We start from the raw sequence: 72,089 nt of genomic DNA on the forward strand, positions 1-72,089 counted from the left end.
TTCATGTAATAAAGAAACTAGCTTCAACTTTAATAGGAGACAATTTTGTAAACATGTTGATAACATTGTTTAATTGGAGAGTTTATATCCTTGATTTTACTTGAGCAGATACTGATGTTATACATTGGAGTATTGGGATTTAAGAGCAGAGTTGAGATCCGACCCAAGAATGAGCCATACCACAATATGTGAAAAATAACAGAGACCATGAGCAGAAATAACAATATATATGGGGAGGGATCGCATCAGGATCCCAGCACTTGGGATACTGGCCGTCAGAATTCTGACAGCTGCATTCTAACATGCAGAAACCTGACACCTGCTAGATAAGTATTCTAACTCTCCCCCTCTACACCCAACCCTCCTAGCCTAACCCTACCATAGCCCTGCCTTCCAACAGCCTAGCCCTAACCCCTTAGTGCCTAATAATGACCCTCCTTTTAGTGCTTAACCCACAGCCTAACACTAACCTCCCCACACAGCCTAACTGTAACCCTCCCTCTAGTACATAAACATAGATGGGTTAGCCCTCTTGTAATGTTTCTAGGTACGGCGATTCCCCAGATATGCCAATCTGCAAATCCCTGCCACGTGACACCGTTACTGGATACCTGAGCACGTGCATTAATTTCAACACGGTCACTACCACCAGACAAAGTACAAATGTTTAGGGTATGACTAAAGGCAAATTTATGGCTTTTGCCTGCACCTAGAATTATTAATGTTTTGGTAACGCCTCTTTCAGAGAGTTGGGTTGGAAAAAACAGAAAATAGAGCTAAAATTGATTATTTAATTTAAGTGAACGCTTCAAAGCTTATGTTGCAGTAAAAAGAAAGTTACAAGAATATAATGATAAAAAGTCAGTCACATCAGAAAAGACAATTTCAAGAAATTAAAAATAGGGAGATAAACCCACTGATCCTAGCACATAAAGAGTGAAATGATGGGATGAAGTGAAGCCTCTTCAGATATTGGGGACATTACAGAGCCAGGTTGCTTCTCCTGACTCACCTCTTTGATAATGCACGCTTTGCAGCCTGTGTTTCTCCTATTTAAAACTCAGGCTGCCCATTCAGCCCCCCTACCCCTGGAGAGTTTGTTTTAACCCTGCCAAAGCCAGAGAAGGTATTGAGTGTGAGCTCATACTGGGCTTCCCAGACTCTTGTTTAAGGGCAAATGGCCTTATTTTCTAAAAGCCTTTGAAGCTGGGCAATCAGATTTACCAATCATACTAAGACACTGTTATTGCTCACTGAAGGAAGTTATTATCACCTTCCCTAGCCAACATGTCTTTCTGGTCTCTCTGGTGACACCCTGGGGTCAGTAAATAACCTGTTGAGAGATACAGAAGTCAGTTGAGAAAACACATTTCAGGTCTGACCTGCATTTACTTTAAGATCTTAGTTTTGATATGGGTCTATAAAAACCCTCCTTTGAAGCTCTTTGTCTGTAATGAGATACATAGTTGCCAGGCCAGTACTAGTCTTCTGTTTGTCCTGAGAGGATATTTACAACACATACAATACAATAGATCACATACAGTACTTAATATAGTTTTTATGGATACAGAAAGGAAAGGGATACAATATGCTTCCCTGAAGCATTCTCTGCCTGACTTATCAAAGAGCTTGGTTACCTTGACACATAGTAGAGTTTCTGCTGGGAAGGGCAGTTAGAGTGACCTTTTCACACAGGATTTATGCATAATCACACACAGGGCATTTGCAGAGATTGATCAATACAATATTATTTGCAGTTATGCACATTCTGGTGTCAGAATGGCATCCAATCATGACACCTCTCCTTTCTAAAATCAGCATGAGAGCAGTTGGCACCTGAAGCCACAGTCTCTATGCTGTGCCCTGACAATTGTCAGTAACTTGCCTGTATGGACTGCTGTCATCTCCCTGTTGAGACGGATCCTCGCAGTTCCCATGTTGGGTCAAGCACTACGGGCATAGCCCATGAACTCCAGGACTTCTGTGTTACCCCTAGGCTTAGCATCTCATCCACCTCATGCCATTTTGCATGCAACACCCCCAATGTGCCTCTGTACTCTGACTTTCTCAGCAGTGTGTGGTGACCTGGGTCCACCTGGTGGGTGCCTAGGTGCATTTTTCCTAGCCTCCCTGTGAAGCAGGTATGGTAGGGGCACAAGGCATCAGACAGCTGACTCTGCTGCACCTCTGTCAGCTCCTCTCCATACTGGGCATCTGTCAGGGTACCCCCTGATGCAGCCGCAGCTGTCAAGTCTAATAGTGGGTCTGGATCCTGATCCTCTGCTGGGAAGCTGCAAACTGCCAGCACGCAAGTGTCCCTGCCTTGGTAGGTCTTTAGCATATTGACGTGAAGTACCCTATGTCTCTTCCTGCCCTCATCTCTGGCAATGACATCGTTCACATCATGTACGCACTGGAGTACGGTGTACAGACCTCCCCATGTGGCTTACAGTTTGTTCTGCCTCATTGGAATTAGTACCAGAACCTTCTGCCCCACTTCAAATTTGCGCTCCCGGGCATTTCCGGTCATACCAGCATTTCTGCCTTGTTTGGGCAACTTTAGGATGGCTTTGGGCCATACCTATCAGATGTGGCAAAGTTTCCTTAAACAGCATAATGCTGACCACAATGAGTATGATAGAAATCATATCAAGTATTGTTCTACAGACTTTGTTTCCTCAGGACTACATACAGTGGGACATATAGCTATGTCACCTTCCCAAAACACCTTGTCTTGGTCTCCTTCATGAGCTGACTGACCACCCCTCCTTTTCACTGGGAAAAAGGTGAGCTCACTCTGTACATGGGGCAGTTCTCAGTTCTGCCTGGAAAGACAAGTTTTCCACAGCAGCCCAAGACACCTTCCCCAGCCTGACATTACCTCCCAGACTCACATCCTGTCTGCTAGCTCTCCTAGCTGTGATTGTAGTACTGAGAGTCACAGGATGGGTGTCTGTTATCAATTCAGCTTTGAAATACACATTCTCTGTTGAGCTCTCAGTGAGGGGAATAGATCCCTGCTGGGTGCCTGTGTTTGTGTTTGTGTGCCTGCTTGAAGAGAGTGGGGTTAGGGGGGGAATATCTGCAGCATGTGCCTGGATCTCCCTTGAATTCTGAGAGCGAGTAGACACAGCAGCCACCCACACTACACCCTCCTCATGCCCTATCCTGGCAGTACCCCCAACAGATATATCAGTAATGCCTACTAGACCCACCGGATCATTTCTTATGCAAAGTACATTTCCCACAGTGGTACAAGACAATACATTATTAATATCGCCACCGTTATCTCGACCTGGTGGATATTCACGTGGTACCTGGAAAATAACATGAGCATTTTCAACACTACATGGGATCATTTCTGCTTTCCCACAATTAGGCAACTGCTTAATATCTGGATCCCATGGTTCCTGAGAAGGAATATGTTATCTGAGCAAGTTGACAACATAGCATTTATCAAATCAGGCACATTACCTTCACATGTTTACCCCTTTCTGGGCAGGCATCCTGAGGTACCTGAGGGGAAGTGAGGTTAGCAGGAATCCTAGCAACAGAACATTCTTTATTGTCAGTCCCATATTCTGACCACATCCCACCCAGATCTGTCCACTTTGTGCAATCAGTGTCCCTTGGCCCCATGTCATGACCAGACGTCAATGGAAGAACAGGGATAACATCTAGCATAGTAATATGAATGACATCACCAGCAGTACACCTACCAGTATTAGGTGATGGTAACTTGTTCCCGACTAAATTGGGGCTTCCGTTTAACTCCACATTTGGACAAGAATTAACAAAGATACTTGTGTCCTTCTCACCCTCCCCTATCTCTATCACCTTAACAGATGCAACATTATCCCAGATCATCTCAGGAGCTTCACAAATAATCACAACATTGCAATGTTCAGCATTGTTATATACTACCTGAGATGCATCATATGGTTTAACAGGGTTAGAGACAGTGGGGACAACATTTGCAGATACATGTGGAGTTTGTAAATGTCCCAAGTCAGTAGTCCCACACACATTTGTGTAAATAATGTCAGACAGTCTGTCCTCTCTCTCAGACATAGTCTCTTCAATGAGTATGTCTACTTCACAGACAGCCTCCTCTGGCAACAAATCTTGGGCATCTGATGGGAGCAAGCTGTTTACCTCCTTTGCTTCTCCTAGCAGTTTAAACTGGGCCTTATAATGCGATGTCTCAGGAGGCAGTTCCATAACGACTGTAGCAGGAAGGGGTACCTTTTCCTCTTGGGGCACTCCTGCAGACTGGTCTACTGCTTCATCCGCTGATAAAAGAAGCTTACGTAGTCGTTGTCTTTCATCATCCACTCTGCGGCACTGATCGTGCCAGAATGGCGTATTGAGCATCCTCCGATTGTGTGACTTGCTCCAAGCGTCTACAAAGCATTCCTCCAGCTCACGCAGCCGGTACCCAGGACTCTTCTCAGGACCTGGCCACAGAACTGTGATTAAAATACTGGCTGAAGGCATGGCACTCACTCTCCTCTGCCCACCAGAGTGGCCTGAGCATCTTGCTGCAGATATTGTCACTGCAGGTGAGACCCTGCAGCTGACATTCTTTTATTAGCTCCTCCATACTGATCCTGGAAAACAGGTCATCTGGTTCTGCAGCAGCATACCCCAGTGTTCTTCTGATGCTGTCTTGGATGGGTGCCCTGCAGCCTCCCTGGCTGCCGCATTTTCTGAGACTCCCTGGAACTGGCAGAGGTGTCAGACCTCTGTTGGGCATCCATTGTAAAGTCCAGGGTCAGCTGGTTCTGTGAAACACAGCTGGAATTTACTTGACCTTCTCCATCTGCTTCCAGCATGGGGAATTGGTCACAACGCGATCAATGTAGATTTGCGTTGCTGGCCACAGACTGCCAGTTGAGATCAGCTAACTCCAACTTGAATTGCGATCATCCTCCTTGTCTGCAGCAGCTTTCTCTCTCTCCAAAGTAGCCCGGCGTTCTGCAGCCTCTCGTGCGTTAAATTGCTGTACCAGCTGCAGCACAAATGCAGTGTCTGGCACCTTCACATACTTAAGAACCGTTTGTAGATACAGATCCAAGGCAGAGCTGTCACTTGAAGCATTGGAGGCGTCTGATCCGCAACATGCCATCCTCAGAACCTTCGGTGTCTGCTGCTCCTTTTTCTCTGCTCTGTAACCCGATTGATTCCCCACCTCAGACCTGGAATCCAATCGATTCCCCCCAGCAATTTTCTGCTGGTCCACATCTCTGAGCGTTTGGATCATCTGTTCCTTGGTAAGCTCCGCAAGATTGATACCAGAGTCCACATCACGATCCAACTTCACACTACTAATTTCCACAGAAAGTAAAAGTTCAGTACGAAATCCACCTCCTGCTATGGCCGATGTCCGCCATCATGATGCTCTGTATCATCCTGCACTGGGTCGCAGATCAATCTCCTCACAATCTGTGCCCCTTTGTGCTGGTCTTTATAAGTAGCTGCCATTCCTCTGCAGTTACTTTGCCACAGAGGGTTTAAACACAGTCACTGCCACTAGCCAAAGTACAAATGTTTAGGGCAGGCATTCCCAACCACGGTCCTCAAGGCACACTAACAGTGCAGGTTTTTGTGATATCCAGGCTTCAGCACAGGTGACTTAATTAGTAGCTCAGTTATTTTGATTTAACCATCTGTGCTGAAGCCTGGATATCACTAAAACCTGCACTGTTGGTGTGCCTTGAGGACCGTGGTTGGGAATACCTGGTTTAGGGTATGACCCAAGGCAAACTTATGGCTTTTGCCTGCACCTAGAATTATTAATATTTTGGTAATGCCTCTTTCAGAGAGTTGGGTTGGAAACACAACAGAAAACAGAGCTAAAATTGATTATTTAATTTAAGTGAACACTTCAAAGCTTATGTTACAGAAAAAAAGAAAGTTACAAGAATATAATGATAAAAAATTAAAGTCACATCAGAAAAGACAAATTCAAGAAAATAAAAATAGGGAGATAAAGCCACCGATCCTAGCACATGCAGAGTGGAACGATGGGATGAAGTGAAGCCTCTTCAGATATTCAGGACATTACAGAGCCAGGATGCTTCTCCTGACTCACCTCTTTGATAATGCATGCTTTGCAGCCTGTTTCTCCTATTTAAAACTCAGGTTGCCCATTCAGCCCCCCTCACCCTGGAGAGTTTGTTTTTAAACCTCCCAAAGCCAGAGAAGGTATTGAGTGTCAGCTCGTACTGGGCTTCCCAGCCACTTGTTTAGTGGTGAATGGCTTTATTTTCTAATAGCCTTTGAAGCTGGGCAATCAGATTTATCAATCATACTAAAGGGGGGTACACACGGAGAGATCCGTGCTTAAAATCTAAGCAATCTGACTAGATTGCTTAGAAATTAAGCATACATATCTCAGTGTGTATGCCATACAGCGATAGCGATGCGCAGCCCCGCGCATCACTATCGCTGATTGTAGATTGGCCTGCATGCAGGCAAAATCTAGTACAGTCACTTAGCACATCGCTCATGTGTACAGAATGAGCGACGTGCTCAGCGATGTATGTCACTCTCCTCTGCCTCTCCGTCCTCTGCCTGGTCCCGCCTCCGCCTCCTGCCTCTCCTGGTCCCGCCTCCGCCTCCTGCCACTCCTGGTCCCGCCTCCGTCTTCTTCCTCTCCTGGTCCCGCCTCCGCCTCCTGCCTCTCCTGGTCCCGTCTCCGCCTCCTGCCACTCCTGGACCCACCTCCGTCTTCTTCCTCTCCTGGTCCCGCCTCCGTCTCCTGCCTCTCCACAGAGTCCGCACACCAGCTACAGACAGCCAGCGCAACGCACGCCAGCAGCAGCAGCGAAACGGCAAGTGCCAACGGGGGACGGGTGGTCTGCGGGCAGCATAAACGGCCGTGAGGGGCGGCGGGGGGGGGGTGCGGTGCGCTGAGCTGAGCTGAGACCCTTATTATCGATATCAACCGGGCACTTGTGTGGGCTGTATTAACAGCCGTGTGGGGGGGGAAGGGACACCATATTCATGTATGTATTTACAGCCCGGGGGGGTGACATCGTTATTATTAATGTACTAACAGCCGGGGGGGGGGAGGGGGGGAGACCGTTATTATTGATGTTAACTGGGCACTTGTGCGGGCTGTATTAACAGCCATGTGGGGCGGAGGGAGTGGGGGTGGGGTGGGATGACACCATATTCATGTATGTATTTACAGCCGGGGGGGGTGACCCCATTATTATTAATGTAATAACAGCCGGGGGGGGGGGGTGAGACCGTTATTATTTATGTTAACTGGGCACTTGTGTGGGCTGTATTAACAGCCATGTGGGGGGTTCACTACGATCGGCCGGCCTCCCGGCGACCAGCATACCGGCGCCGGCAGGCCGGCCGCCGGCTTACCGACAGTGTGGCGAGCGCAAATGAGCCCCTTGCGGGCTCGCTGCGCTCGCCACACTACGGGCATGGTGGCGCCCCACACTATTTTATTCTCCCTCCAGGGGGGTCGTGGACCCCCACGAGGGAGAATAAGTGTCGGTATGCCGGCTGTCGGGCTCCCGGCGACCAGCATACCGGCCGACCGCCGGCATACTGAAGACCACCTGTGTGGGGCGGAGGGGGGGTGACACCATTTTCATATATGTATTTACAGCCGGGGGGGGGGGTAGGGGAAGGAAGAGGATGGGGGGTGACACCATTATCATTTATGTATTAACAGCCGGGGGGGGGAGGGGGAGGAAGAGGATGGGGGGGTTACTCCATTATCATTTATGTATTAACAGCCAGGGGGGGGGAGGGGGAGGAAGAGGATGGGGGGGTGACACCATTATCATTTATGTATTAACAGCCGGGGGGAGGGGGGTGACACCATTATTATTAATGTATTAACAGCCGGGGTGGGGGGGTGACACCGTTATTATTTATGTATTAACGGGTGGAGGGGGGGGTGACACCATTTTCATATATGTATTAACAGCCGGGGAAGGGGGGGGGGAGGAAGAGGATGGGGGGGTGACACCATTATCATTTATGTATTAACAGCCAGGGGGGGGAGGGGGAGGAAGAGGATGGGGGGGTGACACCGTTATCATTTATGTATTAACAGCCGGGGGGGAGGGGGGGTGACACCATTATTATTTATGTATTAACAGTCGGGGGGGGGACACACCGTTATTATTTATGTATTAACGGGGGGGGGGGTGCTGCAAGAATTATGTTCCACAATCATATGGGGAAGTGTGGCAGGGACGTGCATGCAGGCAGGGGAGGCAGTACTGGCAGTGCCTCCCCTGTCATGATGATTGGAATAATAAAAAGAAGATATTTATAACACAGAGAATGTGATAAATATCTTCATTTTTTATTTTAATCATGTTCCTAGTATCTGAGCGGCGCTACTATGGGAGAGACGTCATGACGTCTCTCCCATAGTAGAGAGGAGCCGGTGCCCGGAGACGGAGGGCAGCGTGTGTGTATTTTTATTTTGTGTGTGTGTTTGGGGCACTGGCACAGCTAGGAGGCACAACTACAGGGGGTCACAGGGACAGGGGGCACAGCTACAGGGGGCACAGCTACAAAGGGCACAATTACAGGGGGCACAATTACAGGGGTCACAGCTACAAGGGGCAAAGCTACAGGGGGCACAGCGACTGGGGTCACAACTACTCGGGGCACTGCTACCCCCTCATTCCTCCTCCGGGGCGGCACATGTGTGCGGTGGCTGGGTAGGAATCCCCCCTTCCCCCTCGTTCCTCCCCCGGCTCCGTCCTCCCAGCCAGCAGCAGCACTCCCCCCTGTCTGTGCTAATGTCCTCCCACATCAGTGAGTGCATAATATTCATTAATTTCTCTCTATTTCTCTCTCTCTCTCTCTCTCTCTATCTCTCTCCTCATGTGGATTACTTCATTTGTCAGTGTAATTTTCATTTTTACAGGTGCCCCTATTGGATTCTACTGGACAAGTGGACGTGACCGGCGTGGGATGTAGGTAAGTAATCTGTCTCTCATTTTTACAGGTACCCCTATTGGATTCTACTGGACAAGTGGACGTGACCGGCGTGGGATATAGGTAAGTATGTGTGAGTGTGTAAGTGTGTTTTTAATACATTTTTACTTTCACGGTGTGTGTGTTGTGTTTTTATTTGGGTATTTTTTGTTGTTGTAGAACTACAGGTACCAGCGGGCCCGTTATTTCCCCGCATGCTGGTACTTGAGGTTCTCCAAGTACCAGCAAGCGGGGGAGGCTTGCTGGGCCTTGTAGTTCCACAACAAAAAACAATATTCTTTTTTTTACACACTCATGGCTATCTGCCCAGCACCCACCGCCCAGGGGTGCTGGGGACAGCCTCGGGCTTCACCCCTGGCCCTTGGGTGCCTGGAGGGGGGGACCCCTTGATTTAAGGGGTCCCCACTCTTCCAGGGAACCCCGGCCAGGTGTGACTAGTTGGGGGGGGGTAATGCCACGGCCACAGGGACCTACATAAATGTGTCCCCCGGCTGTGGCATTATGTCCCTGGCTAGTGGAGCCCGGTGCTGGTTTTAAAAATATGGGGGACCCCTACATCTTTTGTCCCCCGTATTTTTGGAACCAGGACCAGACTTAGCCCGGTGCTGGTTGTCTAAATACGGGGAACCCCTGTCCAATTTTTTTCCCAGTATTTAAACAACCAGGACCGGCTCAAAGAGCCCGAGGCTGGTTATACTTAGGAGGGGGGACCTCACGCATTTTTTTTTATTTTTTAATCCATTCAGACCCTTCTCCATTAAGTTAATGGAAGCCCTGGACAACAATATTGCATTCATGTCCTCTTCCCACTCCCTTCCCAGTCCCAAACACTAATTATTTTTTTTCTATAAAAATGTACAATATATCACAAGTATGATGAGCACAGTGGTGGTGGATGGCTGGGTCAGTTGATGGTGGGCGAGTTTGTAAGCCTTTGGCGGTGGCAGCGGGCATCGGCTCAGAGGCAGTAGCGGGCATTGGCTCTGCGGCAGTAGGGGGTCATCGGCAGGATTCGGCAAACATTATGGCTGTAGTGCCTCACCAGCCACTGACCTCGCCACACGCCACTGGAGTGTGGGCTGTATTTTCAGCTGGGGTGTGTGTGTGCTGCATGAATTATGAGCTATGATCATATGGGGGCGTTGTGGGCTGTATTAACAGCCGGTGGGGGGGTTGTTATTAATTATGTTTTTATGAGGCTGTCCTGTGTATCGAGCGATACATATATGGGGGAGTGTGATGCGGCTGCTGATAGCGGTCTAGGAGAAGATGGATGTATCCGTATGATTAGATAGGCTGTATTAACAGCAGGGGGGATGGGGGGTGGTGTTATTATGTTTGCTATGAGGCTGTATTAACAGCGGGGAGGGATGGAGGGGTCTTATGTTTTTATGGTGCTTAATGTGCTTTGAAGCTGTATTAGCAGGCGGGGGGGATAGGGGGTGTTACTATATTTTTGTGGTGCTTAAGTGGCTTTACCTGGTGCAATGCGTGTATAAGCGGCTTTACCTGGCACAGCGTGTGTATAAGCACCATTTCCTTGCGCAACACGTGTATAAGCGGCATGGTTTTTTTAATGTGAGGGTCAACATGTTTTATTAAAGTTTTTGCTTGCTTGTTATTTAAATAGTGTTGTTTTATTTTTCTCACAGCAATGGCTTCTTACATGGACCGGGAGTTCACAACTGGATTCATTGATGTGTATCGGGCCAGCGAATGTCTGTGGAAGGTCCGTAGCAAGGATTTTTCAAACAGACAGAAGAAGGATCAGGCCTACAGACAATTGGTGGAGTACAGCAAAGCCCATAACAGTGATGCTGATCTAATTTGGGCGAAGAAGAAGATAGCAAACTTGCGGACGGTGTTCAAGAAGAAAACACACACGCGTGATCGAGTCTCAACGTTCAGGAGCCGGAACTGATGATGTTTACCAGCCGACGCTATGGTATTATTAACAGATGAAGTTCCTTTTGGAGAGAGAGGCGAAATTACATGGACAGGGTAGCCTGGATAAAGAGTCTCCTAAGACGCCAGAGGAAGAGGGGATCCTTAATCCGGTAAGTTAAAACACTTTAAAAATGTTCAACTTTATCATTGTTTAATCAACGCCCTAATGTTTTATTTGCTTTTTTTTTTTACAGGAATCTACCCCGGAGGTAATGAAACCCTTCCGCAACAGAGGCAACAGAACTGGAGCTCAGTGGTGAGGAGTCAGCACCATCTCGGTCAACAGCACCACCAAGGCGGAGACAAAAGACTTCATCATTGAGTTCCGATTCTGCATCCACCAGCACAGTTCAATTTATCCAGCGGGCGGAGGAAATGCTTAATAGGCCACCGGACTTCTTTCGTCAATTTTCAAACACGATAGAATCTCAGATACGTGTAATGCCCGAAACTGTTTTTAGAACTTTCAGGCGCATAGTATTTGATGTATTGAGAAGGGCCGAGGATAATGACCTATCCGATGACCTGGATCTAATGTCAAATCCTGTGCGGCGTGCACGAAATGCCCCACAGTCCCAGTATCCTTATCCCCAACCATACTATTATCCGCTCTGCCCACTCCTCCCACCAGCACTTTGTCCACTGGATTGTACTCAGCAATGCTGAGTACACAGCTCCCCCCAGAGGACGAGGCTACTTTTTTAAATTATTAAATTATAATTTTTTTAATTAGTTTTTTTTAGTTTCCGTTGGACAAATTGTTCCATGTTTCCTCGACTCTTTTATGTTGTTTATAGTTACCATAGTGTCGTTTTTTTGTCGTGGACTTTTGAACGTTGGGATATTGGTCATTCTTATCGATGAATCCAGTTGCATAAGTGTTAAAAATTAATATATTTTTATAAGTAAATTATTTTAAAAACAAAAAAGAAGTGTTGTGTATTTTTTATGGTTTATCATTATATTTTTAATTTTTGGGGGAGTTATGATAGGAATGCTGTTGGACCAAATTTGTCCTCACTTATCCCCCCTTAAAAAAAAAAAAATTACCTACCTTCAAAGTACTGTTAAAGGGGACATTTATTACAGAGGGATGCGGTTAAGATCTCTGCGTCGGGTTCCCGACAGCCACAATCCTGACATATTCTCCCCCTGTGGGTGTCCATGACACCCATAGAGGGTGACTAAAAATTTGGGATTATAACTGTCGGGATGCTTGCTGCTGGGATATCATACTGATTCCCAGGGCCAGTGCTATGGTGTCCGGCGCCCTCCTGCAAACTGTAAATTTGCGCCCCTCCCTCAGACACAGAGGTGATACAGTGACTGGGATGGAACACAGGGGTGATGGCACACACAGGTATGCCTGACTTGGTTCAGACTGTTGGATCCCATTAGTCCTCACTTATCCCCCACAAAAAACAACGCAGTCGTGAAGTGTCCTGGGTATACCTGACCCCAGAGCTCCTCATGGCTACGTTGTTTTTTAATATACATGCAAAACACACACAGGTACATACTCTGACAACAGAAGTTTAAAACAAGATACATTTTTATTTTGGAAATAAATAAAAAAATACAATAAAATATAAAACCAATCAAGCATATGTAATGTCTATCAAACATAAAAGCAGTTAAATGTAGGAGTCTTGCCAATCCACTGCACCTACTCCATTAAAAAAGGTCAGGTAGTCGTCCCTGACCTTTCTAGCCTTTAAAGTGGGATTAGGTGTGGACTGTGGCCTTTCAAGTCCAGGCAACCTGGCAGAGTCCACATCAGAGTTGTCGGCCTGAGCAGGCAACCTGGCAGAGTCCACATCAGAGTTGTCGGCCTGAGCAGGCAGCCTGGCAGAATCCACATCAGGGTTGTTAGCCGGAGTAGTAGATGGGGGGCATTTTGGGCCAGTCTTACGCCTTAGATAATTGTGTAGAACACAGCAGGCCAACACAACCCAGTCTATTTTATCCACCCTTAGGCCAATAGCAGAGTGGAAAATTCGGAACCTACTTATCAAGATCCCAAATGCGTTTTCAGCTATGCGGCGGGCCCTTGAGAGCCGATAATTAAAAATGCATTTCTCCTTGGATAAGTTCCTTTGTGGGTAGGGTTTCATGATGTGCTCGTGCAGAGCAAAGGCTTCATCTGCCACAAACACATAATTCAAGCCATGCATGCAGTCCTCAGCTTTCGGTAGGTCCAATTGGTTGCAAAGCAGCCTCTCATAAAACACAGTATCTTTGATTGATCCGCCATCGGATGCTCTTCCATTTTTCCCCACATCCACAAATATGAACTAATAGTTAGCATTAACTATACCCATCAAGACTATGCTAAAATAACCTTTATAGTTATAATATAGAGTTCCACTTTTTGTAGGAGGAGAGATGCGGACATGCTTGCCGTCTATGGCACCACCGCAATTTGGGAAATTCCAGCAATCCTCAAAGTCCCGGGCAATATCTTTCCACTCCTCTGCTTTAGTGGGAAACTAGAAAGCAAAAGTAGAAATCATTATTAAACATTGCAATTAAAAACACGTGACAGACGGCATTATTATGTGTAAACGGCATGCCCCTTCCTTATAGTAACATAGTTAATGAGGTTGAAAAGAGGCAAAAAGCCCATCGGGTTCAACCCGTATTCTGTATTAAGCAGTGCACCAGCCAAAATAATGGTTTCGTACCTATTGTCAACTATATTTCGTATCACCCCCATATACATAATGTCAATATATTAAATGCTATAGCATTGGATACTTTTTTTTAGCTAGAAAACTGTCCAATCTGTTTTTAAATGCATTTACAGAGTCCACCGCTCTTTTCAAGGGAATACATATTTAACCTAGTAAGCCTTTCCTCATACTCTAGTGTCTCTAACCCTTTAATCAATTTAGTAGCGCGTTCCCCGATATCTTTTTTATAATATGGTGCCCAAAATTTAACACAATATTCTAGATACGGATGTACCAGTGATTTATACAGAGGCAGGATTACATCCTTGTCCCTTGTCTCATTACCCCGTTTCATGCACGCAAGGACCCCTTTTTTTGGAACGAGACGTGTACACTGTCCCTTGGAAAAGTAAAGTAGGGTGAAAATGTATACTTTGCAGGTGGGCAGTATCCTAGCACTGGCCCTACAGCAGATCTAAACATAAAGGCCCATATAGACGGGCCGTTGTGGGAGAGATGTGTGCTGAGTGAACCGCTCAGCACACATCTCTCCCGCCGCTCAGCACAGCGTGATGTGTGCTGAGCGTACAGAGGGTGACGGGGGGGGCTGCTCATTTCACCCGCTAGATTGGCCTGCATGCAGGCCAATCTAGCACCAGCGATAGCGATGCGCGGGGCTGCGCATCGCTATCGCTGTAGGGGGTACACACGGAGCGATAATGCTTAAATTCTAATCAATCTAGTCAGATTGCTTAGAATATCGCTCCGTGAGTACCCCCTTACTGACGTGGGAGATGTGTGCTGAGCGAACTGCTCAGCTCAGATCTCTCCCGCCACTCAGCACAGCGCGATGTGTGCTGAGCGAGGGACGACGACGGGGGACCGCTAATTTCACCCAGCGAGTGCTAGATTGAGCCTGCATGCAGCGATAGCGATTGCTTAGATTTTAAGCATGGATCTCCGTGAGTACCCCCCTGTCTCTCCAGTTGATGTGAAACTACAAGTTCCAGCATGCCTTTATAAACTTTGGAAACAATTTAACTGTGACTAGGTATGATGGGACATGTAGTTTTTACAACAACTACAGAGAGAAATGGTTTAACATTAAAATATGCTGCATTTAAATTCAGCACACATAGTGACCCCCACAGTGTCCCCAAACTGTTGCTACTATACATGTTCTTACCTTCAGATACTCCTTTCGGAGGACGCTGTATAAGGCCTTGCAGGTCTCTGGAATGATCACTCCCAAAGCCTGAGGGGAGATCAGGGTGGAGAACTTTAGGTCCTGTAGTGGTCTCCCAGTAGCAAGATAGCGCAGGGTAGTGACCAGCCATTCCTCAGCAGAAATGGCCCTGCGCATAACTGTGTCCTGCTTCAGAATGAGAGGCGTCACCAGTCGCAGCAGCTCCTGAAACATATCATCATTCATGCGCAGGTAATTCCTGTAGTCCTCAGGATTATTGTCCCGAAGCTCACGTAGAAGCGGTGTATGAGACATGGCGTCCCTCCAAAAGCCATTGCTTGGTCCAGCAAGACCAAGTAGGTCTCCTCTCCCTCCTCTCCCTCATCCTTCTCTCTCTGTCCAAACCATTCACTGCAACAGCCTGGCAGTACAATATCTTCAGCTGGTACTCATCCATGATAAAAGGCAAGAAGCACTTTTAAATAAACAGCAAACTTTCAAAGCACAGTGTAGAATGCAAACCAACTATACACAGAGCAATGAAGGCACTGATTTTAAAATGGCCACTGCAACTCCACAACAGAAAAAGACACACCCTCCCCTCCCCTATAATACCAACCCACTATTTAAATAGGTCTTTTTTTTGTTTAGAAAAAGACACCCCCTCCCCCCCTCCCTATAATACCAACCCTCTATTTAAATAGGTCTTTTTTTTTGTTTAGCACAGATTGCTCAGCACAGATTGCTCAGCACAGATCTCACGTGTGTATGGGAGATCTAGACACCGGGATGTTCAAGGGACATCTCCCGTGCTAAATTGCTCAGCACACATCTCTTGCAAAAATCTCTCTGTGAGTATGGGCCTTAAGACGCTGTTATTGCTCGCTGAAGGAAGTTCTTATCACCTTCCCTAGCCAACGTGTCTTTCTGGTCTCTTTTGTCACACCCTGGGGTCAGTAAACAACCTGTTGAGAGATACACAAGCCAGTTGAGAAAACACTTTTCAGGTCTGACCTGCATTTACTTTAATATCTTAGTTCTGATAAGGGTCTCATCAAACCCTCCTTTGAAGCTCTTTGTCTGTGACGAGATATATACTCGCCAGGCCAGTACTAGTCTTCTATTTGTCCTGAGAGGATATTTACAACACATACAATACAATAGATCACATACAGTACTTAATATAGTTTTATGGATACAGAGAGGAAGGGGATACAATATGCTTCCCTGAAGCATTCTCTGCCTGACTTATCAAAGAGCTTGGTTACCTTGACACATAGCAGAGTTCCTGCTGGGAAGGGCAGTTAGAATGACCTTTTCACACAGGATTTATGCATAATCACACACAGGGCATTTACAGAGATTGATCAATACAATATTATTTGCAGTTATGCACGTTCTGGTGTCAGAATGGTGTCCAATCATGACACCTCCCTCTAGTGCATAAACCTAGATGGGTTAGACCTCTCTCTAGAGCATAAACCTAGAAAGGTTTGCTCCAGAAGGCTAACCCTTACCCTCCCCAGCATACTTATGAAAGGGATGCCGACAGTCGAGGATATGGCTTTGTGATCGATGTCAGGGATCTTGACATTGGTCTGACCAGTGTCAGGATTATGAAAACAGTATTCTGACTGCTGGTATACTACCCAGATCCCCATGGGGATATGGATAGAGGGGAGACAGGAAAGAAAGAGTAGAAAATACTGTAGTACCAAAAATAAATAGAAAGTGGGGGAGATTGGCTCCCTGGGAACATACATTATGAAAAGGGCATTCATTAATTTTACAGTAACTTTAACAAAAAGGAAACAATTAGATATAAGAAATGAAGGGGGCAATGGAGCCACCCACCTACACTTTGTTTACTGTAACACTTAAATGCAGAATTAGTGCTGTCAAGCCTGCATGTTTTAGGAAAACTTTAACTGTGTTTAATTTTCTTTTCAGATTTTAGAATTGTCGATGCAGGACTCAAATGTTGAATTTTCCAATTATACATTTGTCTTGTATTTATATGCCACAATAATTAGATTAAGATCTGTGTTATCACTGCATAATATTTTTTTACCCAAAATACTACATTGTTGAAAGATAGAAATTGAGAAAACTGTTATAGAGATGCATAGTAATCTCTGCAAAATGTGTTTCAAACAAACAGCAGACAAATATGTATGGTGCAAATATTAGCTTTATTACAGATGTTATTTAAGAGTGAATTATCATTTAATGAGAAGAAAAATCATAACGTCTTAAATGGTAAGATATTTATTTAATGTGTTTGAGAGAATGAATGTTGTGTTTTCATTTAATGCTAAATATTTGACAAAAAATAAAGGTTATAGTGGTGCAGTACAAGCTGACACATCAAAGTGAATTAAAAAATAGATACTAGATAATCTCTTGGGAGATTACAAACAAAATAGATGCTGTCATTCTGTGAGCTACATGACCTTGTTCATTGTTTGTTGAAATATTCTACAGTCTGAAAGAACATAAACAAATTACTGTTTTCTAGAAAAATAAACAAATAAAGCGATAATAAATAAAGCGATAATAAAGCGATAATAAATAAATAAAGCGATAAGGCAAAAAAATTGCACTTCTGTGCATGCATATGCAGCGCAATGCGCACGTGCGACATACTTTTACAACGGCCGATGTAGTTTCACACAGGGTCTGCTGACCGCAGAGTGATTGACATGAAGTGGGCCTTTCTGGGTGTCAACTGACCATTTTCAGGGAGTCTTAGAAAAAATGCAGGCGTGCCAGGAAAAACGCAGGCATGGCTGGGCGAATGCAGGGCGTGTTCGTGACGTCAAAACAGGAACTGAATAGTCTGAAGTGATCGCAAGCTCCAGAGTTTTTCTTCAATTTCATTTAAACTTTTCCTTATTTCGGTATGCTGTTTGGGCAACAGCATACTACCTGTGTCGTGTGAGTTAGGGGGGGAGACGGTTACCGGACTCATGAGGTGCAGAGCCGCTTCTCCGTTGCAGGACCACCATCCTGAGGGGCTGTTTGTTCAGTGGGGCACTGCGCCTCAGCTGTCGCAGCCACACCCCTAACAGAGCCTGAAGGGGATCGTCGTGGTGAGTACAAACCGGGGGCCCCGGTTCATTGTGCAGTAGAAGCGTGGGTGAGGCATACGCGTCCATCCTGGGGGGGACCCGCAGGTGCCCATGCGTGAGACTGGCTGGAGGTGTGTTGTACCAAGCATTTATGTGAGGCTACACAGTCTGTGGAGACATTGCCAGTATAAAACATATTAGTAGCTCCGGTGCCATAGCGGTGGGCAGAGCTACATCAGAGCAGGCTCAGCGGCACTTTGGCACCTTCCTCTACATAAGCAAGCAGCAGCAGCTTCATGCAGCTCCTCAAAACAGTCACAGGCTTACTGGTACCGGGTGTAGAGGGGGAGAGCCGCTATTAGTGCACAGTTTCCATTCCTCTGGGGAATTCTCTGTACAGCATTATCACTGTTATATGTTACTACATAACACACTGACAGTCTCACTGGGGCTGTACAGTGTTGGGTGCGCAGGTGTCCTCTCTTCTATGTCTCCTCTCACATGCAGTAGGGCAGGATTGTATTGTATTCAGTCAGTGTTGTATGTGTATTGTTTCTCTCTATCGTTATGGTGAAACAGAAGTCATGCGATGTATGTAATGCCAGATTCTCTCCTAGTTCATTGGGCTCCATATCCTGTGAGCAGTGTAGTCAGTCATCACAAAATGCTGATAACAACATGGGGGAGATTCCAGAGCCTTCCTGGCTGGGGGCTATAAAAACCATGATGTTGAATATGTCATCTCAGCTCACTGTCAATGCCAATAAAACACAAGAACTGCAACAAGCAGTGGCTAGCCTAACTGCCAAGGCTGATGCTTTCATCACCCACTGTCTACTACAGGTGCCCAAAAACGTACTTTGCCTGCAATCCTATCAGATTCGGATGATGATGTACAGGTGGATGGGGATGATGTGGATCCCATTAGTGGGGATTCCACCCCTACATAGGGTATCAAACCCCTCATATTGGCTTTACGGGATGTGTTAAAGCTCCCTCTGGAGTACGCTACTAATCAGCAGTCATTTTTCCTCCCACAAGACAAACTGACAGTCACCTTTCCTGATTCCAAAGAATTGGATGATTTATTTAAATTGACCTGGAAAAATCCAGATAAAAAATATCAGGTGTCCAAAAGGTTTTTAAATACCTTCCCACTTGCCCCTGAAGGCAGGCAATTCTGGGAAGAATCTCCAGCAATAGACATCTCAGTCTCTCGCCTTTCTAAAAAGGCGATGCTCCCTGCTCCGGTCTCTTTTATGGTAAAGTACCCGGGGGATAGGAAAATAGAGACCACTTTAAAATCTATCTACACTGCTGCAGGTGTAGCTCAAAGACCGGTCATGTCTGGTTGATGGATGACACATTACACACTCAGATTCAAGAGGGTCTCTCAGGTGATATGACCTTGGTTACTACTGTAACTTTCCTAAAACACATTCTGGACACGGCAATAGTCCTCTGTGACTCCCTTAAAGAGATTGGCAATATAAAGCTAGAACCACTGCTATGGCTGTGTCTGCATGCAGAGCCATATGGTTGCGTCAGTGGATTGCAGATGCTGACACCAAACATAATGTGGAATCTCTTCCCTTCACAGGTGAATGGCTCTTCAGAGGTGAATTGGACACATGGATCTCCAAAGCTACTGCTGGGAAATCCACATTTCTCACTTCAGGGGATCCGCCTGCTAGGCGTACCTACCTGGGACCATCTACTCAGTCCTTTCAGTCCTCCAGCTTTTGATATATGGCCCGGGGTGCCTCCAATGCAGCTAGAGGCTAGAGGCAATAGTAAGAAACCAGCTGTTGCTGGCTCTCAGGAACAGAGCACCAGTTCAGCTTCCACAAAGACTTTGGCATGATGGTGCCCACCCACCCCGAGGGGATCTTGTAATGGGAGCTCAGTTACGTCACCACGGCCACATCTGGGATGGTTCCTGCAAAGATACCTGGATAAGGGACCTTATATCTCAGGGTTCCAAGCTGGAGTTCGACGGTGCTCCTCCCCCCCCCCCAACGATTTTTCAAATCAGGCTTGCCAGTTTTGGAAAATATGCATGTTACGCTAATACTGGCCATCGACAAGTTGGTCATTGTTCCAGTACCCCTGCTACAGCAAGGACAAGGTTACTACTCCAGTCTGTTTGTATTACCCATTTTGGATCTGAAGTCCTTGAATCCTTACCTGAAGGTTTTCAAATTCAAGATGGAATCTTTGAGAGTGGTGATCACGGGCCTGGAACAACAGGAATTCCTTGAGTCCCTGGATATCAAGGACACCTACTTATATATCCCAATTTGGCCTCCTCATCAGGCCTATCTGCGGTTCGCCCTACTGAATGCTCACTACCAGTTCAGGCATTGCCCTTTGGCCTGTCTACAGCTCTGAGGGTGTTCACGAAGGTGATGGTGGAAATGATGTTCCAGCTCAGAGTCCAGGGGGTCAACATTGTCCCTTACCTGGATGATCTCCTGATAAAAGCAAGTTCCAGGGTGCTTCTACTGCTCCATATAGATCGCACTATCCAACTTCTGTCTCTCCACGGGTGGATCCTCAATCTACAGAAGTCTCAACTGGAACCATCTCAAAGGCTCCTTTTTCTGAGTATGATACAGGACACTGTACAGTAGCTCAGAGAGTGTTCCTCCCAGAGGACAAGGTGAGAACACTTCAAGAGATGGTTCGCATGGTTCTCCGACCTGCTCGAATTTCCATTCATCTATGCATAAAATTGTTGGGAAAAATGTTGCCTTGTACGAGGCGATACAATTCGGATGGTTCCATGCCAGACCCTTCCAATTGGACATCCTTAACATGTACAGGTGGATGGGGATGATGTGGATCCCATTAGTGGGGATTCCACCCCTACATAGGGTATCAAACCCCTCATATTGGCTTTACGGGATGTGTTAAAGCTCCCTCTGGAGGACGCTACTAATCAGCAGTCATTTTTCCTCCCACAAGACAAACTGACAGTCACCTTTCCTGATTCCAAAGAATTGGATGATTTATTTAAATTGACCTGGAAAAATCCAGATAAAATATATCAGGTGTCCAAAAGGTTTTTAAATACCTTCCCACTTGCCCCTGAAGGCAGGCAATTCTGGGAAGAATCTCCAGCAATAGACATCTCAGACTCTCGCCTTTCTAAAAAGGCGATGCTCCCTGCTCCGGTATCTTTTATGGTAAAGTACCCGGGGGATAGGAAAATAGAGACCACTTTTAAATCTATATACACTGCTGCAGGTGTAGCTCAAAGACCGGTCATGTCTGGTTGATGGATGACACATGACACACTCAGATTCAAGAGGGTCTCTCAGGTGATATGACCTTGGTTACTACTGTAACTTTCCTAAAACACATTCTGGACACGGCAATAGTCCTCTGTGACTCCCTTAAAGAGATTGGCAATATAAAGCTAGAACCACTGCTATGGCTGTGTCTGCATGCAGAGCCATATGGTTGCGTCAGTGGATTGCAGATGCTGACACCAAACATAATGTGGAATCTCTTCCCTTCACAGGTGAATGGCTCTTCAGAGGTGAATTGGACACATGGATCTCCAAAGCTACTGCTGGGAAATCCACATTTCTCACTTCAGGGGATCCGCTTGCTAGGCGTACCTACCTGGGACCATCTACTCAGTCCTTTCAGTCCTCCAGATTTTGATATATGGCCCGGGGTGCCTCCAATGCAGCTAGAGGCTCCAGAGGCAATAGTAAGAAACCAGCTGTTGCTGGCTCTCAGGAACAGAGCACCAGTTCAGCTTCCACAAAGACTTTGGCATGATGGTGCCCACCCACCCCGAGGGGATCTTGTAATGGGAGCTCAGTTACGTCACCACGGCCACATCTGGGATGGTTCCTGCAAAGATACCTGGATAAGGGACCTTATATCTCAGGGTTCCAAGCTGGAGTTCGACGGTGCTCCTCCCCCCCCCCCCCAACGATTTTTCAAATCAGGCTTGCCAGTTTTGGAAAATATGCATGTTACGCTAATACTGGCCATCGACAAGTTGGTCATTGTTCCAGTACCCCTGCTACAGCAAGGACAAGGTTACTACTCCAGTCTGTTTGTATTACCCATTTTGGATCTGAAGTCCTTGAATCCTTACCTGAAGGTTTTCAAATTCAAGATGGAATCTTTGAGAGTGGTGATCACGGGCCTGGAACAACAGGAATTCCTTGAGTCCCTGGATATCAAGGACACCTACTTATATATCCCAATTTGGCCTCCTCATCAGGCCTATCTGCGGTTCGCCCTACTGAATGCTCACTACCAGTTCAGGCATTGCCCTTTGGCCTGTCTACAGCTCTGAGGGTGTTCACGAAGGTGATGGTGGAAATGATGTTCCAGCTCAGAGTCCAGGGGGTCAACATTGTCCCTTACCTGGATGATCTCCTGATAAAAGCAAGTTCCAGGGAGCTTCTACTGCTTCATATAGATCGCACTATCCAACTTCTGTCTCTCCACGGGTGGATCCTCAATCTACAGAAGTCTCAACTGGAACCATCTCAAAGGCTCCTTTTTCTGAGTATGATACAGGACACTGTACAGTAGCTCAGAGAGTGTTCCTCCCAGAGGACAAGGTGAGAACACTTCAAGAGATGGTTCGCATGGTTCTCCGACCTGCTCGAATTTCCATTCATCTATGCATAAAATTGTTGGGAAAAATGTTGCCTTGTACGAGGCGATACAATTCGGATGGTTCCATGCCAGACCCTTCCAATTGGACATCCTTAACATGTACAGGTGGATGGGGATGATGTGGATCCCATTAGTGGGGATTCCACCCCTACATAGGGTATCAAACCCCTCATATTGGCTTTACGGGATGTGTTAAAGCTCCCTCTGGAGGACGCTACTAATCAGCAGTCATTTTTCCTCCCACAAGACAAACTGACAGTCACCTTTCCTGATTCCAAAGAATTGGATGATTTATTTAAATTGACCTGGAAAAATCCAGAAAAAAAATATCAGGTGTCCAAAAGGTTTTTAAATACCTTCCCACTTGCCCCTGAAGGCAGGCAATTCTGGGAAGAATCTCCAGCAATAGACATCTCAGTCTCTCGCCTTTCTAAAAAGGCGATGCTCCCTGCTCCGGTCTCTTTTATGGTAAAGTACCCGGGGGATAGGAAAATAGAGACCACTTTTAAATCTATCTACACTGCTGCAGGTGTAGCTCAAAGACCGGTCATGTCTGGTTGATGGATGACACATGACACACTCAGATTCAAGAGGGTCTCTCAGGTGATATGACCTTGGTTACTACTGTAACTTTCCTAAAACACATTCTGGACACGGCAATAGTCCTCTGTGACTCCCTTAAAGAGATTGGCAATATAAAGCTAGAACCACTGCTATGGCTGTGTCTGCATGCAGAGCCATATGGTTGCGTCAGTGGATTGCAGATGCTGACACCAAACATAATGTGGAATCTCTTCCCTTCACAGGTGAATGGCTCTTCAGAGGTGAATTGGACACATGGATCTCCAAAGCTACTGCTGGGAAATCCACATTTCTCACTTCAGGGGATCCGCTTGCTAGGCGTACCTACCTGGGACCATCTACTCAGTCCTTTCAGTCCTCCAGATTTTGATATATGGCCCGGGGTGCCTCCAATGCAGCTAGAGGCTCCAGAGGCAATAGTAAGAAACCAGCTGTTGCTGGCTCTCAGGAACAGAGCACCAGTTCAGCTTCCACAAAGACTTTGGCATGATGGTGCCCACCCACCCCGAGGGGATCTTGTAATGGGAGCTCAGTTACGTCACCACGGCCACATCTGGGATGGTTCCTGCAAAGATACCTGGATAAGGGACCTTATATCTCAGGGTTCCAAGCTGGAGTTCGACGGTGCTCCTCCCCCCCCCCCCCCCCCCAACGATTTTTCAAATCAGGCTTGCCAGTTTTGGAAAATATGCATGTTACGCTAATACTGGCCATCGACAAGTTGGTCATTGTTCCAGTACCCCTGCTACAGCAAGGACAAGGTTACTACTCCAGTCTGTTTGTATTACCCATTTTGGATCTGAAGTCCTTGAATCCTTACCTGAAGGTTTTCAAATTCAAGATGGAATCTTTGAGAGTGGTGATCACGGGCCTGGAACAACAGGAATTCCTTGAGTCCCTGGATATCAAGGACACCTACTTATATATCCCAATTTGGCCTCCTCATCAGGCCTATCTGCGGTTCGCCCTACTGAATGCTCACTACCAGTTCAGGCATTGCCCTTTGGCCTGTCTACAGCTCTGAGGGTGTTCACGAAGGTGATGGTGGAAATGATGTTCCAGCTCAGAGTCCAGGGGGTCAACATTGTCCCTTACCTGGATGATCTCCTGATAAAAGCAAGTTCCAGGGAGCTTCTACTGCTCCATATAGATCGCACTATCCAACTTCTGTCTCTCCACGGGTGGATCCTCAATCTACAGAAGTCTCAACTGGAACCATCTCAAAGGCTCCTTTTTCTGAGTATGATACAGGACACTGTACAGTAGCTCAGAGAGTGTTCCTCCCAGAGGACAAGGTGAGAACACTTCAAGAGATGGTTCGCATGGTTCTCCGACCTGCTCGAATTTCCATTCATCTATGCATAAAATTGTTGGGAAAAATGTTGCCTTGTACGAGGCGATACAATTCGGATGGTTCCATGCCAGACCCTTCCAATTGGACATCCTTAACATGTACAGGTGGATGGGGATGATGTGGATCCCATTAGTGGGGATTCCACCCCTACATAGGGTATCAAACCCCTCATATTGGCTTTACGGGATGTGTTAAAGCTCCCTCTGGAGGACGCTACTAATCAGCAGTCATTTTTCCTCCCACAAGACAAACTGACAGTCACCTTTCCTGATTCCAAAGAATTGGATGATTTATTTAAATTGACCTGGAAAAATCCAGATAAAAAATATCAGGTGTCCAAAAGGTTTTTAAATACCTTCCCACTTGCCCCTGAAGGCAGGCAATTCTGGGAAGAATCTCCAGCAATAGACATCTCAGTCTCTCGCCTTTCTAAAAAGGCGATGCTCCCTGCTCCGGTCTCTTTTATGGTAAAGTACCCGGGGGATAGGAAAATAGAGACCACTTTAAAATCTATCTACACTGCTGCAGGTGTAGCTCAAAGACCGGTCATGTCTAGTTGATGGATGACACATGACACACTCAGATTTAAGAGGGTCTCTCAGGTGATATGACCTTGGTTACTACTGTAACTTTCCTAAAACACATTCTGGACACGGCAATAGTCCTCTGTGACTCCCTTAAAGAGATTGGCAATATAAAGCTAGAACCACTGCTATGGCTGTGTCTGCATGCAGAGCCATATGGTTGCGTCAGTGGATTGCAGATGCTGACACCAAACATAATGTGGAATCTCTTCCCTTCACAGGTGAATGGCTCTTCAGAGGTGAATTGGACACATGGATCTCCAAAGCTACTGCTGGGAAATCCACATTTCTCACTTCAGGGGATCCGCTTGCTAGGCGTACCTACCTGGGACCATCTACTCAGTCCTTTCAGTCCTCCAGATTTTGATATATGGCCCTGGGTGCCTCCAACGCAGCTAGAGGCTCCAGAGGCAATAGTAAGAAACCAGCTGTTGCTGGCTCTCAGGAACAGAGCACCAGTTCAGCTTCCACAAAGACTTTGGCATGATGGTGCCCACCCACCCCGAGGGGATCTTGTAATGGGAGCTATGTTACGTCACCACGGCCACATCTGGGATGGTTCCTGCAAAGATACCTGGATAAGGGACCTTATATCTCAGGGTTCCAAGCTGGAGTTCGACGGTGCTCCCCCCCCCCCCAACGATTTTTCAAATCAGGCTTGCCAGTTTTGGAAAATATGCATGTTATGCTAATACTGGCCATCGACAAGTTGGTCATTGTTCCAGTACCCCTGCTACAGCAAGGACAAAGGTTACTACTCCAGTCTGTTTGTATTACCCATTTTGAATCTGAAGTCCTTGAATCCTTACCTGAAGGTTTTCAAATTCAAGATGGAATCTTTGAGAGTGGTGATCACGGGCCTGGAACAACAGGAATTCCTTGAGTCCCTGGATATCAAGGACACATACTTATATATCCCAATTTGGCCTCCTCATCAGGCCTATCTGCGGTTCGCCCTATTGAATGCTCACTACCAGTTTCAGGCATTGCCCTTTGGCCTGTCTACAGCTCTGAGGGTGTTCACGAAGGTGATGGTGGAAATGATGTTCCAGCTCAGAGTCCAGGGGGTCAACATTGTCCCTTACCTGGATAATCTCCTGATAAAAGCAAGTTCCAGGGAGCTTCTACTGCTCCATATAGATCGCACTATCCAACTTCTGTCTCTCCACGGGTGGGTCCTCAATCTACAGAAGTCTCAACTGGAACCATCTCAAAGGCTCCTTTTTCTGAGTATGATACAGGACACTGTACAGTAGCTCAGAGAGTGTTCCTCCCAGAGGACAAGGTGAGAACACTTCAAGAGATGGTTCGCATGGTTCTCCGACCTGCTCGAATTTCCATGCATAAAATTGTTGGGAAAAATGTTGCCTTGTACGAGGCGATACAATTCGGATGGTTCCATACCAGACCCTTCCAATTGGACATCCTTAACATGTACAGGTGGATGGGGATGATGTGGATCCCATTAGTGGGGATTCCACCCCTACATAGGGTATCAAACCCCTCATATTGGCTTTACGGGATGTGTTAAAGCTCCCTCTGGAGGACGCTACTAATCAGCAGTCATTTTTCCTCCCACAAGACAAACTGACAGTCACCTTTCCTGATTCCAAAGAATTGGATGATTTATTTAAATTGACCTGGAAAAATCCAGATAAAAAATATCAGGTGTCCAAAAGGTTTTTAAATACCTTCCCACTTGCCCCTGAAGGCAGGCAATTCTGGGAAGAATCTCCAGCAATAGACATCTCAGTCTCTCGCCATTCTAAAAAGGCGATGCTCCCTGCTCCGGTCTCTTTTATGGTAAAGTACCCGGGGGATAGGAAAATAGAGACCATTTTTAAATCTATCTACACTGCTGCAGGTGTAGCTCAAAGACCGGTCATGTCTGGTTGATGGATGACACATGACACACTCAGATTCAAGAGGGTCTCTCAGGTGATATGACCTTGGTTACTACTGTAACTTTCCTAAAACACATTCTGGACACGGCAATAGTCCTCTGTGACTCCCTTAAAGAGATTGGCAATATAAAGCTAGAACCACTGCTATGGCTGTGTCTGCATGCAGAGCCATATGGTTGCGTCAGTGGATTGCAGATGCTGACACCAAACATAATGTGGAATCTCTTCCCTTCACAGGTGAATGGCTCTTCAGAGGTGAATTGGACACATGGATCTCCAAAGCTACTGCTGGGAAATCCACATTTCTCACTTCAGGGGATCCGCTTGCTAGGCGTACCTACCTGGGACCATCTACTCAGTCCTTTCAGTCCTCCAGATTTTGATATATGGCCCGGGGTGCCTCCAATGCAGCTAGAGGCTCCAGAGGCAATAGTAAGAAACCAGCTGTTGCTGGCTCTCAGGAACAGAGCACCAGTTCAGCTTCCACAAAGACTTTGGCATGATGGTGCCCACCCACCCCGAGGGGATCTTGTAATGGGAGCTCAGTTACGTCACCACGGCCACATCTGGGATGGTTCCTGCAAAGATACCTGGATAAGGGACCTTATATCTCAGGGTTCCAAGCTGGAGTTCGACGGTGCTCCCCCCCCCCCCCCCCCCCAACGATTTTTCAAATCAGGCTTGCCAGTTTTGGAAAATATGCATGTTACGCTAATACTGGCCATCGACAAGTTGGTCATTGTTCCAGTACCCCTGCTACAGCAAGGACAAGGTTACTACTCCAGTCTGTTTGTATTACCCATTTTGGATCTGAAGTCCTTGAATCCTTACCTGAAGGTTTTCAAATTCAAGATGGAATCTTTGAGAGTGGTGATCACGGGCCTGGAACAACAGGAATTCCTTGAGTCCCTGGATATCAAGGACACCTACTTATATATCCCAATTTGGCCTCCTCATCAGGCCTATCTGCGGTTCGCCCTACTGAATGCTCACTACCAGTTTCAGGCATTGCCCTTTGGCCTGTCTACAGCTCTGAGGGTGTTCACGAAGGTGATGGTGGAAATGATGTTCCAGCTCAGAGTCCAGGGGGTCAACATTGTCCCTTACCTGGATGATCTCCAGATAAAAGCAAGTTCCAGGGAGCTTCTACTGCTCCATATAGATCGCACTATCCAACTTATGTCTCTCCACGGGTGGATCCTCAATCTACAGAAGTCTCAACTGGAACCATCTCAAAGGCTCCTTTTTCTGAGTATGATACAGGACACTGTACAGTAGCTCAGAGAGTGTTCCTCCCAGAGGACAAGGTGAGAACACTTCAAGAGATGGTTCGCATGGTTCTCCGACCTGCTCGAATTTCCATTCATCTATACATAAAATTGTTGGGAAAAATGTTGCCTTGTACGAGGCGATACAATTCGGATGGTTCCATGCCAGACCCTTCCAATTGGACATCCTTAACATGTACAGGTGGATGGGGATGATGTGGATCCCATTAGTGGGGTATTGATGCTAGGGACGAGAGTATTATACTCCCGTTATATAAATCACTAGTGAGGCCACACCTTGAATACTGTGTACAATTCTGGGCACCGTACTACAAAAAGGATATCCTGGAGCTTGAAAAGGTACAGAGGAGGGCGACCAAACTAATTAAGGGCATGGAGACGATGGAATACAAGGAAAGGCTTGAAAGACTAGGCATCTTTACATTGGAAAAGCGGAGACTAAGAGGGGATATGATCAACATCTACAAATATATAAGGGGACAATACACAGAGCTTGCGCGGGACCTGTTTTTGGTTAGATCAACACAGAGGACTCGTGGACACTCGCTCAGGTTAGAGGAGAGGAGATTCCGCACAATACGGCGTAAAGGCTTTTTCACGGTAAGGACATTACATGTTTGGAATTCCCTGCCCGAGGGAGTTGTAATGGCGGAATCTGTCAACACCTTTAAGAATGGATTAGATAAATTCCTAATGGATAAGGATATCCAGGGGTATGGGGCATAGTCATGCATTATAGTTACTATAAATAGGGATAAAATGTAACGGCTGACAGCAGCATCAGTCAGAAACTTTAGTCAAATCATCATGCATAGGAGACCACAAATAGGTTGAACTCGATGGACAATTGTCTTTTTTCAACCTCAGATACTATGTTACTATGTGGTCCGGTTCACATCCTCAGATGCACCGGATGATTCAGCTGTCACCCCAGGTCAGGATTTCACTCCTGTGGTGGTTACAGTTTTCCAACCTGCTGTATGGTCGACGTTTCAAGATTCAGGATTGGATCCTCCTCACAACGGATGCGAGCCTGAGAGGATGGGGAGCTGTCACCCAAGGGGCGCAGTTCCAGGGCAGGTGGTCTGCCCAAGAGACCCTAATTTCGGACAACATTCTGGCACTTTGGGCTATCTACAATTCTCTGATTCAGGCCTCCCCTATACTCAAGGATCAGGCGATCCAGTTTTAGTCGGACAACGCCACGGCAGTGGCATACATCAATCAACAGGGAGGGAAAAAAGCAAGGCCTGCAAGCGAGAAGAGTCAAAAATACTTCTCTGGGTGGAAAGACATACAAGAGCGCTGTCTGCAATTTTCATTCCAGGAGTGGACAACTTGGAAGCGGACTTACTGAGTCACCACAACCTTCATCCTTGGGAGTGGGGATTACATCCTCAGGTGTTTCAACAGATTGTCGACAGGTGGGGATACCTACAGATTGACATGATGGCATCTCGCCTCAACAAGAAGCTTCGCTGCTACTGCTTGCAAACCAGAGACCCTAAGGCGAGTGCAGTGGATGCGCTGACGTCACCTTGGCCTTACCGGCTGGTCTACCTATTTCCTCCGATTTCGTTGATCCCAAGGGTGCTCCATCGGATTAGATATCACAGAGTACAAGCAATCCTGATTGTGCTGGATTGGCCCCGAAGGGCGTGGTACGCTGTTCTTCTGGACATGTCCATAGAAAACCCTTGGCCTCTGCCGCTAAGAAAGGACCTTCTTCAGCAAGGACCGTTCATCTACCCGAACTTACAGCGGTTTCATTTGACGGAATGGAAGTTGAGCGGAACATCCTTGCTCACAAATGGCTTTCCAAAAAAGTCATTGTCACTATGGTGCAAGCCAGAAAACTTGTGATGTCAAAACACTATCGTCATATCTGGAGGAGATATGTCTCTTGGTGTGAGGAATGCACGTATCCATCTGCAGAATTTCACTTGGTATGTTTCCTACATTTCCTACAGGCTGGTTTGGATAAGGGCTTATGTCTGGGCTCCATTAAGGTCCAGATCTCATCTCCCTCAATTTTCTTTCAGAAGATATTGGCTGTGTTGCCAGAAGTTCAGACCTTCTTACAAGGGATACTCCACATAGAACCTCCCTTTGTGCAGCCTATGGTCCCCTGGCTTTGGATGTAGTGTTGAAATTTCTACAGTCCTCCTGGTTTGAGCCTCTGATGACGGTAGCTTCTGCTAGATGCTTCTCAGATTTGGGGGACTTTTTCATGTAAAAATCCCTATTAGGTCTTTTATGAGGACAGAGCGGTGCTCCGGACTAGACAGTAGTTCCTGCCGAAGGTTGTCTCCGCATTTCACCTGAATCAACCTATTGTGGTTCCGTCCTGTTCTGATGCTTCGGCTCCTCCAGAGTCTTTGGATGTTGTGCGTGTTTTGAAGATCTTTATCAGGCGCACAGCTTGGGTCAGAAAGACAGATTCCTTATTCATGGTTTATGATGCGCAGAAAAAGGGTTGTCCTGCTTCAAAGCAGACCATTTCTTATTGGATTAGGCTTACTATCCAACAGGCCTATGTGAAGGCCCACTCTATAAGGTCAGTGGGCTCTTCCTGGGTGGCTTCCCGTGGAGTCTCGGCCTTGCAACTATGCCGAGCGGCTACCTAGTTGGGGAAGAACACTTTTGTGAAATTCTACAAATTTAATACCCTGGCCAAACAGGGCAACCAGTTTGGGCAGGCAGTGCTACAGCAGTCTCCTCACATTCCCTCGCCCCCTTTCTGGAAGCTTTGGGACATCCCCATCGCACTAAATATGTCCCCAATATCCTTTATGGATTCTAGAGAAAATAGGATTTTAAATACCTACCGGTAAATCCTTTTCTCGTTGTCCATAAGGGATATTGGGTGCCTACCTCTGTGCGGGGACTTTCTGCAGGTTATCTGTTATATGTTACAGTTCAGCTGTTGCTGTTTTCTGTTGCCAGCCATTGCTGGCCCGGTTATGTTATGGTGTGCTGGTGTGTAAATCTCACCACACTTATTGTTGTTACAGTATGTTCCTTCTCTCAAGTATGTCCTTACTCCTTCAGATACTGTTTTACCTATAACTGCCTGTGGGAGGGGACATAGAGGGGAGAAGCCAGCACACCCAGTTGAAGAAATTTAAAGTGCACTGGCACCTTTAGACCCATCTATACCCCATCGTGTTAAATCTGTCCCCAATATCTCTTAAGGATTTACTGGTAGGTATTTAAAATCCTATTTACATGACCTGTTTACATGACCATTTAGTCTACTCAGGTCAACAACTACACATATACAATTCAGATTAAGTAGTATGTTAGCACATTTTCTTCAAACTGACAGGTTTGTTGAATACTTTTTCTCAATGTACTCTAACTAAAGCTTTGTGTAGCTATATATTACTGCAATCCAGAAACTGAGATTTTGCTACTTTATATGAAAAATTGTCCTACACTACATGGCTGCTATTTATACATCTTGTTGAAAACCACCATTGTTGCTGTTGTCATCCCCCTTTGTCATCATTTTGGATTTAAAGCTAAACCATGTATAATCACAATTCCAAATGATAGCCTATGATACTCTGAATTAGATTTACAAGGATTCTCACTATTTATAGTGACGCTAATGAGGATATTCATGATGAGGCTGTTGATGATGACGTTGTTTGCTCCAAAGTATGTCAGCCACATGTGGCATCAGTTCTTACCTATGATAAAAAGAAGGCCATTGTTATTCCTTAAAAAAACACCAAAAAAGCCACCTCTTATGTGTGGAATTATTTTTACCGAAATACTGATATATATCAAGCCATCTGTACCATTAGACATCTAGGCACCTCCTCCCTGCTACTTCATTTGCAGTGAGTTCTTGCAAGTTATTTATCAATATCTAAAAAAATACTGTCAAATAATAACAAGAAATCTGGTGTCTGCTACCAGTTAGGACCAACAAATGCAATCTCCACTGCCAACATCCTCATCATCAACCTCCTCATTAGTGATCGGAGGCAGTGCTGGCCCTAGGCATATGCAATCTAGGCAAATTCCTGGGGCATTTGGTATGCCTAGGGGCACCAGCAGCTTCTGCTGATTAAAATGATATGCAGCATGCCTATATTCTGTTTGTGATTGCGGCTGTATCTGCATATGAAGTACTACGTTAGTGTGTTCCTGGAAATCACTGTAATGTAGCATTCTGTATGTACTGTAGATACAGCCACAGTCGCACACAGAATATAGGCATGCCGCATATCATTTTAATCAGCAGAAGCTGCCTGTGCATCCTAGCCACATAGTAATGTGGCTAGGAAGCAACATTTTTGTCTAAAAAGGCGCCAGATGTTAGCAGAGATGCCAGCTGACTCACACCAGGCATCTCCTGCTGCATGGAATAATGAGGAAAGATGTATAAGGAAACATCTGTATACAAGCAGAGGCAGAGGTCACAGTGTTAGCAGCCATGTGTGTGCAGTGTGCAGGTGGGTTGGTTGTGCAGTAGTGTTCGGCATATGTGTAAGGGGCATTAGGTGTGTCATTATGTGTATAAGGGCACTAATAATGTGCGGCATATCTGAAAGGGACATTATGTGTATAAGGGCATTAATAAAGGTTGGTATAATGTGTAAGGTGCATTATGTTTAAAAGGACATTAATAATGTGTGTCATAAGTGTAAGGGGCATTACTGTGTGGTATGTCTGTAAATGCATTACTAATGTGTGGTATTATGTGTATAAGTTGCTCTACTGTGTGGCATAACGTATAGAAAGGGCACTACTGTGTGGTCTAATGTGAATAAAGAGCAATATGGTGTGGTGTAACGTGAGTAATGAGAAATTCAGTGTGATGTAATGTGAATAAGGGACACTACTGTGAGGAGTAACATTAATAAGGTAAAGTGGTAATAATGTGTGATGTAATGTGAATAAGGGACACTATCACATGATAAAATGTTAATAAAGTTGCACTATTGTGTGGCACAATTTGAATTGGGGGTACTATTGTGTGCCCCTTCCCAGCAAGACTATGCCCCTTTTTGTGCGCCGAATGTGCGCACTGTTCCTATTTAAAAAATAGTTGGTAGCAGCACCAAAATGAGGACTGCTATGAGTAAGAGGTGATGGTGCTGGGAAAAGGGTGTAGGGTCAGAGGCAGAACTAGCTGCGGTGCTAGGAGGCACCAACCAAAATCTTGCCTAGGGCATCGTATTGGTTAGAGCCGGCTCTGATCGGAGGTACAGTAGTCCTTCCAAAAAATTGGTTTGTGGGGCCACAAACAAACCAAGCACTTCAGCCACAATATAAGGGTTGGTGGGAGAGCCCAATGACAACATGCATTACTAATGTGCGGCATTATGTGTATAATGTGTACTACAGTACTTTGTGGCATAACGTATAGAAAGGGCACTACTGTGGTCTAATGTGAATGAAGTGCAATATGGTGTGTTGTAATGTGAATAAGGGCCACTACTGTGAGGAGTAATGTGGTACTACTGTGTGATGTAATGTGAATAAGAGACACTATTGCATGATATAATGTGAATAAATTTGCAGTACTAGCTGGCGCAATTTCAACTGGGGGTATTATTGTGTGGCCATGCCCCTTTCCAGCAAGAACACACCCCGTTTTGGGCTGCGCACTGAATGTGCACACTGTTCCTATTTAAAATATAGGGTGTAGGCGCACCAAATGAGGACTGCTATGGGTGAGGGGTGATGGTGCTGGGAAAGGGGTACAGGGTCAGAGGCGGAACTAGCGTCTGTGCTAGGGAACACCAGCCAAAATCTTGCCTAGGGCATCATATTGGTTAGGGCCGGCTCTGCAGGTGGGACAGATGTAATATGTGCAGAGAGTTAGATTTGGGTGGGATGTGTTCAAACTGAAATCTAAATTGCAGTGTAAAAATAAAGCAGCCAGTAATTACCCTGCACAAAAACAAAATATATCACACCCAAATCTAACTCTCTCTGCACATGTTATATCTGCACCCCCTGCAGTGCACATGGTTTTGCCCAACTGCTAACATATTTGCTGCTACTATCAACTCTGATTTACCCCCTATGACATTTTTAGATATCTCCCAGATGGGTGGTGCTAACTTATAAATTCTAAATAACTATTTACATCCACTTTTTAAAAAAAACGTATGTCTCAATTTTACCATTAACACAAAAGTTGGTAGTATGAAAGATAAGGTCCAAAAATGCAAATATATCACTATGCATCTTGTGTGTTAATAGGAAAATTGAGACATATATGTTTTTAAGAAAGTGGATGTAAAATTGTAAATAGTTATTCATAATTTAGAATTTATGAGTTGTCTCCACTCTCCACACACAATGGAAGGAAAACTCACGATTTACTAGGTCAAGGAGAAAGTGTACAAACATTGATATGTTTGACCAGCAGGCTGAAGTCTATATGGACAGGTTCCATGAAAAAGGTTACCCTACAGGGATTATTCAACAGTCCACACAAAAAGCTAGAGATAGGAAGAAAGATGATTTATTTGTCTATAGGGGTAAGGGAACCACAGCAACTTTGACCAACAAGAAAAACACAAAAAAAATATTTTATCCATTTATTACTAATTATAATAGTGATGCCAACATTATCCAAAAGTTTCTGGGAAAAAATGGCATTTACTCCAGATGGTCCCTTTCTTATCTGAACTCCTACCAGTTCATCCTAACACCGTATGTAGAAAAGCAAGAAATTATTAATCATATATACAGGTTGAGCATCCCTTATCCAAAATTCAAGATCCCACATTTATGGGTACTTGTATCATGAAGCAAATTAGAACCAATCAGGGATACAAAAAATAAAAACAACAATGTACTGAATAATATAAAGGCAATAAATACTTGTGGGAATTTGAAAATTGGTTGATAAGACTAACAAAACATTTAGTAATAGTAGAGGAGATAAGGTTTATACTATTAAGATCTATATAAACTGCAACTCCACATTCACTGTATATCTGATAATATTCCGTGTGGGTAAATGTATATAGGGAAGACAAAAAGGGCCCTGAAGGTCCATATTTTAGAGCATATGTGTAACATAAAAAATAAAGTTATAAATCACAGTTTACCTCGCCATTTCCAGGATTGCTATAATAGTGATCCAGAAAAGATGAAATACAAAGGAATAGAACATGTTGGAATTATGTCAAGGGATGGTGATAGAAAAAAATAAAAAAATAAAAGGGAAACATACTGGATTTTTGTTTTATGTTCTGAAACTCCAAAAGGACTCAACGAAGGGTTTGAAATCCCTCCCTTTATTTGAATTTTTTGCTCGAGATTCAGTTGGTATATCACGCCCGATCACCCATTTTAAGTGACAGGAGATCTCGGGGCGATATACAATTCTCCTCTGTTATCACCCTTATCGCGCCCATAGCAGTTGGGTTTAGCTGCATAAAGCGGCTACACCCAACTAAAGTCATGGACATGATCACAAAAAGTGGGTGGCCAAACGGGTCACTTTTCGCGCATTTCTGCTTGCCACCCCCAGGGGTACCGAGCTAAATTGCTGATGTCGCACCCGTTGGCAGCAACATTTAAATAGTTCCCAGCGGGCATGATAGGGGTCTGGGAGGGAGCGTCAACATTTGAATTCCACCCTTTATAGTGTGATAGCAACTATGTGTAACAGACATTAGATTTTTTTCATCCTCCATAAGATTTGTATTGAAAACTAACGAACCTTAAGCAGAACTATCACTGTAATTTTGTAATATGTCTGCGTAAATAGAGTTTATTATAATCAGGGGTGTAGCGAGGATGGCAGGGGTGCAGCGAGCTCCGGGCGCCAGAATAGTTAGAGGGCGCGCCACCTGCTCTCCCTCCCTCCGCCTGCTATACATTGGGCCACTGTACAGGCAGCCACAGAGAAGGAGAAGCAGAGGGACACACACTGACTCAGAATTGGAAACTAGGTAGTGAACAGGGCAGGCAAGAGGCGACAGCAGGAGACACTGACAGCCACACATGCCGGGTCTCTGCCGCCCTCTTTATATGTCTCACTGTCTTCTTGTAGCTGTGCAGCAGGGTTACTTCTGTCCTGCAGCACCACTATCTGCCCCAGCTGATGCAGCACCTCTTTATGTCGCCACTGCTGAAGCACCTCCATCTGCCCCCGCTGCTGCAGCCCCTCTTTCTGTCCCAGCTGATGCAGCAACTCTCTCTGTCTCAGCTGCTGCAGCACCTGTTTCTAACCCAGCTGGTGCAGCACCTATTTCTGCTTCGGCTGCTACAACACCTCTCTCTGCCCAGGTTGTTGCAGCACCGATCTCTGCAACGGCTGCTACAGCACCTTTCTCTACTTTGATGCTGCAGCACCTCTCTGTAGAAGCTGCTAAGTAACATGTATAAGCTGTAGCTACTGTGCATCTACTATGGTGTAACGTATATAAGCAACTCTACTGTGGCATAACATGTATCAAAGTTTATATACTACTGTGTGGTGTAATGTGAATAACGAACAATATGGTTTAATCTGAATTGATATTATTCTGTGGCCATGCCCCTTCTCCATTAAGCTATGCCCCTATATTTTTGGTGCGCACCTTCAGCATACATTGTCCCTATTTTAAACATGGGGGGTGCCCAAAGGAAACTTTCACCTTGAGCTCCACATGGTCTAGAACCATCCCTGTTACCAATTTACAACATGTAACATGCCCCCAATTCAGTACAGGGTAGCGGGGCACCAAAACATACCTTTGCTCTGTGCACCATGGTATCTAGCTACACCTCTGATTATGATAGTAATGAACTGTCCATGATATCCGGTTGTATCTGTTTCAGCAGAACTGTAACATGATTGGCCAGATCAGGCAATAAAGGTTTTTATAGATGTCATAGAGCACAGCCCTCTGATGAAGTCCATGATGAAACACATTAGGGCGGAGCACTGTGACGTCACCTGTTTCCAGCACACACTGGGGCAGATGTATTAACCTGGAGAAGGCATAAGGAAGTGATAAACCAGTGATATGTGCAAGGTGATGAAGGCACCAGCCAATCAGCTCCAATTTGTAAATGAACAGTTAGGATCTGATTGGCTGCTGCCTTTATCACCTTGCTGCCTTTATCACTGGTTTATCACTTCCTTATGCCTTCTCCAGGTTAATACATCTGCCCCACTGTTCTGTATACAATGGCTTCAGTGATCCAATCAATGGCAATCTCCATTGGTAGTCAGCACCAGGAGGCATGAGTCTGAGGTGCACTGCAGCGGTGTTCCTGTGTTTGCCATGAGGATTTTATTTTCTAACATGTGGTAACCAACCCACACTGATTACATTGCAGTACAAGCAATAATTTACATGTCCTGTGTCTTTTATGGTGTTTTTTTTTACAAAAATGACATTTCTACACTATGAGGCTTCACTTCACCCGAGGGATTCCAGATTCACTTTGAGAGGGGAGCTGCAGTCCAAGAAGTTTATATGGACTCTAGTGTTGCTTATAGACTAAAGTACTGTTCACCTACCTGTAGTTTGAGAGTGGCAAAGGAGATCTAATTAATTTACACAAGCATGGTGTCTACACTATATCTGTATATTAATTTACACAAGCACGGTGTCTACACTATATCTGTATATTAATTTACACAAGCACGGTGTCTACACTATATCTGTATATTAATTTACACAAGCACGGCGTCTACACTATATCTGTATATGTATATATATATATATATATATATATATTATTATTATTTTTATTTCCAGGTGCCTATTTCAAAGTAGAAAGCATGCTTTTATGTTTCAAAATGTAATGTTCAGCACACTGTATTCCTGTTATTGTAGACAGAGCACTTATACTAAATGTACATATTTAGATGTATCTTAGTTATTTTTTGCAAATCAGACTTATCCTGGAACTGTCATCCCCTCCAGCTGCCAACTAACCATTAAGTTATGTCCCTCCAAACAGGTCCATTTGTGCATTTTAAGAGGCCATCTTGGATATTTTATGTTGACACACTCCCAGTGCTGGCCCAAGGTGCGCACCACAAAAGAAGTGTGGTTTTACAAGGAAGGGGTGTGGCTACACAATAGTACCCCCAAAGTTACAGGAAGGCAAGGGTGACAGGAAGATAGTGGGTGACTGGGGAGGCAGGGGTGACAGGGAGATAGTGGTTGACAGGGAGCTATAGGGTGACCGGGTAGGCAGGGGTGGCAGAGAGATAGTGGGTGACTGGGGAAGATTGGGTGACAGGAAGATAACGAGTGACATGGGGTACAGTATGTAACTGGGGTGGCACAGGTAACAGGGAGTTAGTAGGTGACGGAATGAAGGGGTGACAGGGCAATAGTAGGTGGAAGGGGTGATATGGAGATAGTGGGTGACAAGGAGAAAGTAGATGACTGGGGAGACTGGGGTGACAGCGAGATAGTATGTCACTGGAAAGGCATGAGTGACATGGAGTTAGTAGGAAGGCAGGTGTGACAGAGAAATAGTATGTGACTGGGGAATCAGGGGTGACGGAGATAATTGGTGACTGAGGAGGTTGGGGTGACTGGGAAACAGTGGGTGACATGGAGATAGTTGGTGACTGGGGAGGCAATAGAGCAAGGGACAATTAACAGGAAGTTACAACTGTGTGTGAATGGAGCAAATGCAAATAATGGATAAGAGCTGGGCAGGTAAGAGTTAATAGTGTGTGCTGGCGTCATTGATACTCACACTGTGCTTTTGTCTTTGGATAAAATCGAACACTGCAGGTCACAGGCAGAGGGGAGTGAATGCTGGCTGCTCTTTGCTCAAAGCTGCAGAGACTCCTGGAGCTTTTGGCTGGCTAATAGAATAGTCAGTGATTCCTGCATAATTTAAGTAGTAGTACACTAGCAGAGCCCTTTTGGCTGTTCATGCTAATAATCCCTGAGATCCTGCCAGCACTGTCTGTCTCCATTGCTGCCAGACACCCTCAGGCCGGCTCTGCAAACTCCTACTGTGTATCAACACCCCCTACACACCAGACTAGGGGCCCTATTCAGACCTGATAATAGCAGCAATTCCGAGTTGATCACAGCATCAATTTTGTTAGCAGTTGGGCAAAACCATGTGCACTGCGGGGGGGGGGGGGGGGGCAGATATAACATGTGCAGAGAGCATTAGATTTGGTTGTGTTGTGTTCAAACTGAAATCTAAATTGCAGTGTACAAATAATAAAGTATTTACCTTACATAGAAACAATATAACCCACCCAAATCTAACTCTCTCTGCACGTCACATCTGTCCCACCTGCAGTGCACATGGTTTTGCCCATCTGCTAACAAAGTTTCTGCTACGATCAGGTCTGAATTAGGCCCCAGGTACCTTTGGTGCATGGAGTTGAATGTTCAAAATTTAGTCAATTCACAAGGGCAAAAGAAACACATACACAATAATAAAAAGATCAAGTGCCAGTGGCCTGGCAGCCTAAGATGGTTGTTGTGTCTACGATTGGCTCCATTCATACTGCCACTTTTACAGTACTTGCTGCAATCCTCAGGGAGAGCAATGGGCTAAGAAGATGACAGAGACACCCCTGTCTACCCAGATATCTGCCTCTTGTGCTTTGGGGGTCATATTTGCTGGACTCTCTTGCAGATGCAAGCTCCAACCTGCCCACTCCATCTTGGAGTTTGCTACAGGCCAGCCACTGTGAAATTCCACTTTTCAGCTCCTCTCAATTCCTCTTCTCTGTATGCTCTTGGCCAGTGCCTGTCATCTGGATGGCTCAAGAATCCCCCACTAAATTAAGTGCCAATCATCAATGCTATTACTGGCAATGATCACGATAGAGTGTGTGGACCCCAATAACAGTGACCATTGGACCTTATAATTTCTGGCCACTACCTGCACCTGGTTCACAGATCCAACTGTGCATTGGGACTACTTTGCTATGATTATGCTCCAGCTGAAAACCTTAGTCCATTGGGACCCCTCTTGCCACACCAGCATTTCTATTCTCAGTGCTTACCACTTTGCTAGCACTGTAAGAACAGGTGTGTTCAACTAATAACTACTGCACTGGTTCCAGCAGCTACTGAGGAACTTCTCTACCACTAATACTCTACAGCTGGAGCTGCTACCCAAAGTTGCCAGGAGAGTAATGATTAGGTGTCTGGAACTGCTTGCTGACTTCAGTGTTGTTGATTGCTTCTCAGCATCTGCTTGTCATGCCTTGCCATGCTCTGCAATAAATATCTATTCTTCCTGTTAACCAGCTTCAGCTCCTGCTCACCACTGTAGCTGTAGCTGTTAGACTTCCTACCTGTCTCTGGAGACTGTGGTGAGTGCATGAATCATTGCCCCTGTGAACTGTATGTTGCTCTCCTCCCTCTTGATTCAATAGTGTGACCTCTCTTACTGTCATCCACAAATATATTATAAAGAGAGCGCTACACACCTGCAGTGTCTATATACTTATAGTGCAATTTAAGGTAACAATTATACCAACATAGTATATAAAAAAAGGAGGGTGCTTAAATATTCCTTATATATTATAACCAATTTATTACACATAAAAAGCTAGATATTATAATCTTTCACAACTTTAAGTTAATCACTGATTCACATAAATGGAAACACTCAAAGGCTAATAGTTACTAAATAGCTGTTGGGACAATCCTAGGTCTCCGACTCCAGTGAGATACATATGTTGCCACTCCTAGTAACGAGCTTTACTTTGTGTCAAGCAACCATGATGGGTAATTTTGTATCGTTATTGTTTCCAGACTCTGATTCAAGTGCTGAACTTTTAATGTGATAGAATAAGTCAGTATAAGCTCATGCTATATTTCAATATATCAGAGTTTTAGTGGAGGAATGTCATGAAATGGTGGTGCTCACCTCCCCAACAGCAGAAGTCCAGATATTGAGCTCTGGAAAACGCAGTGCCCGGCTGCGGCAGCGGACCGCTCGATGTGTCTCTGCCGAAGTCGCATATACCCGGAGTGATTGCAGCCTCACGTACTGACCACAATTCTTCCGGTTGGGGAGTGAGAGAGCTAGCAACTCCCAGCTGTGGCTGCACGCCGATCAGCTTCTCCTCGTTGATGCTTTTTAAAGGAGATCCTCACCAAATTGTAGGTTGGAGATGCTTTACCAAGGTATCAGTTCCGTGGTCCCAAGCATAAGTGTTCCCAAATAGAATATAGAAGTGTCCTTAACGCGTTTCTCCATTATAATAATTGAACGGTTTCATCAGAAAGAGCAGCTTGTTTTTAATAAGAGGCAATCGATAAAAAAATGATCGGTCCCTTTTCTGGATAGAATTGGGGCAATATGTATTAAAATTCTTTTATCGGTGCGCCCGAGATATTGTCTACCCACAGACGTCCGGGGAGGGACATTAAATTGACCACCCAGGAAATCTGTGTGTATAGAAGGATTGTTTATAATCTGTCATCCACAAGGCTGCAGGGGAGTTGGGACTGCTTAAGTGACACTGGAACTTTGTTTCAGTTGTCCAGAGAGGTGGAGGCTCAAGGGCCTAAAACACCTCTACGGAAAAAAAAGAAACATAATTAAAATAAATAAACAATGGTAGGTGCACTGATAGTGATACTATTCTGAAAAGGAGAAAACTTTCTAACCAGGCAAAAAGAGAAGTAAAGAAAGAGTAGACTTAATTTGGGGATATTAACATCCCCTGGGTGTAGGGGGAAGATGGGGCTAAGAGTGTAAAAGGAAGGAAAAGTAGATGCATGGGCGAGTGCACTAGAGAAAAAGTACTAGTGGTGACATTTGAAAGGTATGGGAAATGAGAAAATTGGGAAATATTAAATAAAAAACAATGCAGTATGTATGAGTTACAAAAATGGGGTTGAACTGGCAAAAAGAGTATGACTTTAGGAAGAACGCAAAATTCCAATTACTAGGGAGCAAAAAGGAGCATGTAGCTTAAATCAGAGCTGCTAGGAAAGGAGATAGGGGGAGAGGTTCTAATATGGAATGAGATGCCATTTATATAATTGCGAAAGAAGTACTGTACTGTCAAAAATCAACATGAGAAACCCCAATACCAGAGAACTATAGTATAAACACAGGTATTATCATAACAGCTTTGTACATGTAGAATGAAAAAGTAAACATTGCAGATATGATAAAAATATAACAGAAATAAACAGTATCCATGTAAAACTTTTATGGAGTTACAAAGTCATCTATCATTAGTGTATTAAAGCAGTTTAACATGTCAGTGGGTGAGGGGATATCGAGGATGAGACAAAAAAGAAAAACATTTTGTGACCATATGTCAGCAATTAAACAGTAAGCATATGAAGAGTACTGTAAACTGTGGTTTGAGATTGAGGAATGGCCTCAGGGAGGTGAGAGACTCAAGAATATTCTGGCTCCCCAGCAGGAAGATGGACAGTTTATTTGAGGTGAAGTTAATCCTTCCTCTCATGATGATCATAGATATTGACTGTCTTTCTATTTAAATCATCTATAAGTTTAAAGGGCAAAGCCCAATGCTGTATGATTTTTCTGTTTCAGAGGGCCTTGGTCAAGTCACAGAAGTCTCTCCTTTGGCGAGCATTAATGGGGAGAAGTCTTGAAAAAATTGAAGCTTGGCTGAATCAAATAGAATGTAAGGATTAACCATGGTAGGGGCCAGCACAAGTTCTTTGTACTTGAAACTGAGGAATCTCATAATATCATCTCGTGGAGGAGCATTGTCCCTGGGTTTTGGTCAAAGAGCATGATGAGCCCTTTTCAGCGGTAGCAATCTAGAGCAGATATCAGGAAGCAAGAAGGAGAAAAGTTTATGTAGGTATGGTTCTAGAGCAGCGGGGGTGATGGTTTCCTGAAAGGTGTGGATACATATCTTGTTTCTGCATTCTAGATTCTCCAAATCTTCATTCTTAGTTCGGAGGTCAGAAAACTCAGTAACAATATAATCAAGATCTCTTCCGGTGTCATTTATGGCTTTCTGCATTCCGTCTTGATGAGATTCAAGTTTAGTGATTCTCGTGGTAAGGTTGGAGACTCCAGCTTTAATAGAAGCGAGTGACTTGTCCATTTTTGTTTCGAGAGAGGCTTTGAAATCCATGATGAGCCAACAAAGAGCAAAGATGTCTTCCTTAGTGGATGGGGAGGGTGAATGCAGACTTCAGTTATCCATAATATTGAGAGATGGCAAGGGAGGACCGTTTTGTTGAGAAGATTTTGTGCCTCTGGTGAAGTGATGTGAGATGTAACTTCCCCCCTGTTTTGGAGTCTTTGCAGTGAATTTTTGCATGTGTAGGCCACTGACAATCAACGGTAAAGAACAATGCTTACAAAAGAATTAGGGGGTTATTAGGTGAGAAGCAGAATAGATCAGTGCAGTTGTGAGAAAGTGTACTTGTTGGTTGGAAGTATTAAAGGAAGGGCACCCAGGGGATGAAGGGGTTTGGCCTCTAATCTGACATCAGGCATAGACTTTCAGGGTTTTAGTTACAGCTGGCTACCACCAGAGGGGGACAAACCCATGGAAATCGAATTTTGATGTCCTGTACAATAAGTACAGCAAAACCAGAGAGTGTTCTCTTCATCCAGAAAGCATAGAAGGGGGATGGGTTTGCAATAAGAGAAAAAAGCAGAGAGGCAATCCGCTGATCACAGATCCAGGCTGTATGAGGGAATGCAGATGTTAATGTATGAGGATATTATGCAAGGGAATTATCTTACAGATTTTATGAAAAGCCTGGTGATGTATTTGGCATGCCAGTGCAGACAGGCAATGAGATCTATATCCCGGGGCTGCAGCTGTACACCAGGGCAGTGTGGAAACCAGAACTGGAATGGGCTCTAGCCTCATCCAGACAGGGAGAGCTGCAGTCCAGAACTGGTATGTATGTACTCTATGGCCACATTGCTGGCTGTTCCTGGCTAGTTGTATTTAGGATCTGCTGCTGTGTCAGTGATGTCACCCACTGCTGCTGTTTACCCTTCAGAACACCTCCAGTGCTGGATCCCTACCATGTCATCCAGTGCAGGTGCTGGGGTGTATGGGTGGCCACCAGTTTCCAGAGCTGATGCTGGTGTGCAAGGATGTTTGCATCGGATGTAGGTCCCCAGCAGCTGCGGATGTCTAATCAAGGCCACTGCCTCAGGATGAATGGCAGGCCACAACCTGCGAGGACTCCTGGAGCACCTCCCAGCTCCATGACCTGCACCTCTATCTCAGAAGGCAATGGCACAGGGGAGTGGGGCACTCTAAGGCTCTGGATGGTGGCTGGATGGTGGGTGAGCAATGTGAAATGAGCCAGCAGTTCTGGAGCAGACACCCACTATCTTCCTTTAATTTATATCTCTGAGTTACAGTTAATTTTAGCAGAACATACTGAACATAAATCGAGATAGGTAAATCAGAAATTTAATGATAAGGGAAACAAGGCTCACATCCTTTTGTCAAACAAACTGAAAGCAAAAAAGAGCTCACTTTTTAAACCAATCCTAAATAAATTGCACTTTTGCTCAATTTTATGATTTCCTTTATAATCTGACAAATCCTACATATTTTATGGGCCACTTGAATGCTATTATTGATTATTTGAACATGTGCATCCTTAATTGGATCTTGCATCTGTTGGTATTCAAAACGCTGACATTATGAAGGAAGAACTCATGACTGCCTTGAAAATACAAAAGCCACCTAAGGCACTGGGTCCTGATTGATAGTAACATACAGATTGGGCCTTCTTTATCCCACCCTGCCTAGTCACAGGCGTGCACTCCAGGTGTGACTAGGCTTCCCATTCAGAGCATCTCTGTCCGGGCACGCGGACAGAGACGATCTCCATTAAAGTTAATGGGGAGTATCTCCATCCGGACGCAAGCGCCCGTCCAGATTTAGATGCTCACAGTGACTAGGTGCGCCCAGGTGGGCGCGCCTAGTCACATAAAGAACCAAGATAAAGAAGGCTACATCTGTAGTTTCTGAGGTTGAAAAAAGACAAATTGTCCATCGAGATCAACCTGTTGGTAATCTCCTACACTGTAATATTTTTAGGACTAATTTTAACTGTGGTGAATGTTTAGCCATTATAGATTTATTATAAAACTTTTATTAAATACCTACAGAAGCTCTCCATTTGGCCCAGGATTATAATGCTGTCCTTCATGGTACCACCTTTCATCCTGAGTCCTTGGTCTCCTGCATAGTTGTGATCCTAAAACCAGGATATTATATTCCCCACTTTGTTTAAACTACCACCCCTTTCTCTAGTAAATATTGATTTAAAATGTTTTATAAAGATTTTGCCATCTAGACTGAATGTGACACCCATGATTAAGTGCAAATGCGTGAAACGTGTTTGAAGCCAGCAGCCAGACCAGAAGAAATGTAGGACGCCAGCACAGAGAAGGCACGTCCAGCTGTGAGGAGTCCAACCGTCCACAGCCGCGGGGAAGACCAGCCGATATAGACCGCCTAACAAAATAGAGCACCCGGGAGCATCTATTTCCTGCTACAAAGCTACAAGACACAGGTAGACTGTAGGGATAGTTAGCGGTTCATTCTGTTTAAACTGCGCTATATGGACTCCATTAATAATTTAAATACTGACCATAAAAGCTAAACCAGTACAAAAAAGAGCTTGTTAACATATTGTTTTTACTTTTTTTTTTGTTTTTTTTCTTTTTACTTGACTTTTCTTCATTCTTTCTATATCTATTCTTCCTTTTCTCTTTAGATAAGCATTGTGATTCATAGCATTCTATTCCTTCCCATTTAAACACTTATTAATGTATAGAGCTGCTTCAAATTTACAGGCGCAGCAATTTTTTTTCATATTATTATTTACAAAAAAGTTCATGTAGAGAAATCTTCCTAACAGGTTGCTGAGATTTGTCTAGAAAATATAAAGAAATTCAATTAAAGTCACCACAGAGAATAACTGAGGTAGAGGTATGTGGACTAAGCGTGGCTATCAGAGATTGAAAAATGAATTTTGAATACACATTTAGAGCGTATGCATTACATAAAGTATAAGAGTGACCATCAGTTTTAGGGGAGACTAAAACAACTTGACCCTGAGTAGACAAGACCTCGATGGGAACATGATGCTTAATCTGTATTACCACACCACTAGCTTTAGAAATGTTGGAGCTAGAACCTAACACCAACCAGCTAAGCATGTTCAACTTGGCAACCTCCTCAGGGATAAGATGTGTTTCCTAGAGAAATGTAATGTCAACATTTTGCTAATTATGGTATAAAATAATTCCATGTTTAGTGGGGGAGTTGAACTGACCCACATTCCAGGGCCCAATCTTAGTCATAAATCATTGGAAAATGTAAAAGAATATAATAGGCAAAAAGAGCAGCATGGCATCATCATTATATAATATAGAGCATAAAGAGGAAAGGGGAAAGGAAAGGGGGGGGACAAGGGGAGAGGAGCAAACAGACATAGACAACAAACGTGTATCAGGTCAATATAAGTCCAATACAGTAGTAACAACACATGCATGAAAAGAAGGCCATAGCAGGACTTTTGACTTCCTATGAATAGATGGGGCACCTCCATCCACATATCACATATAAAAAAAACAGCAGTGGAAAGTGAGGGGTGGGGAGCTCTACCTAGGCCATCCAAAATTAGATAGAAGAATAATAATATTAGCACCCTTATTGTGAAACTTAGGGAGAAATACACTACCAGACAGTGATATGCAAACGAATACCTCTTTGACATATATGACAGAGCAGTTAGGAGATGAATAACCAAGCATGTTAACCAATAAAGCATAAAACTGTATGCAGTAGAAAGGACCAAACAATAATAGTGACATATAACCATAGAAAATCCAATGATGCTGTGAAGTATGTCAAGAGTGTACTTGTAATCTGCAAACATAATTGATTAATCAGAAATCTCACGCATAGGGAAACAGATTGATTAGAGAGAGAGAGTAAGACTGCAGACATCATGGGAGGATCACATATATCTGTTTCCTTGGCCCGAGGGAGTCCTTTCAGATTGACTGAGGCATTAACCGGAGAGAGAATGTCTTTGTAGGATGATCCGTCATACAAGCGTAAACAGGCTGGGTATAGACCTCTCCATTTGATCCTCAGAGGATTAAAACCAAATCCACCTTCTTTCCTGAAATTAAACTTTCTCCCTCAACAAAGGTATTTTATGATCTTGTATCCCATGATCTAGACTGTATGTTTGCACGAGAACGACATATTTAATCACACACAGATAATCTCACAAAAGGAGAACGAATTGCGTTGCAGGAACTCATGAAATGGCATGATACTATTATTAAGCCCTCTAATAAAGGGGGCAACATTGTGCTCTGGCCTCTCTCTATGTACACAATGGAAGTGAGGAAACAATTAAGTGATCAGAATTGTTACAAAACATTAATCTTTAATCCAACTGGCAATTTTCTGTACTTATACAACTCCATAATTTCAGCAGCACATCAGAATGGGGTTATAAAGAAAAAAGACTTTGATTATCTCAGAGTGGAAAATCCAAAAATTGCTACCCTGTATCTATTGCCAAAGGTGCATAAAAATGACAAAGTCCCCCCTGGTAGACCAATTGTCTCTGGTGTAGGGAGTTTGACAGAAAAGGCCAGCACATATGTCGACCAATATCTTAGACATCATGTGCTGGCTCTGCCTTCCTACACCAGGGACACCATGGATGTGCTGAATAAACTACAGGACATGACAGTGAGTCAGGGCACATGGCTAGCCACCTACGATGTCGAAAGTCTGTACACCAGCATCGACCATAAGAGGGGATTGGCAGCCATTCGATATTTTTTGGACACAAACACACACCATATTGACTAAAAATTATTTCATCAGCCAAGAAAAATTCTACCTCCAGGTTAGAGGGACAGCGATGGGGACAGCTTGTGCCCCATCGTATGCTAACCTCTACCTGGGGTGGTGGGAGAAGGAACATGTGTTCAACGATGCCCTGGAAAAATACACACAACACATTCTGTTATACCTACGGTATATAGATGATGTCCTGATCATCAGGGAGGCGGAAGCAACACTTCTGGAAGAATTCATTGCCATCCTGAACCAGAATGATTTGAATTTGAAACTTACTGGTGAAAAAGACCAGAAGGAAATTCATTTTCTGGATCTATGCATTAGGTTAGAGACGGATGGAAAAATTAGCACAGATATCTTTCGGGAAAAAACTGCAACTAACAGTATCCTGCATTCCAACTGCTCGCATCTTCCTGCAACCATTAAAGCAATCCCAAAAGGCGAATTACTCAGAACTAAAAGGAACTGTTCTGATGAGAAGATATACCTAACACATGAGAAACAGGTGTGTGAACGTCTTAAGAAACGTGGGTACAGTAATAAGACCATAAAATCTGCCGTGAAAAGCATTGAATTATACACACGTGAGTCTTTACTGACCCCTAAAATAAAATCTCAGAAAGAAGAACCGGTACGGTATATAGGTACTTTCAGTCCACAGTGGAAAGTAATTAATGGGATCTTACAGAAACATTGGCCCATTTTACAGACAGATGAGGTCCTTAGGCAAGTGTTACCCAGTAAATTGCAGAGCAGCTGGAGGAGATCAAAAAATGTACGTGATCTAGTTGTCCAGAGTCATCTCTCAGTTCCCACTAGATCACTATATAACAAAAAAGGATCCTACCAATGCGGCCGATGCAAGGCTTGCAAATACATGACACCCAAACAATATTATACAGATAAATTTGGTAAGAAATGAACTATTCAAAATGTTATCAGTTGTACTACCATGGGTGTTGTATACCATCTTGAATGCCCATGTGGAAGGAGATATATTGGTAAAACCATACGTTTGCTAAAGGTACGGATCTTGGAGCACGCCAACAGCATTAAAAATGCCAAACAAGACGCAAGGAGATTCAAAACTTTAACACCAGTGGCCAAACACTTCCTACATTACCATGGATGTGAAACTGGTGGTTTAAAAGCTTTTGGCATGCAAAATATACAACTGGGTATCAGGGGAGGTGACCTTGATAATGAACTGCTCAAATTAGAGACTAAGTTAATCTTCCTCATGGACAGTATGCAACCACTGGGCATGAACGAACACAACAGTTATTTGCCATTCCTCTAGGGGTGCTGAGTGGGATAAGCACCATCACTTACCTTGTGAAGGAAAATTTTGGACATTTTTTGTTACTTTTTGGCTCCCTATCCCTAATTGATGGGGAAGCATAAAGGAAGTTCGTAGGTGTGACATGGGGAAGAATCTTTTGATTAAGGGTTGAGTGGACCTGTTCCCTGAGTAAGTGGGTTACAGACCCTTTCATCCCCAAAAGTATGAAGAATACCAATGTATTACACTTCATAAGATCCTGATTTAACATCTTGAAAATTGGACTATTAAAAGACTGTATGTCCTAACCTTGACGTAAATTGTTGCTTTGTGATGAAGATTTATGATTTTATTGATCCCTTAGGGTACTTCAGTGTAAATTATCCAGATGAGCCTACGATAAACTATGTGACAAACAACAAGCAAAACAAATAATCTATATGTGATCCATTGGTTATCTGTGTTGGAATAATGAGTATATAGGAATTATAAGAAATTATACTTACCGTCTTGAACAGATACCTCGAATTTAAAAAGAGACAACTACACCAGGAATAATGGGGACAAGGAGATATATTCAGATTTGGGAATAATATGGGAAAATACATCTGAGAAAATTAGGGATGTGTACATCCAATCATACTGAGAGGAATAGGTTCCTTAGGTTCCTACGATACAAGATAAGGGATGCTACCGTGGGATGAGATAGTAGGTATATTTATATACAACAGGTAGACTCAATATCTCTCAATTATATGGTGGCTCAACATATTAAATGTATTATAATAATGAGATTGCTGGGAACTACTCCATGAATTAGTATTCTGTAGGAACACCTTCATAATATATTTATAAGTGTACAATTTGTATGCATATCACATATTTTTAATCACATTTATTTGGAGGGTCACTATTAGATCCAATCATCATTATAATTTCACCATTTTCAGTTCACTCACCAGATAATAAACAATCTTGGCCATGAAATATTTACATGACCATTATAAATAACATACAGTCACTATCTTATTTTCACTGTATTAAATTACATTTTGACACAGACACACATAGTATACCACTCAGCTGTTTTTAACGTTTTTATTGTTTATTTTATTTTCACATTGCACAGTTTGAGGTGTTCATTTTGTTGTTTTTCCTATTATGTGGTTGCCAATGACAACTTTTATACATCACTTTTCCAATATACACTCACCTTACTTACTAAGCATACTCAAGTTTATCTCTCATACTGGAAACACTGAGTATCCCTTTAATATTACTCTCAGGAACCTATTATTATGATTCCATTGGATCTAACTAGTCAGATGACTTGAACCATAGCCCAGAATCAGAGACACAGATTTAACATTATGTCTATCTCTGGTGCACGTATTTTGGGCTCTCTGATAGGTTAATAGGTGTCACATGATTAGACTGAGCACAGTCCAAATCCCATTAACAGGAGACGCGACGTGATTGGATGGCCCAGTCACGTGACCGGGAATCTGCCCCGCGATTGGTGTATCTTTACTGTTAAATTAGGGCTATTGGAGGCATTCTGGTTAGCCCTGAAAAAACTTAACTGTGAAACACGTGTCGGCGAGTCACACTGTGCTGCTGTGTATAATAACAATGTGCTAAATGTATTGTGTTGTTAGGAATAGAGCGAGATCTATACTAAAGCTGAGCTGGCTATTGTGAAGCCCCATGACACTGATGGAGCTAACAAGCTTTCCTGCACTGAGAGGATTATTTAACCACATACGACTCAGCAAGCTGCATGTACTAGCAACATTGTAGCAAGATTAAGACACACTGCTTAATGTAGCAGCTGAGACATCTTTACAGCACTGCCTGTTACTTTACAAGTATAGAACAATTATCTAGCAGTGTTTATGTGCTACTCAGGTTAAATGCTGTTCATTTGATATATAGGTTTCCATCACACAGCTGATAATTACCAAACAGCTAGTTAGGATATACTGCTATTAACAGCTGATGGAGTGTTCCAGTGTACGGCATTAGTGCAATACTCAAACAGCTCACTAAACCCTGTGCCTCACAGCTATGGTCTATATTCCACTATAATAGTAGTGAATATTGCGGAAAACTGTCAGTTTATATGCATTCTTGGACATTACAGTGTCTCTCATTAGCAATATCACTAATGAACATTGTGATTACTCACTTAAAGTGATATTGGGGGTAATTCCAAGTTGATCGCAACAGGATTTTTGATAGCAACTGGGCAAAACCATGTGCACTGCAGGGGAGGCAGATATAACATGTGCAGAAAGAGTTAGATTTGGGTGGGTTATATTGTTTCTGTGCAGGGTAAATACTGGCTGCTTTATTTTTACACTGCAAATTAGATTGCAGATTGAACACACCACACCCAAATCTAACTCTCTCTGCACATGTTATATCTGCCTCCCCTGCAGTGCACATGGTTTTGCCCAGTTGCTATCAAAAATCCTGCTGCGATCAACTTGGAATTACCCCCCTTGACTTTATTAATTACCTGCTGTAAATCGACTGAGAACAGCTAATTATATTGAGATCACTAGTGGGGAGAAGCACTGATCTATAGCTGTATAAGCATATAAGTGAACATCAATTATCATTCACTTAAAGTGACACTGACTTCAGGTATTACCTGCTGTAAATTGATTAAGAACAGCCAATTACATTGAGATCACTAGTGAGGAGAAACACAGACTCATAGCTGTATAAGCATATGAATGCATATAAGTGAGGGGTCATAGCGCCCAAACAGATTATTCACTTAAAGGGATACTGACTTCAGTTATTACCTGCTGTAAATTGATTGAGAACAGCTAATTACATTGAGAAATGCTGTTTATTTGATATATAGGTTTCCATCACACAGCTGATAATTACAAAATAGCCAGTTAGGATATACTGCTATTAACAGCTGATGGAGTGTTCCAGTTTACGGCATTAGTGCAATACTCAAACAGCTCACTAAACCCTGTGCCTCACAGCTATGATCTATATTCCACTATAATAGTAGAGATGAGCGCCTGAAATTTTTCGGGTTTTGTGTTTTGGTTTTGGGTTCGGTTCCGCGGCCGTGTTTTGGGTTCGAACGCGTTTTGGCAAAACCTCACCGAATTATTTTTGTCGGATTCGGGTGTGTTTTGGATTCGGGTGTTTTTTTCCAAAAACACTAAAAAACAGCTTAAATCATAGAATTTGGGGGTCATTTTGATCCCAAAGTATTATTAACCTCAAAAACCATAATTTACACTCATTTTCAGTCTATTCTGAATACCTCACACCTCACAATATTATTTTTAGTCCTAAAATTTGCACCGAGGTCGCTGTGTGAGTAAGATAAGCGACCCTAGTGGCCGACACAAACACCGGGCCCATCTAGGAGTGGCACTGCAGTGTCACGCAGGATGTCCCTTCCAAAAAACCCTCCCCAAACAGCACATGACGCAAAGAAAAAAAGAGGCGCAATGAGGTAGCTGTGTGAGTAAGATTAGCGACCCTAGTGGCCGACACAAACACCGGGCCCATCTAGGAGTGGCACTGCAGTGTCACGCAGGATGGCCCTTCCAAAAAACCCTCCCCAAACAGCACATGACGCAAAGAAAAAAAGAGGCGCAATGAGGTAGCTGTGTGAGTAAGATTAGCGACCCTAGTGGCCGACACAAACACCGGGCCCATCTAGGAGTGGCACTGCAGTGTCACGCAGGATGGCCCTTCCAAAAAACCCTCCCCAAACAGCACATGACGCAAAGAAAAAAAGAGGCGCAATGAGGTAGCTGACTGTGTGAGTAAGATTAGCGACCCTAGTGGCCGACACAAACACCGGGCCCATCTAGGAGTGGCACTGCAGTGTCACGCAGGATGTCCCTTCCAAAAAACCCTCCCCAAACAGCACATGACGCAAAGAAAAAAAGAGGCGCAATGAGGTAGCTGTGTGAGTAAGATTAGCGACCCTAGTGGCCGACACAAACACCGGGCCCATCTAGGAGTGGCACTGCAGTGTCACGCAGGATGTCCCTTCCAAAAAACCCTCCCCAATCAGCACATGATGCAAAGAAAAAGAAAAGAAAAAAGAGGTGCAAGATGGAATTATCCTTGGGCCCTCCCACCCACCCTTATGTTGTATAAACAAAACAGGACATGCACACTTTAACCAACCCATCATTTCAGTGACAGGGTCTGCCACACGACTGTGACTGATATGACGGGTTGGTTTGGACCCCCCCCAAAAAAGAAGCAATTAATCTCTCCTTGCACAAACTGGCTCTACAGAGGCAAGATGTCCACCTCATCTTCACCCTCCGATATATCACCGTGTACATCCCCCTCCTCACAGATTATCAATTCGTCCCCACTGGAATCCACCATCTCAGCTCCCTGTGTACTTTGTGGAGGCAATTGCTGCTGGTCAATGTCTCCGCGGAGGAATTGATTATAATTCATTTTAATGAACATCATCTTCTCCACATTTTCTGGATGTAACCTCGTACGCCGATTGCTGACAAGGTGAGCGGCGGCACTAAACACTCTTTCGGAGTACACACTTGTGGGAGGGCAACTTAGGTAGAATAAAGCCAGTTTGTGCAAGGGCCTCCAAATTGCCTCTTTTTCCTGCCAGTATAAGTACGGACTGTGTGACGTGCCTACTTGGATGCGGTCACTCATATAATCCTCCACCATTCTATCAATGTTGAGAGAATCATATGCAGTGACAGTAGACGACATGTCCGTAATCGTTGTCAGGTCCTTCAGTCCGGACCAGATGTCAGCATCAGCAGTCGCTCCAGACTGCCCTGCATCACCGCCAGCGGGTGGGCTCGGAATTCTGAGCCTTTTCCTCGCACCCCCAGTTGCGGGAGAATGTGAAGGAGGAGATGTTGACAGGTCGCGTTCCGCTTGACTTGACAATTTTGTCACCAGCAGGTCTTTCAACCCCAGCAGACCTGTGTCTTCCGGAAAGAGAGATCCAAGGTAGGCTTTAAATCTAGGATCGAGCACGGTGGCCAAAATGTAGTGCTCTGATTTCAACAGATTGACCACCCGTGAATCCTTGTTAAGCGAATTAAGGGCTGCATCCACAAGTCCCACATGCCTAGCGGAATCGCTCCGTGTTAGCTCCTTCTTCAATGCCTCCAGCTTCTTCTGCAAAAGCCTGATGAGGGGAATGACCTGACTCAGGCTGGCAGTGTCTGAACTGACTTCACGTGTGGCAAGTTCAAAGGGCATCAGAACCTTGCACAACGTTGAAATCATTCTCCACTGCACTTGAGACAGGTGCATTCCATCTCCTATATCGTGCTCAATTGTATAGGCTTGAATGGCCTTTTGCTGCTCCTCCAACCTCTGAAGCATATAGAGGGTTGAATTCCACCTCGTTACCACTTCTTGCTTCAGATGATGGCAGGGCAGGTTCAGTAGTTTTTGGTGGTGCTCCAGTCTTCTGTACGTGGTGCCTGTACGCCGAAAGTGTCCCGCAATTTTTCTGGCCACCGACAGCATCTCTTGCACGCCCCTGTCGTTTTTTAAAAAATTCTGCACCACCAAATTCAAGGTATGTGCAAAACATGTGACGTGCTGGAATTTGCCCATATTTAATGCACACACAATATTGCTGGCGTTGTCCGATGCCACAAATCCACAGGAGAGTCCAATTGGGGTAAGCCATTCCGCGATGATCTTCCTCAGTTGCCGTAAGAGGTTTTCAGCTGTGTGCGTATTCTGGAAAGCGGTGATACAAAGCGTAGCCTGCCTAGGAAAGAGTTGGCGTTTGCGAGATGCTGCTACTGGTGCCGCCGCTGCTGTTCTTGCGGCGGGAGTCCATACATCTACCCAGTGGGCTGTCACAGTCATATAGTCCTGACCCTGCCCTGCTCCACTTGTCCACATGTCCGTGGTTAAGTGGACATTGGGTACAACTGCATTTTTTAGGACACTGGTGAGTCTTTTTCTGACGTCCGTGTACATTCTCGGTATCGCCTGCCTAGAGAAGTGGAACCTAGATGGTATTTGGTAACGGGGGCACACTGCCTCAATAAATTGTCTAGTTCCCTGTGAACTAACGGCGGATACCGGACGCACGTCTAACACCAACATAGTTGTCAAGGACTCAGTTATCCGCTTTGCAGTAGGATGACTGCTGTGATATTTCATCTTCCTCGCAAAGGACTGTTGAACAGTCAATTGCTTACTGGAAGTAGTACAAGTGGGCTTACGACTTCCCCTCTGGGATGACCATCGACTCCCAGCGGCAACAACAGCAGCGCCAGCAGCAGTAGGCGTTACACGCAAGGATGCATCGGAGGAATCCCAGGCAGGAGAGGACTCGTCAGACTTGCCAGTGACATGGCCTGCAGGACTATTGGCATTCCTGGGGAAGGAGGAAATTGACACTGAGGGAGTTGGTGGGGTGGTTTGCGTGAGCTTGGTTACAAGAGGAAGGGATTTACTGGTCAGTGGACTGCTTCCGCTGTCACCCAAAGTTTTTGAACTTGTCACTGACTTATTATGAATGCGCTGCAGGTGACGTATAAGGGAGGATGTTCCGAGGTGGTTAACGTCCTTACCCCTACTTATTACAGCTTGACAAAGGGAACACACGGCTTGACACCTGTTGTCCGCATTTCTGGTGAAATACCTCCACACCGAAGAGCTGATTTTTTTGGTATTTTCACCAGGCATGTCAACGGCCATATTCCTCCCACGGACAACAGGTGTCTCCCCGGGTGCCTGACTTAAACAAACCACCTCACCATCAGAATCCTTCTGGTCAATTTCCTCCCCAGCGCCAGCAACACCCATATCCTCCTCATCCTGGTGTACTTCAACACTGACATCTTCAATCTGACTATCAGGAACTGGACTGCGGGTGCTCCTTCCAGCACTTGCAGGGGGCATGCAAATAGTGGAAGGCGCATGCTCTTCACGTCCAGTGTTGGGAAGGTCAGGCATCGCAACCGACACAATTGGACTCTCCTTGTGGATTTGGGATTTCAAAGAACGCACAGTTCTTTGCGGTGCTTTTGCCAGCTTGAGTCTTTTCAGTTTTCTAGCGAGAGGCTGAGTGCTTCCATCCTCATGTGAAGCTGAACCACTAGCCATGAACATAGGCCAGGGCCTCAGCCGTTCCTTGCCACTCCGTGTGGTAAATGGCATATTGGCAAGTTTACGCTTCTCCTCCGACAATTTTATTTTAGGTTTTGGAGTCCTTTTTTTACTGATATTTGGTGTTTTGGATTTGACATGCTCTGTACTATGACATTGGGCATCGGCCTTGGCAGACGACGTTGCTGGCATTTCATCGTCTCGGCCATGACTAGTGGCAGCAGCTTCAGCACGAGGTGGAAGTGGATCTTGATCTTTCCCTAATTTTGGAACCTCAACTTTTTTGTTCTCCATATTTTATAGGCAGAACTAAAAGGCACCTCAGGTAAACAATGGAGATGGATGGATTGGATACTAGTATACAATTATGGACGGACTGCCACGGTTAGGTGGTATAAAAAAACCACGGTTAGGTGGTATATATTGTAATACAATTATGGATGGACGGACTGCCTGCCGAGTGCCGACACAGAGGTAGCCACAGCCGTGAACTACCGCACTGTACACTGGTTGATAAAGAGATAGTAGTATACTCGTAACAACTAGTATGACTGACTATGACGGTATAAAGAATGAAAAAAAAAACACGGTTAGGTGGTATATATTGTAATACAATTATGGATGGACGGACTGCCTGCCGAGTTCCGACACAGAGGTAGCCACAGCCGTGAACTACCGCACTGTACACTGGTTGATAAAGAGATAGTAGTATACTCGTAACAACTAGTATGACTGACTATGACGGTATAAAGAATGAAAAAAAAACCACGGTTAGGTGGTATATATTGTAATACAATTATGGATGGACGGACTGCCTGCCGAGTTCCGACACAGAGGTAGCCACAGCCGTGAACTACCGCACTGTACACTGGTTGATAAAGAGATAGTAGTATACTCGTAACAACTAGTATGACTGACTATGACGGTATAAAGAATGAAAAAAAAACCACGGTTAGGTGGTATATATTATAATACAATTATGGATGGACGGACTGCCTGCCGACTGCCGACACAGAGGTAGCCACAGCCGTGAACTACCGCACTGTACACTGGTTGATAAAGAGATAGTAGTATACTCGTAACAACTAGTATGACACTATGACGGTATAAAGAATGAAAAAAAAACCACGGTTAGGTGGTATATATTATAATACAATTATGGATGGACGGACTGCCTGCCGACTGCCGACACAGAGGTAGCCACAGCCGTGAACTACCGCACTGTACACTGGTTGATAAAGAGATAGTAGTATACTCGTAACAACTAGTATGACACTATGACGGTATAAAGAATGAAAAAAAAACCACGGTTAGGTGGTATATATTATAATACAATTATGGATGGACGGACTGCCTGCCGAGTGCCGACACAGAGGTAGCCACAGCCGTGAACTACCGCACTGTACACTGGTTGATAAAGAGATAGTAGTATACTCGTAACAACTAGTATGACTGACTATGACGGTATAAAGAATGAAAAAAAAACCACGGTTAGGTGGTATATATTATAATACAATTATGGATGGACGGACTGCCTGCCGACTGCCGACACAGAGGTAGCCACAGCCGTGAACTACCGCACTGTACACTGGTTGATAAAGAGATAGTAGTATACTCGTAACAACTAGTATGACACTATGACGGTATAAAGAATGAAAAAAAACCCACGGTTAGGTGGTATATATTATAATACAATTATGGATGGACGGACTGCCTGCCGACTGCCGACACAGAGGTAGCCACAGCCGTGAACTACCGCACTGTACACTGGTTGATAAAGAGATAGTAGTATACTCGTAACAACTAGTATGACACTATGACGGTATAAAGAATGAAAAAAAACCACGGTTAGGTGGTATATATTATAATAATACAATTATGGATGGACGGACTGCCTGCCGACTGCCGACACAGAGGTAGCCACAGCCGTGAACTACCGCACTGTACACTGGTTGATAAAGAGATAGTAGTATACTCGTAACAACTAGTATGACTATGACGACGGTATAAAGAAAGAAAAAAAAATACCACGGTTAGGTGGTATATAATTATACAATTATGGATGGACGGACTGCCTGCCGAGTGCCGACTGCCGACACAGAGGTAGCCACAGCCGTGAACTACCGCATTGTACTGTGTCTGCTGCTAATATAGACTGGTTGATAAAGAGATAGTATACAACAATATACTACTATACTGGTGGTCAGGCACTGGTCACCACTAGTCACACTGGCAGTGGCACTCCTGCAGCAAAAGTGTGCACTGTTTAATTTTAAATGAATGTAATATTATGTACTCCTGGCTCCTGCTATAACAACCTGCAGTGCTCCCCAGTCTCCCCCACAATTATTATAAGCTTTTATACATTGATGTGCAGCACACTGGGCTGAGCTGAGTGCACACAGACTGAGTCACACTGTGTGACTGCTGTGTATCGTTTTTTTCAGGCAGAGAATGGATATAGCAGAGAACGGATATATTAAATAAAAGTTAACTTAACAACAACTGCACTGGTCACTGTGGTAAACTCTGTCTGCACAATCTCTCTCTCTCTCTCTCTCTTCTAATCTATTCTAATGGAGAGGACGCCAGCCACGTCCTCTCCCTATCAATCTCAATGCACGTGTGAAAATGGCGGCGACGCGCGGCTCCTTATATAGAATCCGAGTCTCGCGAGAATCCGACAGCGTCATGATGACGTTCGGGCGCGCTCGGGTTAACCGAGCAAGGCGGGAAGATCCGAGTCGCTCGGACCCGTGAAAAAAAAAGTGAAGTTCGTGCGGGTTCGGATTCAAAGAAACCGAACCCGCTCATCTCTATATAATAGTAGTGAATATTGTGGAAATCTGTCAGTTTATATGCATTCTTGGACATTACAGTGTCTCTCATTAACAATATCACTAATAAACATTGTGATTACTCACTTAATGTGATATTGACTTTATTAATTACCTGCTGTAAATTGACTGAGAACAGCTAATTATATTGAGATCACTAGTGAGGAGAAGCACTGATCTATAGCTGTATAAGCATATAAGTGAATATAAATTATCATTCACTTAAAGGGACACTGACTTCAGTTATTATCTGCTGTAAATTGATTAAGAACAGCCAATTACATTGAGATCACTAGTGAGGAGAAACACGGATTCATAGCTGTATAAGCATATGAATGCATATAAGTGAGGGGTCATAGCGCCCAAACAGATTATTCACTTAAAGTGATACTGACTTCAGGTATTACCTGCTGTAAATTGATTGAGAACAGTTAATTACATTGAGATCACTAGTGAGGAGAAACACTGATTCATAGCTGTATAAGCATATGAATGCATATAAGTGAGGGGTCATAGCGCCCAAACAGATTATTCACTTAAAGTGATACTGACTTCAGATATTACCTGCTGTAAATCGATTGAGAACAGCTAATTACATTGAGATCATTAGTGAGGATAAACACTGACTCATAGCTGTACAAGCATATGATTGCACATAAGTGAGGGGTCACAACGCCCAAACTGAGGGGGAGCTTTCTATTGGAATATTGCACTTTACAGTACCCTCAGTAAGCCTATCTAGTACAACTGATCAGTGACTTCAAAACGCCATTGGGCATTCAGCCTAACAACACATATAATTTGATTCAAGGGTCATAGTAACGATAATATATTATACATGTGTAGCACTACATAGTTAGCACAGTGTGTGTTTTTATTCACACATATCACACTTTGTTTTGTCAATTTATATGTTTTTGGTTTTAATATTTCACAGCTACAGGTCTTTTTAACAAATATACTCTAATAAAAGTTATATTTTATGTATCAATTTAATGTTTAAGTGCGCCACTTCAAGTCCAATCCTTCTCTGTTTCTTTTTGTGCATGGGTATAGACAAACCAAACTTGCGGCCCTCTGCAACTAGTTAATAGGGGAGAAGGCTTTCCAGGCCCTAGTCAGCTCCACAGAGTAGTCCTGAAATATGAACAGCGTATGTCATTCCCACTGAAGATTTCTGACACAACGTGATGCAGACCAAAAAGCAACTTTGTGCAGGCATTTTAGATCACTGAAAAAGCTGACACTTGGACGTGGTTTGCTAGGGGTGATGTACCCTCTCAATTACTAAGTCACGGCAGTCCTGTTCAATCCCCAACAGGGTCGGCAAAGTATTAGGGACAAAATGTGTAAGTGAGGTCCCATAACTGATTCTGGGATACCTACCAATCTAATATTTCTACGTGACCTATTCTCGATATCATGCAATTGGTTCCAGATTATTATATTTTTTAATTCAATGATTTTGATTGATTTTTTGCAATTGTCACATACAACTTAACTGTATATCCCCCCAAAAAAAAGAATAAAAAGAAATTTCACTGCATGTAACAATAAAAATGCAATCAAGATTTCTAATAAAAAAGCGTCAAACAAGAAAATATTGTCCATGGTCATTACTTTTGCAAGTTAAGACAGAGAAGTTACATATATATAGCTCATAGCAGAGCCACTAGTGAACATTTTGTTTTCATAGACATCGCAATACTAACAGCACAGCAAATTCAAATTCTATTATTGTTGCATGAACGGCGAGTCCAACCATCTCTCCCAAATTTTGTAGTATTTAGCCTACGCTTGTCTAGACATATATACATATTTCTCATGTTTAACTACCTCATTTATAAGCGACAGCCAATCTGCGGTTTTAGGGCCGCCAGAGGACATATATTGCCTAGCTATACAAACTTTAACTAACGTACATAGGTTGATGATATACCGCTGAGTAATTTTGTCAAGAGCATCATTGTCAAAGGCAGCCAACAAACACACTGAAGGAGTGCATGCATCCAGGGGGACCCCAGGGGAGGCCATAATCCAAAGCGTTTCAGTCCAAAACAGGTTAACCACTGGGCAAGACCACAGCAGGTGCCAAAACTTGCCATCTAAGGATTTACACTTAGGACTTCTAGAATCTTCCCTACCTCCTATCCTTAGTAGACGCTCAGTTGTCATATACACTCTATGAAGTATAAATAGTTGGATTTGCTGAAACCTTGCGGAGGTGGAGGAGATACGCGGACCAGTCAAGGCAGCATCCCAAGTATCCTGGGATATGGGGCCCAAGTCTACTTCCCATTGTGCACAAAGGTGCGGTAAGTCATTCCCATGATGTGCAGTTAGCAGAGTTGAATATATCTGGGAGACAAGATGGGAGCCACCCAATGATAACAACATTTGTTTGACAGGGGATAGCTGTAGTCAGAGAGTTATCAGGAAATTGAGCTGAGCATGCATGTCTTAATTGTAGGTAACGATAAAAGTAAGTATGGGGAATCGGATATTCTGACTGTAATTGAGAGAACATTTTAAATATGGTTCCCAAGTAGATTTGGCCGAGAGAGGTGATACCCCGTTTACCCCATATTTCACGTAATTGCAGTCCTACCAACTCTGTAAGACCACTAGTGCCAATCAGCGGAGTATCTGGGTCCCAACCCTCCATCTGCATAAGAGCATTAGCATGTTTCCAGATCAATATTGCCTGTTTAAATAGCGGTAGCTTTATCAAACCAACATTACCCGATAACAAACAATTCAAAGGTATAAGCCCAGGAACCAAATCGGAAACCACCAAGGTAGGGAGAGCTACTCCAGTCTCGTCCTTAAGCCATTCGTAAATATGAGTCAGTTGTGCTGCATAATAATAAAGTCTACAGAAGGGCAATGCCATACCCCCCTAGTCCCTTGTGCGGGTCAAAGTGTCCAGTTTAATTTGCACCCTCCTACTAGACCAAATAATCGAGGAGAGCATGCTATTAACCCATTTAAATATTTTTCGGAGATATAAATTGGAGAGTGCTGTAGTACATACAGCAATTTGGGCTGTGCAGTCATTTTAATAAGGCTAATCCGCCCCGTGACTGTAAGCGGAAGTTTACCCCAAGTCACTATCCTAGATTTAAAGTAGTCTAATTGGGGCTGTATGTTAAGAGCCACATACTGAGTCGGGTCATTGGATATCCATATACCTAGATACTTAAAGATATCAACCCACTGAAGTGGAAGAGGTATTAGAGGAGTTCAAGGACACAGCCCCCTAAATGGCATTATACAAGACTTTTCCCAGTTGATAAGTAAGCCGGAATATTTCCCAAATCCAGTAATAATGTTAAGGATCAGGGGCATAGTGACTGCATAATCCGACACAAATAGCAATATATCGTCCGCATACAGTCCACTCTTGGCCCAATGTAAAACCCAGATATAGCATCAGTGTGATGAATAAGACAAGCCAACGGCTCCACCGCCAGTGTAAACAGAGTGGGGTTAGATGGGGCATCTATGTCTGGTCCCTCTTTGTAGTGAAAATGAGGAGGAAATAAATCCATTAACAGACACTCTAGCACTAGGATCGGAATACAATAATTTGACCCATTTGATAAAACCGGGGCCTATCCCAAATTTCTCCATCGTCCCCCACAGGAACACCCACTCAACCGAGTCGAACGTTTTAGCAGCATCCAGTGAAACTATAACAGAAGTATGGGCATCCCTACGGGAAACTGAAGGTGGGTAAACAATCACCTGAGATTTATCAAAGTGGATTTGCCAGGCATAAAGCCGGTCTGGTCCTCATGTATCAACTGAGCAATAATAGGATTTTAATACCTACCGGTAAATCCTTTTCTCTTAGTTTGTAGAGGATGCTGGGGACCCCAAAAGGACCATGGGGTATAGATGGGATCCGCAGTAGACATGGGCACTTTAAGACTTTAATGGGCGTGAACTGTCTCCTCCCTCTATGCCCCTCCTCCAGACCTCAGTTATAGGAACTGTGCCCAGAGGAGACGGACATTTCGAGGAAAAGGATTTTGTTAACTAAGGGTGAGATACATACCAGCTCACACCCCAACACACCGTACAACATGATATACAACTAAAACCAGTTAACAGCATGAGCCAAAGAGATCAGCAACAGGCTGACCTTTACCAAAACACAACCTTTGTGCAACATAAGCAATACCTATTTACAATTACTGCAGATAGAGTCCGCACTGGGATGGGTGCCCAGCATCCTCTACGGACTAAGAGAAAAGGATTTACCGGTAGGTATTAAAATCCTATTTTCTCCTTCGTCCTAGAGGATGCTGGGGACTCCAAAAGGACCATGGGGTTTATACCAAAGTTCCAGACCGGGCGGGAGAGTGCGGATGACTGTGCAGCACCGATTGAGCAAACATGAGGTCCTCATCAGCCAGGGTATCAAACTTGTAGAATTTTGCAAAAGTGTTTGAACCTGAACAAGTAGCTGCTTGGCAAAGCTGTAATGCCAAGACGCCTTGGGCAGCCGCCCAAGATGAGCCCACCTTCCTAGTGGAATGGCCTTTCACCGATTTTGGTACCGGCAATCCAGCCGTAGAATGAGCCTGCTCAATCGTATTACAGATCCAGCGTGCAGTAGTCTGCTTAGAAGCAGGAGCACCAACCTTGTTGGCCGCATACAGGACAAACAGCGCCTCTGTTTTCCTAACAAGAGCCGTTATGGCTACATAAATTTTCAAAGCTCTGACCACGTCGAGAGACTTGGAATCAGCCAAGGCTTCAGTAGCCACAGGTACCACAGTAGGTTGGTTCATGCGAAACGAAGAAACCACCTTTGGCAAAAATGGTTGATGAGTTCTCAACTCCACTCTATCATCGTGGAAAATCAAATAGGGGCTTTTGTGAGACAAAGCCGCCAATTCGGACACCCACCTTGCGGATGCCAAAGCCAATAGCATGACTACTTTCCAAGTGAGAAATTTCAACTCAACCTTTTGTAAAGGTTCAAACCAATGTGACGTAAGGAACTGTAACACCATGTTAAGGTCCCATGGTGCCACTGGGGGCACAAAGGGAGGTTGGATGTGCAGCACACCCTTTCTGAACTTCTGGAAGCGAGGCCAATTCCTTCTGAAAGAAAATTGACAAGGCCGAAACCTGCACTTTAATGGAGCCTAACTTCAGGCCCGCATCCACACCTGCTTGCAAAAAGTGGAGAAAATGACCCAGCTGAAATTCTTCCATAGGAGCCTTCTTGGATTCACACCAAGACACATATTTCCTCCAAATACTGTGATGATGCTTCGCCGTTACCTCCTTCCTAGCTTTGACTTCCCCGGGAATACCCTTTCTGGCTAGGATTTTGCGTTCAACCGCCATGCCATCAAACGCAACAGCGGTAAGTCCTGGAACATGCACGGCCCCTGTTGTAACACGTCCTCTCTTAGAGGAAGAGGCCAGGGATCTCCTGTGAGCAATTCCTGAAGATCCAGATACCAGGCCCTCCGTGGCCAATCTGGAACAACGAGTATCGCCTGAACCCTTGTTCTTATTATGATCCTTATCACCTTTGTGATGAGTTGAAGTGGAGGGAACACATAGACTGACTGAAACACCCACGGTGTCACCAGTGCATCCACTGCTATTGCTTGAGGTCCCTCAACCTGGAACAATATGTCTGAAGCTTCTTGTTGAGGCGAGACGCCATCATGTCTATTTGAGGAAGTCCCCAATGACTTTTCACTTCTGCAAAGACCTCTGGATGAAGACCCCACTCTCCTGGATGGAGATCGTGTCTGCTGAGAAAGTCTGCTTCCCAGTTGTCCACTCCTGGAATGAAGACCGCTGACAGAGCGCTAGCATGTTTTTCTGCCCAGCGAAGAATCTTGGCGGCCTCCGCCCTTGCCACTCTGCTCCTTGTTCCGCCCTGGCGGTTTACGTGCGCCACGGCTGTAATGTTGTCCGACTGAATCAGGATGGGCAGGTCACGAAGAATATGTTCCGCTTGCCAAAGGCCGTTGTAGATGGCCCTTAACTCCAGCACGTTTATGTGCAGACAAGCTTCCTGGCTCGACCATTTTCCCTGGAAATTTTGTCCCTGTGTGACTGCTCCCCAACCTCAGAGACTCGCATCCGTGGTCACCAGAGTCCAATCCTGGATCCCGAACCTGCAACCCTTTAGAAGGTGAGAACTCTGGAGCCACCACAGGAGAGAAACCCTGGCCCTGGGGGACAGGCTTATCTACCGGTGTATGTGCAGATGGGACCCGGGCCACTTGTCCAGCAGGTCCCACTGAAAAGTTCTTGCATGGAATCTGCCGAACGGAACGGCCTCGTAGGCTGCCACCATTTTCCCCAGCACACGAGTGCAGTGATGAATCGACACTCTTGCCGGTTTTAAAAGTTCTTTGACCATGTTCTGAAGTTCCTGAGCCTTTCCCAACGGGAGAAAGATCCTCTGTCGTTCCGTGTCCAGAATCATGCCCAAAAACGACAGCTGAGTTGTCGGAATCATCTGCGACTTTGGTAAATTTTGGAGCCAGCCATGTTGTTGCAGCACCTTCAGGAAGAGCGCAATGCTTTTTAGTATCTGCTCCCTTGACCTCGCCTTTATCAGGAGATCGTCCAAGTATGGGATAATTGTGACCCCTTGCTTGCGCAGGAGTACCATCATTTCCGCCATTACTTTGGTGAAAATACTCAGGGCCGTTGAAAGACCAAACGGCAACGTCTGAAATTGGTAGTGACGATCCTGAACAGGGAACCTCAGGAACGCCTGATGAGGAGGATATATGGGGACATGTAGGTATGCATCCTATATGTCTACTGACACCATAAAATCCCCCCCCCCCCTCCAGACTGGAGATCACAGCTCAGAGATTTTCCATCTTGAATTTGAATCTTTTTAAATACAGGTTGAGGGATTTTAAGTTCAGAATCGGTCTGACCGAGCCATCCGGCTTCGGGACCACATGGTTGAATAAAACCCTTTCCCCTGTTGTGATGGAGGAACCGTGACAATGACTTGCTGTTGACACAGCTTTTGTATTGCCGCACACACTACCTCTCTCTCTTGGTGAGAAACTGGTAAGGCTGTTTTTAAAAATCGGTGTGGAGGCACGTCTTGGAACTCCAGTTTGTCACAATTTCCAGCACCCAAGGATCCAGGCCCGAGCGGACCCAGACCTGACCAAAGAGCTGAAGACATGCCCCCCACTGGTGCGGACTCCCGCAGAGGAGCCCCAGCGTCATGTGGTGGATTTGGCAGAAGCCGGGGAGGACTTCTGCTCCTGGGAGCTTGCCACAGCCGGCAATATTTTTCCTCTTCCCTTACCTCTGGCCTCGAGTAAGGAAGATCCACGTCCTTTCCTGAATTTATGAGAACGAAAGGACTGCATCTGGTATTGAGGCGTTTTCTTTTGCTGTGGAGGGAAAAAAGGCAAAAAAGAAAACTTACCCGCGGTAGCCGTAGAAACCAGGTCTGTGAGGCCTTCACCAAACAACACTTCACCTTTGAAGGGCAGGGCCTCCATAGCCTTTATAGAGTCAGCATCAACATTCCACTGATGAGTCCACAATGCCCTCCTAGCCGAGACTGCCATGGCATTGGCCCTTGATCCTAAGAGGCCAATATCTCTCGCCACTTCCCTTAGATATATTGCTGCATCCCTGATATGACCCAGCGTCAAAAGCACGTTATCCCTATCCAGTGTGTCTATGTCAGATGACAAGTTATGGCCGGCCTGAGCAGCGTACCTGTAGTAACATAAATAGATTTTAAGGTAGTTTTCTGCTTACGATCCGCAGGATCCTTTAGGGCCGCCGTGTCAGGGGACGGTAGCGCCACCTTCTTGGACAAACGTGCCAGAGCTTTGTCTACTGTGGGTGAGGATTCCCACCATAACCTATCCTGCGAGGGAAAAGGATACACCATAGCAATCCTCCTGGGAATCTGCAGTCTCTTGTCAGGGGATTCCCAAGCTTTTTCAAAAACAGCGTTCAGTTCATGAGAGGGAGGAAACATTACCTCAGGTTTCTTTCCCTTAAACATACAAACCCTTATGTCAGGGACAGTGGGGTCTTCTGTGATATGTAACCCTCTTTAATTGCCACAAACATGTACTGAATACTCTTAGCCACCTTAGGATGTAACTTGGCATCATCATAATCGACACTGGAGTCAGAATCTGTGTCGGTATCAGTGTCTGCTATCTGGGTAAATGAACATTTCTGCGACCCTGAGGGGGCCTGAGATTGTGACAAAACATCTCCCATGGATTGTCTCCATGCTTGGTTCTGAGACTCAGATTTGTCTAACCTCTTATGCAATAAAGCCACACTTGCATTTAAAACACTCCACATATCTACCCAATCAGCAGTCGGCGGTGCCGACGGAGTCACTCCCACATTCTGTTGAGCCTCCACACCAGCCTCCTCCTGGGAAGAGCCTTCAACCTCAGACATGCCGACACACGCGTACCGACACCCCCAAACACACTGGGCTATAGGGGACAGACCCACAGTAAGGTCCTTCAGAGAGACAGAAAAGGAGTTTGCCAGCTCACACCCAGCGCCTCACTGGTCTGAAGGAATTAAATAACGCCCCAGACCTGTAAGCGCTTTTATACCAAATAATCAACACCAAAATGTTGTGCCCCCCCTTCTTTTTGTGCACCCTGTTACTTGTGTACAGCAGTGAAGGGCCAGGAGAAGCATCTCTGCAGCAAGCTGTGGAGAAAATGGCTCTGGTTAGAGCTGAAGGAGGAAGCCCCACCCCCTACTCGGCGCGCTTCGTTCCCGCTTTTATTTATACTGGCGGGGGTCTGTATACATTGCCTATGCAATGTATACCGTCATGCCAGTCTCAAAGTGAGGATTTTTTGCTGCCCAGGGCGCCCTCCTGCGCCCTGCACCCATATAGAGCCGTTTGTGTGAGGGAGCAATGGCGTGCAGCGCGACCGCTGCGCGGTACCTCAGGAAGATCTGAAGTCTTCTGCCACCTTTGAAGTCTTCTTGCTTCTACTACTCACCCGGCTTCTCTCTTCAGGCTCTGTGAGGGGGATGGCGCCGCGGCTCCGGGAACGAGCAGCTAGGCGCACCAAGTGATCAGACCCTCTGGAGCTAATGGTGTCCAGTAGCCTAAGAAGCAGAGCCTTTGAGCTCACAGAAGTAGGTCTGCTTCTCTCCCCTCAGTCCCACGAAGCAGGGAGCCTGTTGCCAGCAGTGCTACCTAAAAATAATAAACCCAACAAAAGTCTTTTTTAGAGAAACTCAGTAGAGCTCCCCTAGTGTGCACCCAGTCTCCTCTGGGCACAGAATCTAACTGAGGTCTGGAGGAGGGGCATAGAGGGAGGAGCCAGTTCACGCCCATTAAAGTCTTAAAGTGCCCATGTCTCCTGCGGATACTGTCTATACCCCATGGTCCTTTTGGAGTCCCCAGCATCCTCTAGGATGAAGAAGAAAACTAAATTAAGCCTAATTGCCAGTACTTTGGCTAAGATTTTTATGTCTGTAGGTAGAAGAGATATGGGCCCATACGACTCCACTCTAGTGGGATCCTTGTCAGGTTTCAACAGTACTATAATAAGTGCCTCAGACATAGATCTAGGCAGTAAATCTATCTCAAATATTCCATTAAATAGTGCTAATAACCTGGGTGCATAGAAATCACCATGCTTTTTATACAATTCAAGAGGGATGCCGTCTAATCCAGGCGCTTTACCTACAGGAAATTATTTTATGGCCATAACTATTTCATTCAGTGAGAGTGGGGAATCAAGAAAGTCACGTGCTTAAGAGTTCAGTGTCAGTAAGAGGATGCCAGCAAGGAATGTCCATAGGTCACTATTGTCACAGGTGAACCAAGTACTATACAGATGACTATAGTAATCAAGAAATTGTTTAGCCATATCAGGGGTTTGATTATACACCATGCCATCTTTACCATGAAGTTCAATAATAGTGTTAGATGGTTGCTCAACTTGCACCAATCTAGCCAGGATACTACCCGGTCTATACCCAGTCACATAATGTGAGTGTTTAGTGAAAAGGATCTTGTATTTAGCCTTATCAGTCAGACAATCATTCCAGTCCCTTTGAGCACGTACCCAGGCTTACCTAGAGGAGTCTAAATTGTCAGATATATAAGCAAGTTCAAGAGATCTACAAGAAGACTCCAGCTCAATTTCTACCTTTCTATATGACTTCTTCAAAGATGCCACCGCCTGAATAAGAGTACCCCGTATATATGACTTAAAAACATCCCAGAGTATAGACAGGAAAGCCGTACCTTCATTAAGTTACATAAACTCTGCCCACAGACCCTCCAACTCCACCCCAGTGCCCATTCGGGTTAGCCAAAAGTGATTTAATTTCCAAAATGCCTGGCCCCTCAATCCCCCCCATATCCAGTACCAGTGATACTGGGGAATAATCTGAGATTCCCCTTGTTTCATACTGTACAGAGCGGGCTCACGATAATAGCTCAGGGGACACCAAGGCCAGATCAATCCTAGAAAAAGCAGAGTGTGTGAGTGAAAAACAGGAATACTGTCTAACATCAGGGTACTTCTGACACCATACACCAATCAAACCCATTCCCTCCACTAATGCTTTGAACGGGCCACTGCCCTGTCTGGGACCAACATGAGGACCAGCGAGTCTGTCAAGAGTCGGATTCAGGAAATGATTATAATCTCCCAAACTAACTACCGGATCATCAGGAATTAAGCAATAAACTCTGCAGCTGTTTTAAGAACATTATGGGAATAAGGAGGCAGTATATAAATAGCTGGTAATATTAGGGATACTGAATGAATTTGCCACTTAATAAAAACTGATCTGTCCCACTTGTCGATTTGCACTTGCTCCACCGTAAATGGGACCGTTTTCCTAACCATGGTTGACACACCCCTAGAAGAGGAGGTGTGATATGTCCAGCCCACCCAAGGCCTTTATAAAGACATAACTTTAGCCCCCATTAGATGCGTCTCCAGCAGACATATAACATCCGCCCCATATTGCTTGAGCTGCCTAAGAACTAATGCCCTTTTTATTTTGTCATTGAGACCTCGCACGTTCCAAGAAAGAAACTTAACTGTATTGGTTGCCATACAGCCACATTAGCTCATATAACAGTGTCTCTGCTAGCACAGGTATTCCCCGATAAACAAAAAATCTTAACCTTTGAAATATCCTACATGACCAAGATAGTTTCCAGAAAGTGATATAAAATGTATAAAAGAACCCCAAACCCCCCACCCTGTTTACCACCCCAAACTTCGGCATACTTGGATCCCTACAACGCAACTAATACCCCCCATCCCTTATCAAAAACTAACCCAAATTACCTAAACCTAATACTAGTACGGGTAGGCAAAAAATACAGTGGCGACTAAACATGTCGCAGCGCCCTCCGTTTAAGAAAAGTATCTCCCATTGCATTATCATTCAAAAGTATACACAGTTATACATCTAAGTGCAAGGCGCTATCTCTAAGGTGGTCTTGGCCCCTGAGCAATGCCCACGGGAACTCCAAAGGCAGATGCTCAGTGGACACGACCATAAACACCCCAAGAAATCCACCCATCCATCACCAGCAGGCCAAGTCCCCATACATACATCAAAACCCGCAGGTACAGTAGTCATATAAATTGGAAACAGACATTAGTTATCCAGTATATCACCCCGATCACAGTAAAATAATGAAAATCAAGCCAGAAACAAATGGAGGCAAGAGCAGCCGTATCAAAAGGATAGTCCCACAGCATTATTCTGCGACCATAGCTCGTCTTGCTGGCCTAGCCGTATTCAGCCACATGGAAGCCTCCCGAGGAGTGGAAAAGAATTTTAGTACTTAATGGGTTCACTGAATCCTCCAGGGTGGACGTGCGGGCCTCCACTTCACCAACACATTCCCGAACTTTCTGAAAATCATGATGTATAATAGAGAGGTCAGATTGAACCTGACCAATTTTATCCGCCAATCTGGTCTCACAAGCAGCCACAGCATCCAATACTTTTTGAAGGGCGGTGTCAGGGGGAGTTTTAGCGGTAGCAGACCCGCTAGGAGACTGTGGCGGGGAGGGCGGATCACGATCAGGGGTCACCTCTTTATGATTAGGTTTTGATGACCTGGAGTATTCCTCCAGCTTAGCAGCAGCTGTCTGCTGTGGCTTCATCATTTTTCTATAGTATAAGGAAAGTCACTCAAATACAGTACAGTAGTATATACTATAACAGTGGAGGCACAGTCCAGGCCAATAGAATGGCCAAATACAAACAGATGCCTGCGAGACCAGATCACACGTGCATGGCAGAGATCAAGTCACATTAACAACATCAGCAGGGTGAACTAGAATGGAATTGTGATTTATAAGAGCGTGCCCACATGGAGGAGTAGAGGATATATACAACAGTCACTGCTATCAAATGGAGTGTCAGAATCCCTCTAAAATAACTGATGAATGAAGCCCGAGCCTGTGTTATAATATACTGGCTGTTTGTAGTCAGGAGAGTAATCACTGCAAGGGTAAACTGGCAGCGTTTCCCCCTCTGCACCTTCTCACAATGTTTGCAATGGGGATAGCACAACCCCTGGAGGATTCTAGCAGTATATGGCAGTGTAAGCCGCTACAGTCTCCAGCCACAGGGTGCAACTTCAGGCGGCTCCTCAAGAGAGATATTCCTGGGGCAGCAGAGCTCTGGCAGGTTCCAGTTTCCCCCTCTCTGGCAGCCTCCTATCCCCCCACCAGATCAGGTAGCAGAGTTACCGAGAGCAGCGGCACTGGGTTGCGGGAAGCTGAATGTGCAGGTAACAGGTAGCGGGGCACGGGCTAATTGCAGCGTTCACCCCTCA

Source organism: Pseudophryne corroboree, chromosome 5 (genome assembly GCF_028390025.1).
Source record: "Pseudophryne corroboree isolate aPseCor3 chromosome 5, aPseCor3.hap2, whole genome shotgun sequence".
Lineage (NCBI taxonomy): Eukaryota > Metazoa > Chordata > Amphibia > Anura > Myobatrachidae > Pseudophryne > Pseudophryne corroboree.